The sequence below is a fragment of the Salvia splendens genome, chromosome 3, assembly GCF_004379255.2.
Source record: "Salvia splendens isolate huo1 chromosome 3, SspV2, whole genome shotgun sequence".
In the NCBI taxonomy this organism is placed as follows: domain Eukaryota; kingdom Viridiplantae; phylum Streptophyta; class Magnoliopsida; order Lamiales; family Lamiaceae; genus Salvia; species Salvia splendens.
The window spans coordinates 36,489,966-36,562,054 of record NC_056034.1 but is presented as its reverse complement, the minus strand read 5'-3'; the positions used below and the strand labels follow the sequence as shown (position 1 = coordinate 36,562,054).

At 37.5% G+C, this 72,089-nt stretch overlaps 1 long non-coding RNA gene and 3 pseudogenes across 1 annotated transcript; all 4 read left to right on the top strand.

Annotated features, from left to right (window-relative positions):
- LOC121796945 overlaps window positions 1-1,348 on the top strand; it is a 3,903-nt pseudogene extending 2,555 nt beyond the window's left edge.
- Window positions 1,349-20,489: 19,141 nt separating this feature from the next.
- On the top strand, window positions 20,490-44,601 carry LOC121796944 (annotated as a pseudogene).
- Window positions 41,250-42,535, top strand: LOC121795853. Its single transcript, XR_006049648.1, has 3 exons — window positions 41,250-41,816; window positions 41,889-42,036; window positions 42,475-42,535. It is a non-coding gene; the product is annotated as an uncharacterized LOC121795853 (long non-coding RNA).
- A 1,254-nt stretch (window positions 44,602-45,855) lies between the features above and the next one.
- On the top strand, window positions 45,856-63,104 carry LOC121795852 (annotated as a pseudogene).
- The last annotated feature ends 8,985 nt before the right edge of the window (window positions 63,105-72,089 follow it).

The following is a 72,089-nucleotide window of genomic DNA, read 5'->3' as shown; positions in this document are numbered from 1 at the left end:
CGTCTTTGTGCAAAAGTATGGCTGATTATTATCTTCACTAGACATGAGAACAATTCTGTTCTGACAGAAAAGCTCTAACTATCATGTATAATGGTGCTTTTGTGATTCTAAAATGTAGGTAGTTTCTGGTGGAGGTGCTGTTGAGGCTGCCCGTATATTTAGAGAATCTGGCAACCACCTTAGGATCCAGGGAGCAGTTGGCCATTGCAGAGTTTGCTGAATCCTTATTGATCATACCGAAGGTTCAATTAATATACATGAATTATTCAATACTGGACATTTGTTGGTGTTTTTTTTTTTGGCTCCTGAACTGTCTATTGGATCACTTCTCCCTGTTCAGGTTCTCGCTGTCAATGCTGCTAAAGATGCAACTGAGTTTGGTTGCTAAACTACGAGCGTACCACCACACTGCGCAAACTAAGGCAGATAAAAAACATTTATCAAGGTACTAAAGCCTTGATATCCATTTCTCTTTCCTCACCAGAGAGCAATGTTTCTGCAGTATCGTGTCTTGATTGTAGTAACTGGTGTGCAACTTTAGTAGTGCATGTGCACGTGTTACTCTGTTTCCGGTGAAGCTACATGTTGGAAGTCCTCAAACTAAACTAAATCAAGCATTACTTGTCAGCCACAAGCTGTGCAGCTTAGCAGCATTCCTCCCCTTTGTAGGAGTGAGAGACCTAGTACAGATCCCCAAGCATCCTATCTCCCGACAATCCAACTAACTATAATATCTTGTAAGCTCAATAAACATCTAATAAGATGTAGTACAAGTTATTACCTTGCAACTTGTATTTGCAACTCCTGTGTTATCTCCATCTTTGTAGATCTTATTCGCTTTTAGAGAGTTCTCTACCTTTTAACGGTTTTCAAGTCAGTTGCTCAATGCTTACTTATTGTGTAGGATTTTCATGTACCCAACCTGCATGTCTGCTTGCAAATAACAGATAATATTGGCTCAAAGCAGTATTTTTTTTTATGTTGGCTCTTTATTGTTTTTGCAAATACTTAAGAATCTCTGAATGGTTTTGTATCTGATTGCTGCAGCATGGGTCTAGACTTGGTCAAGGGCGTCGTCTGCAACAATTTGGAGGCCGGAGTCATTGAACCTGCCATGAGCAAAGTAAAAATTATTCAGGTAAATAGTCAAACACGATGCTTGAATCCACCTTTTATGATATTGATGTTAACTCAAACTATAATTTGTCATTAACTTGTTACTGCAATAAATTTCTACTCAAACAACTCCACTTCTGGTCAGTTTGCTACGGAAGCTGCTATTACTATCCTTCGGATCGATGACATGATCAAGCTTTTCAAAGATGAAAGCCAGAATGGGGAGGATTGAGTTGGGTTCTAGGCGATGTTTGTATGATGTTCGATCGACGACCTATCTTTGGTGGATGACATGATCGATGTTTGGTGTACTGTTGGTATGGTTTTAAACCTCCCCCTCAGAAAGGTTTGTTGCTTGAGACATCGCATTTGAACTAGTAAAGTTAAGATAAGTTTTTCTTGTGTTTGTTTGTTTGTTTTTTTTTAATTTAACATGGATTAAATTATTTTACAGGACGATTATGACAACTGATCGTCATGTGGGATGTTATTATGAACACGCGGAGTTCTATTAGCGGAAAGTTTTAAAATTTTGTTAATCTTTTCCTTAAGGTAAAGCTTTATTCATACTATTATGTAATGATTATAATCCAAGTACGAATTTTGATCGCATCTTTTAGGTGGTAAAATTTAATGTTTTCATTTTTTTGTTAAGGGGAAATTTGATATGATACCTGATACATCAACCGGCAAGGGCACGAGTGAGGCAAGCAAGGAGCCTGAACATGTGATGGAAGATCAAGCAGTGGTTCGCGAGGATTCGGAAGAGACTGCAGCGAAGCCACAGCAGATGGTGCCATCGTCGATTGCGAAGTCTGAGCCGAAGAGGAACGCGCGCCAGCCGGACCGACTAGGCGACTACGTTCCCAAATAGATAGTCATTTGTTTTTTTTATGTTTTTTGCGTATTTCTTTTTGGATAATTCGTATTTAATTATTTTATTTTCAGTAAGTGTCGAGCGTAATTATAAGCTCCGTTTCGGGTTTTCTTTGTTGGTTTTTTCCCGAGATGCTTAGGAGGTCGAACCAACCCTAGGGTCCATAGCATTATAAATAGGGCACTTGTTCATAAACTTCTCAATGAGTAAGAATTATTTTGCCCAATATCTTGCAACTCACGGAATACAAACCCTAGATTAAGGACTGCCCGACGGGAGAAGCTTCCCGCGCACAGTCCGAATCTTTGTCCGCCGACCCTTCGAAGAGCGTCAGAAGTTCTGCAGGTCGCCGAGCGAAGCCGCCGACCTTAGTTAAGAGGAATACTCTTAACATCTAGTGCTTTCATCCATCTTCTCATGTCCCGCTACAACGACGACAAAGCGCAGTGGGGGGGTCACCGCTCTGACACTTTTTCGAACGACGCATCCCGTCGCAATCACATAGGGGTATGTCGTGACAATTTAGGTTTTTCCCGGCCTTCCATGGACGATGATCCGGTTAACCGTCCCATGGACGAGGGCCACAACGACGAGCTAGTTAGCCACAAAGTGGATCGCTTGTTGGATTGGTTTGACAAATTTGAATCTTGGAGAGACGAGACAGATAGTTGGATCGAAATTCTTGATCCCACAATCACTCGTGATACCGAACAGCAGACTGGTTTTGGGGTGGGTGGTGACTGGATTGTCGACGCAGGAGAAATTGGGATAATGGTCAACACTTCAAAAACCCTAATTCGACTTCATGTGATTATCATCCGGAGGGACGAGGTCGCTACGACGACCAGGATACCATGGGCTTTCGCATGAACTGTGGTCGCACAAACCAACGCTGGGATTCGGTGGGCGAACGTCACCCGCAAATCAGTTCAATAATTACAGCCAATCCTTTCATCGGCCGCTCACGTGTTGGGACCCACCCCAACATTTGGGGTACGACCAAGCCCATCGGGTGAAGATGAAGCCACCCGTTTCGATGGCGCCGACGCCACCAATTGGATCTCTCGGGCGCAATATTACTTTGATCATCTTATGATGCCAGACGCCCAACGTTTGCACTATGCCGTCATGCTATAAGACCCACCCGCGGCGGAATGGGTTTTCAATTACTGTGTGAATAACGATTTCGTCACATGGCAGGATTTCTTGGAGGATGTGCGTCATCGCTTTTACCCACAAAGTTTTTCAGAATTATTTTGAATTATTGGCTAAGTTAGTGCAGACAAGTACAATGGTGGAATATCACGACACGGTTGAGAAGTATCTGAATCGGGTCCAGGGGATTCCGGATTCAGAATTATTCACTTTATTTGTCACTGGACTTAAGCCCGATATGCAGGAGCACTTAAGGCTCCATCGGTCGTCCTCACTGGCGGCAACTATGGCATTGACGTTGGTATTAGCCACCACACAGGTAGCCAGCTAGCCGCATCAAACATCTTCGGGACCTCATCGCATGTGGAACCAACGCGAAACTCGACCTCAGGCTAGACTATCGGCGGGACAGCAGACGTCTCAACTATCATTCTCGGGTCAATCCACAGCCCCGAGGCAGCAAGACCGTCAGGCAGATCAACCACGCCCTCCCTTAATTCGGGTGTCACAGGCTGAAAAGGTAGATCGCTCACGGAAGGGTCTTTCGTTTTGTGGCAATGGTGAGACGCTTCTTTGTTTCCACATCTCACGGCAAACTAGATTGGAGATCCAAGGCACGGTCTTCATAGTCGACTTGCACATCTTACCGGTGCATGGTCCAGACGTTATTTTGGGGATGGATTGACAAGAATCTATTGGCAAGGTTATAGCAGATTTCGCAGGCAAGACGTTGGAGTTTACCCAAGGTGAAAGATCGATTGTCTTGAAGTGCATCCTGCCACCTCCGCGTCGAATCAATCTTCACTCGTTAGCAGCCTTAACACCCATGTCCAGTCCTCATGAGGTTTTTGAGGTTCTATTGCTAGCCCCGGATACGAATGAGAAGTCCCCGGCATATAGTGAGGCATTCCCGGTGGGCATTCCAGCAGGGGTGCAACCAGTATTGGAGCAGTTTCGCTCTGTTTTCAGTGTTCCAGAAGCGATGCCTCCCTAGCGGCCATTTGATCATCGTGTGCACCTATGGCCAGATACACGACCTGTCAATGTGAGACCTTACCGTTATCCGTACTTCCAGAAAAACGAAATTGAACGGTAGGTCCATGAGATGTTGGACCAGGGTATTATCCAGCGGAGTAACAGTCCTTTTTCATCTCCGGTGCTCCTTACATGCAAGAAGGACGGATCTTTCCATTTCTGCATCGATTATCGCGCCTCAAATGCAGTGACAATACATGACCATTTCTCGACCCCGACGACAGACGGGCTTTTTGATGAGCTGGGTACAACCCGTATTTTTACAAAGTTGGATTTGCGTGACGGATATCACCAGATCTGAATGCATGACGCCAATGTATGCAAAACTGCATTTCGAACCCACGACGACCACATTGAATCTTTGGTGATGCCGTTTGGGATGACGAATGCCCCGTTGACTTTTCAGGCAGCAATGAATGCAATTTTCCAGCCGATGCTCCGTAAGTTTGTTATTGTATTCTTTGATGACATGCTCGTTTACAGTCCAACGGAGGAGCTCCATAGTCAGCACTTGTCGGCGGTATTAGGGGTTCTACAGGAGCATGATTTTTTGTCAAATTATTAAAGTATTCCTTCTGCAGCACCACAGTAGAGTACATGGACCATTTGGTCAATGACGGTATGCTTAAGGCAGATCCCGGTAAAATCGAGGCGATGACTGCCTGGCCGATGCCAAAAAATGTGAAGCAACTTAGGGGTTTTTTGGGACTTACTGGGTATTATCGAAGGTTCATTGCAAAGTATGCACTTATAGCTGCTCCATTAAATGACCTATTAAAAAAGGACGCCTTTATTTGGTCGTCAGCTGCCGACGCCAGCCTACAGGCCCTCAAGACAACCATGACTACAGCACCGGTGTTACGACTCCCTAACTTTGACCGGCCATTTTGTGTTGGAACAGATGCCTCGGACCTCGGCATCGGCGTGGTCCTTCTCCAGGACAACCATCCCATTGCCTACTTCAGTAAAACGTTAGGCCCACGCCGTCGCGTGGAATCTACCTATCACAAGGAGTTGTACGCTATTGTTGAGGCCGTTCAGAAGTGGCGTCAGTATTTGTTGGGGCGAGAGTTTGTAATTCGAAGTGATTAGAAAAGTTTGAAAGAATTGCTCCAGCAAATTGTTCAGACTCGCGATCAACAACTATATGTTCGTAAGCTCATGGGGTATAAGTTTAGCAGAAGGGGAGCACCAACAAGGCAGCCGATGCTTTGTCCAGACGTGATGAGCCTTCCTCCAGGTCTTTGGCGAGTGACGTGGACTCGGCGTCGACCGAGACTCACGACTGTGCATTGTTAGCGGCAGCAGCTCATCCCGTGCCGATGCTTTTGGACTTGCTGCGTCGGGAAACGGCTTCTTCGCCAGAGATGCGAGAAATTACTACAGCTATCAAAGAAGGCACAACACCGCCACATTTGACTTTGGCAGATGGGCTAGTTTATTACAAGTGGAGGATTTTTTTGGGGTCTCGTTCGTCGGCTAGGAAGCCTATTTTGACGGAATATCACTATTCACCGTCAGCTGGTCACCCGGGCTTCGAGAGAACTTTTCGGCGAGTGGCGATGAGTTTTTATTGGCCAAATATGCGAAAAAAGGTACGTGCGTTCGTGGACGCTTGTGTGATGTGCCAAACTACCAAATATTCCACGCAGAAGCCTGCAGGGTTGTTGCAACCTCTTCCGGTCCTATCCCATGTATGGGAAGACGTTTCGATGGACTTCGTCACAGGCCTTCCTTAGTCACGAGGGTATACCGTTATCATGGTGGTTGTTGATAGGTTGTCCAAATATGCGCATTTCACGCCATTGCCAACACATTTTGATGCATTACGGGTCGCACATTTATTCATTAATACGGTGGTCCGCTATCACGGGTTTCCTAAGACCTTGGTGTATGATCGTGACTTCGTATTCTTGAACAAGGTTTGGGAGGATTTGATGAGCATGAGCGGTACTAAACTCAATTTTTCGACTGCATACCACCCGCAATCGGATGGGCAGACGGAGGTCCATAATAGAGGACTGGAGCAGTATTTGAAGTGTTGGAACGTATCGGACCGGTTGCCTATCGATTGCGTTTACCGGAAGGGAGTAGAATTCATAATGTATTCCATGTCAGCTTGTTACGTGAGTTCGTAGTCGGGGATGATGCTGATGTGGGTATGGATTTACCGACTGAGTTTTTTTGAGATCGTCCGATGGTGTACCCTGTTCAGGTGTTGGATCGCCGTGTTCTGTGGCATGAGAACAAACCCAAGGAGCATGTGTTGGTGAGATTGGCGGATGGTACAGATCAGCATCGTGGGAGCCTTTGGAGGTTATTCGTCGTCAATTTTCGAATGTGCTCCTTGAGGACAAGGAGGTCACTATCGGAGGGGGATTTGATATGATACCTGATACATCAACCGGCAAGGGCACGAGTGAGGCAAGCAAGGAGCCTGGACCTGTGATGGAAGATCAAGCAGTGGTTAGCGAGGATCCGGAAGAGACTGCAGCGAAGCTACAACAGATGGTGCCATCGTCGATTGCGAAGTCTAAGCCGAAGAGGAACGCGTGCCAGCCGGACCGACTAGGCGACTACGTTCCCAAATAGATAGTCATCTGTTTTTTTATATTTTTTACGTATTTCTTTCTGGATAATTCGTATTTAATTATTTTATTTTCAGTAAGTGTCGAGCGTAATTATAAGCTCCGTTTCGGGTTTTCTTTGTTGGTTCTTTCCCGAGATGCTTAGGAGGTCGAACCAACCCTAGGGTCCATAGCATTATAAATAGGGCACTTGTTTATAAACTTCTCAATGAATAAGAATTATTTTTCCCAATATCTTGCAACTCACGGAATACAAACCCTAGATTAGGGACTGCCTGACGGGAGAAGCTTCGGTCGCACAGTCCGAATCTTTGTCCGTCGACCCTTCAAAGGGCGTTGGAAGTTCTGCAGGTCGTCGAGCGAAGCCGCAGACCTTCGTTAATAGGAATACTCTTAACAAAATTGAATTTCAGTAGATGAAGCCGATATCCATGAGGTTGCATAGAAGGAAAGAGATGAGGATGCTTGGTGAAATTATTTACGATAGTTGATTTAATTTAAATTGATATATATGTTTTATTTAAATAAAAGAAAATGGTTGTATTACAGATGAAATTGTGGAACCATTTTTTTATCGGGAAAGAAAAAAAAGGGAAATGGTGTCTTTGGTGATCTATGTTTAAATTGTACCGGTGTGAACTTTTACGTAGGTTAGCTTTATGGCTCTTAACACAGTTGTTTTTACTTGGGAACAAGGAATGCAATTGTTGTTTTTGTTCAGATATATACGAAAAATTCGTCTTAGGTGAGACAAATTTCCACACTTTGAGATGGATGTTTATTCCTTTGAAATTGTTATCCTTGAAACACTTTAGAAGACATGTTTCCTCCAAAAAAGCCCCTTTATCGTTATAATGACATCTTCGTTTTGGCTAAATGGGGTTTACAAAATACATGAAGTTCTCATTCAGCATTATTGAGGAATGAACACATCCACTCTTCTCCAAGTTGCATCGAAATTCCAAAAGAATGTTTACTTTCCCCTGACCGACAAAACAAAAGTGAGGTGTTGGCCACACATAACTAAGCGAAGGGTTTGTATTAATCAAGATTTATCTTTATGAGATATGATTGTGTATTTAAATATTTATGCATGCATACGTCGAGCATAACTCATATTTTTAGCGTGCGTATGAGAAAAATTTAACATTAGTGGATGTAATTTTCGCTTGAGCCACAATCACTATTAAAAATGTATTTAAAACATACTCCAATACCTAAAAAAGTCTCATTTTACCATTTTGGGATGTCTGCAATTTAAAGTCTCATTTATTTATTTTATTATTTTAGATTAATAGTCCTTACCATTCATCTATATCATTACACTTACATTATATTATAAAAAAATAAAACAAATAATATAAAAGTGAGACTCACATTCGCTAACTTATTTTTTCCATTTTTCTCCAAAATGTCAAATACTCCCTCTGTCCCACAATAAGAGTCTTGTTTTGTCATTTATGTACATCCCACAATAAGAGTCATATTCACTTTTACCATAAATAGTAAGTAGACCACACATTCCACCAACTTATTCAACTCACATTATATTATAAAACTAATACTCCCTCCGTCCCGGACTACTCGCACATTTCCTTTTCGGCATGGAGATTAAGGAATGAGTGTATAGCAAAGTCAACAATTGCGGCTATAGGTGATAATTTTTACTAAAAATGGAAAGAGTGCAAATAACTTGGGACGCCCAGAAAGGAAATAAGTGCAAGTAGTCCGGACGGAGGGAGTATATATATATATATATATATATAGGGATGTATTCATATCATTTTTCCATCTTTGGTTCTATTGTCCTTCTTAATCTCGGTCATTCAATTTCAAGATCTGATGGCCCAAAATAGACGCTGCATGATTTTAATTTACTTGATTAAAAAATTCGAAAATGCCAAAATTGGTATACACAAATGTGTTTGTTATGGTAAGTTCCTTGATTTTCTCTTCCAAAATCTCAGCGGTTATTCTCAATGATATCACGGTGCAATATGTCTTCTCTCCCTCTTTCTTCTCTCGGTGACAGCAACATTGGCTGACATCTCTACAGGAACCCTAGTTGACAGCGAAGACTCATACGCCGCCACCCTTTGCTGAACCCTAGCAGACCGACGTGAAACCCGCGCCGCTGTGGTCGGTTGCATTGCTGGTGAAGAAGCCGCCCGTTTTCCTTTTGCTTGCGGGGGTTGTACATCACATCAGGCTCAGGCTCGTCGACCAGGTGCCCATTTTTCCAATCGGCGATTCGATCCTCTTTCATCTCTTTCTGACCCGCGCCGACCAGGCTCACATCATAATGTACATATTATATTATATAATGGTTGTTTTAGGTTCTGTAATGCATGATTTTGTGATATGTAATGTACATTTTTATTGACCTGTATATTTTAAATTTGGCCGTGTTTGATTGATCAGCGTACGTTTCTTGTTTTCCCCAAGGTGTTAACAATCCTTGGGGCTAGGGTGTAGTATGTACTAAGTCTTCAAACCGTCATCAAAAGTAGACGGGTTTCAGTCATTCATCTAGGGTCTAGAAATCATATCTGCCTGGTAGTATTTTTTAACTGATACACATAATGTACATATTATATTATATAATGGTTATTTTAGGTTCTGTAATGCACGATTTGTGATCTCTAATGTACATTTTTACTGCACCAGTTTAATTTAAATTTGGCCGTGTTTGATAGATCGGCGCACGTTTCATCTTTTCCTCATGGGTTTAACAATCCTTGGGGGTAGGGTGTAGTATGTACTAAGCCTTAAAACCGTCGTCAAAGTACACGAGTTTCAGTCATTCATCTAGGGTTTAGAAATCATATCGGCTAGGTAGTAGTTTTTTACTGATACACATAATATACATTTTATAATATATAATTGTTGTTTTAGGTTCTGTAATGCACGATTTGTGATCTATAATGTACATTTTTACTGACCAGTTTCATTTAAGTTTGGCCATTTTTGCTTGTTCGGCGCACGTTTCTTATTTTCCCAAAGGGTTTAGCAATCCTTGGGGCTAGGGTGTAGTATGTACTAAGTATCAAAATCATTACCAAAGTCCACACGTTTCAGTCATTCAATGAGGGTTTAGATATCATCTCAGGTAGGGAGTAGTTTTAAACTACACATATAACGTACATATTATATTATATAAAGGTTGTTTTAGGTTCTATAATGCATGATTTGTGATCTGTAATGTACTTTTTACTGACCAGTTTAATTTAAATTTGGCCGTGTTTGATAGATCGGCGTACGTTTTGTCTTTTCCCCAAGGGTTTAACAATCCTCGGGGGTAGGGTGTAGTATGTACTAAGTCTTAAAACCGTCGTCAAAGTACACGAGTTTCAGTCATTCATCTAGGGTTTAGAAATCATATCAGCCAGGTAGTAGTTTTTTACTGATACACATAATGTACATTTTATATTATATAATGGTTATTTTAGGTTCTGTAATGCACGATTTGTGATCTATAATGTACATTTTTACTGACCAGTCTCATTTAAGTTTGCCGTGTTTGCTTGTTCGGCGCACGTTTCTTGTTTTCCCAAAGGGTTTAGCAATCCTTGGGGCTAGGGTGTAGTGTGTACTAAGTAACAAAATCATTACCAAAGTCCACGAGTTTCAGTCATTCAACGAGGGTTTAGATATCATCTCGGGTAGGGAGTAGTTTTAACTAATTTACATAATGTACATATTATACTAAATGATGGTTGTTTTAGTTGCAGTAATGGACGAGACATGAGCTGTAATGTATATGGAGCCCAGTACGCCAGGTAACCGGGAATCCCCTTATGTCGAAATGCAGTATAGTATCGAAGCCAATTTCTGTAACGACTTCCTTCTGTCTTGGAGTAAGCGTTTTCAAGCAGTTTAGGAACTCGGACGGGGTTCGTCGACAATATAGATGGTCGACCTTTCTTCCCCTGGGTTTCTTATGTACTTGGGCTGGCCTCAGCCAATCTTTCCCTAAATTTCTGGGCTAGTGCTACTGAAATAACATCATCGACTGCTTCGTCGATGTCCAGTCGTAGCTGCTTCTCTGCTATGGAATCATTAACATACAACATCAGAACATTATTATTACAAACAGAATAATGCATAATATTTGATATATAATTCATACTACTAGTTAAAGAATGCACATTTTCATTAAAATAATGCACAAATGATTATTATGCATGCATATTTGTGAGTTGTGCTTTCTACCCTTTCAACTATGTACACATGAAGTCTCATAATGAATAGTACTTGGTAAATAATGTAAACTACTACCCACATAATGTACAAATTCAATCAAATAATGCACATAGGTACATTGCATTCACCATTTCACCCACATCACTCAGTAAGCAGTCTAATAATGCATAATATTTGGTGTATAATGCATACTACTGGATAAAGAATGCACATATTCATTTAAATAATGCACAAATGATTATTATGCAAGCATAGTTGTGAGCTGTGATTTATACCCTATCAACTATGTACACATGCAGTCTCATAATGCATAATACCTGGTAAATATTGTAAACTACTACCTATATAATGTACAAATTCAATCAGATAATGCACATAGGTATGTTGCAATCACCTGTACACCCACATCACTCTGTAAGCAGTCCAAAAATGCCTAATAATTGACCAATACTGTATACTACCAAATGCATAATGTACAGTTTCAATCAAATAATGTACAAGCATACTTGTGGTGTGTGGTATCACTATTTCACCCGTGTACACAATGATTCCCTAAACGCCTAATACCTTGTGAATAATGAAAACTACTACATACATAATGTACATAATCAATCAACTAATGCACATAGGTATATTCCATTCACCATTCCACCCACACCACTAAGCAAGCAGACAAATAATGTCAAATACTTGACAAATAATGTATACCAGTACACATATAATGTACATTTTCAATCAACTAATGCGCACATTAATACTTCACTGAGTTAATCTCCCATGTAGACAAGCAGTTTAAATAAGGAATACTACACGATACATAATGCATAACCCGAGAATTAATCATGTACCAAACCAATCAAATAATGCACAGAAGAGTTTTACAATTACCCATCCAGCCATTTACAAGATCTGTCGATGAATGCACACAGGAAGCCTAATTGATGTTCAACTACTCAAGTAATTCCACATTCATTTAAATTGATTTGTTACCTGAAGCTTGTGTAGGTTGAGATCTTGATGGCCGTCCTCTTTTCGTCATGTTTACTCTGTGATATGAACCACAAATCAAATCGTCGAATACACACTTTTAAACCAGTAAATAATTACAGTTTCTATATAAGACAAAACCCTAACCAAAACGACAACCCATTTGTGCTCACACAAAATCGCGACCAAATCGAGGATAAAAACTTTGATTTTTAGGATGAAAAATACGGGAATCGACTAGTAGACGGTGTCTATCGTCGTCTATCGGGTGCTATTACTAAAAAAAAGGTTTTTGCAACTCACCTTGTCGACGCGTTCAACAATATGTTCGCGCGCTACCGGAGTGAGAGTTGGAGAGTGAAAGCGCCGTAAACGATCACTGTCTGCAGATACCCGACGAAAAACAGTGGCGGCTAGGGTTTGAAGAGTGGTGGAATATAGGGAGACGAATTTCAGAGACGTGGAGAGAGGGATTGACGTTTGGAGTGAGAGGGAGTGAGTAGATGGAAGGTTGTATCAATATCCCGCTGAAATTTCGCTCCTACCGTTTTGGGCGGTTTTTAATTTTGTTATTTTACTAGTTTACCCTTATAATGCACAGAATCCTATCTATAATGCAACACGGGATCAAGAAAAAGGATTCCATCCGGTCCTTCCATCCATCTAATCTAACGCTCCAGATTAAGAAGAAACTTAAATCTAAGGGAGCAATAGGAGATTAATGCTCATATATATATATATATATATATATATATATATATATGGATGTATTCATTTCCTTTTCCTATATTTCCTCCTTTTTCCTTCTTAATATCAGCCATTAGATTAGAGAAATGGACGGTCAAGATCAACATTGGGTAATTAATCCCGTGTTGCATTATTTGTCCTATTTTGTGCATTATGAGGGTACAGTAGTAATCTAATAATGGCTGGAAACCGCTACGAATAATGCACCACATGGTCACGAGTAATGCATATAATTGACTATATAATGCACAATATGTGAACTGCAATGCATAAGAATAAGATGTACCATGTTATGATGTTTGGACACACGTTTCTTGTTTCCCCTAAGGGTTTAATAAGCTTAGGGGCTAGGGTATAGTACGTAGACACGTATGTAATCTTCACATGGTAACGAGTAATGGATATAATTGACTATATAATGCACAATTTGTGAACTGCAATGCATACGAACAAGATGTGCTGTGTTATGATGTTTGACACACGTTTCTTGTTTCCCCTAAGGGTTTAATAAGCTTAGGGGCTAAGGTATAGTACGTACGCATTAATAACAAATTATAAAACGATACGAATAATTCACCAAATTGTCACGAGTAATGGATGTTATTAACTATATAATGCACAATATGTGAACTGCAATGCATACGAATAAGATGTACCATGTTATGATGTTTGACACACGTTTCTTGTTTACCCTAAGGGTTTAATAAGCTTAGGGGCTAGGGTATAGTACGTAGACATTACTAAATGCACGTATGTAATCTTCAATCCGTTGATTAACCCATATACACAATACCTCTAATAATGCATAATATACTGAGATAATGACAATTAACAGCTACATAATGCACTACCTAAATCAAATAATGCACATACGTATATTCCAATAACAACAATTTGTTAGTAATGTCTACGTACTATACCCTAGCCCCTAAGCTTATTAAACCCTTAGGGGAAACAAGAAACGTGTGTCAAACATCATAACATGGTACATCTTATTCGTATGCATTGCAGTTCACATATTGTGCATTATATAGTTAATAACATCCATTACTCGTGACAATTTGGTGAATTATTCGTATCGTTTTATAATTTGTTATTAATGCGTACGTACTATACCCTAGCCCCTAAGCTTATTAAACCCTTAGGGGAAACAAGAAACGTGTGTCAAACATCATAACACAGCACATCTTGTTCGTATGCATTGCAGTTCACAAATTGTGCATTAGATAGTCAATTATATCCATTACTCGTTACCATGTGAAGATTACATACGTGTCTACGTACTATACCCTAGCCCCTAAGCTTATTAAACCCTTAGGGGAAACAAGAAACGTGTGTCCAAACATCATAACATGGTACATCTTATTCGTATGCATTGCAGTTCACATATTGTGCATTATATAGTCAATTATATGCATTACTCGTGACCATGTGGTGCATTATTCGCATATACCAAAATGTGGCAGTTACTTTTCCGTCAAATGTCAATAATAACCCTGTAATGCATACAACCACCTTCTATAATGCAACACGGAACCAGTTTTATAGAATCAATCTGATCCGTTGATGGCTTAGATCTAACGGGTAATATTAAGAAGGAAAAAGGATCTAAGATGTGAAAAGGAGAATAACGCTCCCCTATATATATATATATATATATATATATATATATATATATAGGGTAGTGATCTATGGCAAACACCTCTTAACCAAATAACTAGAGAACAAATAATAGCCACAAGATCAAAAAAATCAAGGGCTGGTATTAATTTTTGAATTTAAGGAGAAATTAGTTCCCTCAATCACAAATTTAGTCCATAATAACAAGGCGGGGGTATTATGGTCATTGCATAGAAAAAAATAGGTTCCCTAAATTCTTATCTCTCGGTCTCTTCTGCAAATTCAGCTGCCTAGAGCAATCCGAAAACAACGTAGACGCATTGGGCGGCGGAATCCGGGAGGATAACCGACAACAGAGCCGCGACCGCAGCGTAGCTGGAGGAGACGATCAGATGGTGCGCGAGGCGGTGGAGAGGGGGGAAACTGAGCGCATCGGCGCATCCGAGGTAGTGCAGGGCGGAGGTGGCGACGGCAACGCGATTTGCGATTGGATGCGTGGCGAATGGGGACTGGCTGGGATCGTGAATCCACTGGTATTTGAGCTGGAGGAAGGCTTGGAGCTGTTGGGCTGGGGTGATCGGAGATGTAGCATTGTGCGGCGAGAAATGCGGCGGCGAATTTGCCGGAGATGGAGACGTAGAAGGCTTGGAGCTATTGGAATAATCTAAATAGCGTCGCTGAATTTGTTATTAACAAAAAATGGCGATGGTGAATTAATATGGAGTAGTTAGTGAGTAATTATAAATATAAAACAATTCTTAAAGTGTAATTTTTATTAGGAGTGATGTGTTTTGTAAACAAGAGTGAAGTAAAATCGTAATAAAAGTGATGTATTTTGTAAACAAGAGTGAAGTAAAATCATGCTAAGAGTGATGTATTTTGTAAACAAGAGTGAAGTAAAATCGTAATAAGAGTGATGTGTTTTGTAAACAAGAGTGAAGTAAAATCGTAATAAGAGTGATGTGTTTTGTAAACAAGAGTGAAGTAAAATCGTAATAAGAGTGATGTGTTTTGTAAACAAGAGTGAAGTAAATTCATAATAAGAGTGATGTGTTTTGTAAACAAGAGTGAAGTAAAATCATAATAAGAGTGATGTGTTTTGTAAACAAGAGTGAAGTAAAATCATAATAAGAGTGATGTGTTTTGCAAACAAGAGTGAAGTAAAATCGTAATAAGAGTGATGTGTTTTGTAAACAAGAGTGAAGTAAAATCTTAATAAGAGTGATGTGTTTTGTAAACATGAGAGAAGTAAAATCGTAATAAGAGTGATGTGTTTTGTAAACAAGAGTGAAGTAAAATCAAAATAAGAGTAATGTGTTTTGTGAACAAGAGTGAAGTAAAATCTGAATAAGAGTGATGTGTTTTGTGAACAAGAGTGAAGTAAAATCCGAATAAGAGTGATGTGATTTGTGAACAAGAGTGAAGTAAAATCCGAATAAGAGTGAAGTGCTTTGTGAACAAGAGTTAAGTAAAATCCGAATAAGAGTGAAGTGTTTTGTGAACAAGAGTGAAGTAAAATCAGAATAAGAGTGAAGTGTTTTGTGAACAAGAGTGAAGTAAAATCCGAATAAGAGTGATGTGTTTTGTGAACAGGAGTGAAGTAAAATCATGCTAAGAGTGATGTGTTTTGTAAACAAGAGTGAAGTAAAATCTTAATAAGGGTGATGTGTTTTATAAATAAGAGTGAAGTAAATAGCAGTATTGATATGTTGAGCAACAAATAATGAACTCACTGTGACATTTCATCAAACACATACTGTGCTCATATTAATATACATCTATTCTTCTTTATCTTACAATGAATCTAACCAAAAGATTTATAGGAAAAAAAAACAATAACAAAATTCACTTATATTTACAAAGTCTTCTTTTCTAATCGATTCTCATTTCCTCAACTTCAGTGGCAGCAACACACCGCTACCTCGGCGGCTCAGCCAGACTCTCCATGTCGGAGTTCGCCGATCAATTCGAATAGATGCTATTTAGATTAGATGAATAAACGTGGTACCCAACGACGGCAAGCAAGCAAAGAATAGCTGCACCAGATGAAAATCCAACCTAAAAACCATTAAACAAACTCAAAATCAGCTCAATCAATAAATAAAATAGTCATGAAAGAGATCGGCGGTGAAAGCCTCTAGAATTGTCTGATTCGCCGTGAAATACAGAATTTGTTAGAAATCGCGCTTTGAATTTGGGAGAGATCAGCGTTGAATTCCGAAAATGCCCTTGGGCTATTATTTTTTATAAAAATCTGCAAGATTATGTAAGCCATAAGATTAATTTGGAGTATTAAGATGTGTGGCTGTTATTTATTCTCTAGTTATACACTTAAGATTAGTTATATCTTGATCACTATATAGGGTCATGATAATCTACAAACCCTCTATAATACAAACTATACAAACTTTAGGCGCTGACATTGTTGACATTTCCCCAGTGACAGAATTTGTATTAGGCGTTGACATTGACATATGAATCTCATTGCTAACCGTTGATTACTTACAAGGAGTGTGTAGGATTAAAGTTTGTAGTTTATATTATAGATAGGGGTTTGTATTTGATCACACCTATATATATATATATATATATATATATATATATATATATAGGATAGTGATCAAGATATAACTAATCTTAAGTGTATAACTAGAGAACAAATCTCAGCCACATATCTTAATGGAACAAATATTATTTATTTTAATAATACAAAATAGACCAAGGGTATTTTTGGAAATTACATTATGAAATTTAAATATGAAATTACAATAGTAAATTACGCTGCCGTCGTTGATCGTGATGAGCTCCTTGATCTCCTCGATGCTGCTGTAGTAATCCTGCGGATTATCGTTGAAGCGGGCGTAATTCGAGGAGGAAGTGGAGGTGCCGGCGTCGTTGAAGAAGAGGTTTTGGTGGTGATCGTCAATTCCTTGGAAGGAGAAGCTCTGGTGGCTGATATGGCTGCCATCGGAGGAGCTGCAGCTGCCTTGATCAAGCGCCAGCACATTATTGGGGTTGGTGTAGGCATCACACAGTGGGGGTGTTTGTGCGTGGATCCTCCGATATCTTCTCCTCCGCGTCATTCTCCGATATCTTCTCCTCCACCACCTTCTTCAGCTCCGCCGTCACGTCGGCGATGGAAAAGTACTTTTGCATCTGAAGAATCGGAATCCAATTCAACCTCCGGTGGTGAATAGCCGCGAAAGCCTATTCGTGCGCCGCCCCGTCCTCCAGCTGCGTCAGGTGGCCGCAGAGCGCGTCAATAATCGTGTTCGCTGCAGCAATTAACGTTCACAAATTCTAATCACATTTTATGACATTTTAGGATGGATATCCTGGGTGGTCAGTCCTCTACGAATGTTGAGCTCCGTTCTTTAAAAAGCTAATTTAAAAAGTTTAACTAAATCATACCAATGTTATGTCAGGTATATGTATATCCAACTCTACATTAACTAAATAAGTGCACTTGTAACCCCATCCCAAATGCTCCTCTCCTTTTGTAATGGTGTTTCCTACTGATTAACAATCATTTCTAGGTTTTATTTTAGATCTGATTTAGATTTGTATTCTTTGTAGCTTTCGAACGAAGTGTTTTCTGAACAAGAGTGAAGTGTTTTCTGAATAAGAGTGATGTGTTTTGTGAACAAGAGTGAACTGAAATCAGAATAATAGTGATGTGTTTTTGTGAATAAGAGTGAAGTGTTTTCTGAACAAGAGTGAAGTGTTTTCTGAACAAGAGTGATGTGTTTTTGTGAACAAGAATGATGTGTGTTTGTGAACAAGAGTGAAGTATTTTCTGAACAAGAGTGAAGTGTTTTCTGAACAAGAGTGATGTGTTTTGTGAACAAGAGTGAACTGAAATCAGAATAATAGTGATGTGTTTTTGTGAACAAGAGTGAAGTGCTTTCTGAACAAGAGTGAAGTGTTTTCTGAACAAGAGTGATGTGTTTTGTGAACAAGAGTGAACTGAAATCAGAATAATAGTGATGTGTTTTTGTGAACAAGAGTGAAGTCTTTTCTGAACAAGAGTGATGTGTTTTTGTGAACAAGAATGATGTGTTTTTGTGAACAAGAGTGGAGTGTTTTCTGAACAAGAGTGAAGTGTTTTCTGAACAAGAGTGATGTGTTTTGTGAACAAGAGTGAACTGGAATCAGAATAATAGTGATGTGTTTTTGTGAACAAGAGTGAAGTGTTTTCTGAACAAGAGTGAAGTGTTTTCTGAACAAGAGTGATGTGTTTTGTGAACAAGAGTGAACTGAAATCAGAATAATAGTGATGTGTTTTTGTGAACAAGAGTGAAGTAAAATCAGAGTAAGAATTATGTGTTTTGTGAACAAGAGTGAAGTAAAATCAGAATAAGAGTGATGTGTTTTACTAGTTAGTGTGGTGAAGTTAGAAAAAATGCAGGAAGCAAAACCGTCTGGGACTTCAAAGAAACTGGTTACGTTTCTTTCTTTGATATATACATAGTTTATAGAGATTACTCATCTTTATCTGCATCTCTTCGTTTTATCTCTTTTAAGTCATATGATTACAGCGATTGATGATAGGTTTTATACTCATCTTATTTTCGGTTTCTTGTTAAGTTAGCATGACAAAATATTGCTGTATACTTGTATTGGTCCAAGCGGAGATCCTTGTGAGAACCTTAATTTTTGGTACTGATTCAAAAACTATAAAATAAAAGGATGTCGGTAAAGGCAGTTAAATTGGCCCACGACTCCCACCTTCAGAATTCCAGAAAAATCTCTTCTTTATCAGAGAAATAGGGCAATCATCGTCGACGGAGCAGGGAGCATCACCGGAGCTGCGCGAAGTGCAATCACTAGTTGCTTCAACTGGAGCCCTACCATCTCTCCAGAAATCATTTCCTCTTCTCTCCGATCCACAAACTCAATCGATTCCTCTCCCATCTCTGCGGGTATGGCTTCTTATCCGCCGCCTGCTTCCGCTTGCTCGGATTCTCGGAGCTCAACGAAGAATTCGTTCTCAAACAAATTGAATTTGTGAATTTGCCAATGACATTATTTTGGCTGCAATGACAATTATACCCCCGCCTTGTTATTGTGGAGTAAATTTGTGATGGAGGGAATTAATTTCTCCTTAAATTAGAAAATTACATGTATTAATACTAGCCCTTGATTTTCTTGATCTTGTGGCTATGATTTGTTCTCTAGTTATTTGGTTAAGGGGTGTTTGTCATAGATCATGACCCTATATATATATATATATATATATATATATATATATATGGTTGCGTTAAAGATAGAACCATTCTTAAGTGTAGAACCTAGAACTCTACATATTTTATTCATTTGATGAGGAAAAAATGACGGTCAAGATTAAAAATCATACATATTAGACTATGTTTTCACGACATTCCGGACTCAACATGTGAAAAAACTCACATGTTGATGGAAGAATGAATGAAACGAAGAAGAGTCCATGCATGCTTTATTTTTTCACTTCTCTGCATTCACCCATTAATAATAGTTTTGGTTGTAATGGGAAGTTGCTGTGCAAATCAACACCATTGGATTAAAAGATCTAACGACCTCCGTTTGACATTTGTTCTACGTTTAAGAATGGTTCTACGTTTAAGAATGGTTTTATCTTGATCACAATCCAATATATATATATATATATATATATATATATATAAGTGAGACTCGTATTCCACTACCTTATTCATTCCACTTTTCTTTGCATTTCTTAAAATACGTTATAACTAAATAGGACTCCTATTTCGGGACGGAGGGAGTAATTTTTATTTTCAGTCCATCCGCAAATATGTGTCTCGGTTCATTTTTACTATATATTGTAATAGTGTCTCACATTCCACTAACTCAATCCACTCAAATTTCATTTAAAATTAATAGTATAATACACAAGTGGTACTCATAATTTGCTAATTTTTTTCCCACCCACTTCTCTTAATATTTCTTAAAATTCGTGTCATTAAATGAGACTCCTAATAGTAGATGGAGGGAGTAGTAATAGTCTCTTTATTTTAAATTTACAATTAAATTAATAATAATAAATAATGTAAATTAAAGTGAGGGGCATGAGGAGAGAGCGTTCAATTGTGGAAATTATGACAAGACGAGAAAAATTGGAATGATGATAAACATTGTTTTGGTGGTAGCATCTTAGTAATTCCAAATTGGCTAACAAATAACAATGGGCAAAATGTGGAACCATATACGGAGGCCAAAAACAGTACCGGGTCGGCGGGAACTCACTCGACTAATCAATTAACTGCATAATAATCCGTCAAGCCCTATCAATTTCTGTTCGTTTCTCCTAAAATTTGCAGAGGAGAGGGTAATTGCAATTCGCTCGAACACGGTTAACTTCTCCTCCAAGCTTTCCCGGCAGATTATAGCTTTCTGCTGCACAACTTGAACGATTCCAACTCCGATTCGGTTTTCCAAGAGCTATGCAATGTACTCACATTTAATTTTGAATGTTTTTGCAATGCATGCCTTTCATTTTGTCTTGTTTCTTCTCATTTGACTGATGATCTTGTGTTTATACTGTCAAACCGTTAGCATTTAACTACGTTCAGGCATTGTGCGCGACGCGAGCTTATAGTGATTGTTTGCATATTGAAAGAGATAATAACAACTGTATTGCTGATACGAATGATGAACAAGAGATACAACTTCTCAAGAATTATACAAAATTCATTGAACCAAATGTGATTACACATCTTAGCTCTAATCTATTTGTCTTGTTTACTAGCTGCAACTCTTCAAACAGTTGCAACTGCTTTGCTTCATCTATTAATCTGTTATAACCAATTTTTCTTTACCTTTCTTCTTTCATTCTTTCTTGGGTTTCTCTTTCCTCTTGTGATTGTATCACTAGCCAAGTTTATATTCACTGTTTTATAATTGTTTGGTTTGCATTTTCTGTTCCAATGGAGTTTGTTTATGTCTAATGTGAGAAAATATGATATATGTGTAATGTTTCATTGTGAAATCAATGTAAGTCTTTCTATCACAGTTCGTTATGCCTCTTACCAATACAGTTTAATGGAAACTGTTGCTTTAATCATCACATAGTTCCTTTTTTACTGGAAAAAACACTATAGTGTAATAAGTATCATGAACGAAGAAACTATAGGACCTTCTAAATGCTGAATTGCTGATACATGCTCAATTTTGAAGCACAGTTCATAATTGATTCTGTTCTTTTTTTTTGGTTTTTGAAATATTACTATATATTAATCAAGCAAATGATTATTTCTTACGTGTTTTTATTTTTTATTTCAAAAAGTAAAGACTGCACATTCATGTTGATTTTGATGCATCAAATACTATAAGAAACGTAGTTTTCTATGTTGCGAGTACTTATTTTTGTGGTATTCACACGCTGATAATCGGAAATGATTTTGTTTGAAACATTTTTATTGGGGGGTGTGGTGGCCAGGGTGTAGTCAGATAGTTTATTCTCTCTGCTTTTGTCATCAGTTAATAGTGAATCATTTGTTTTATAGCCAAGGAAAATGATTCCCGTTTTCTTTATTTCCCTTTTTGACGAAGTTACTATATATTGTGTGCAAAATGGTTTTATCTTTTTTGAGGTAGGCCTGATTTAGGATATTTTTTCTTTGAAAAGTAACAGAACTCCTAAAATAAATTGCGGTATTGACAAGATTGCGTTTATTCTCGTGAAGTTGTCTTGATTGTAGTTGCAATTATTGTCACATTTCATTTAGATTACAACATTAATCCTAGCTGGTTGATCTAAATGCATTTTCTGAGTTTTTAATGTTATAAGCATATTGACATAGAATACAGCAGTGAAGAATATTTCTTGAGATAGGTGGGTGTCTCTTCGTTCATGATCTGTGTTGATAACTTCATAGAAACTGTGCTCGTTTCTCATAGAAATGTCAGTTGTTACCGATGAATGAAATATGAGACCTGCTTTGACATTATATTTTGTCTTGTTTGGACACGAAGTAGCCATAGGCTGAATTATACTTTGGAATTTGGATTTAGATTTTCGTAAAAATTTTTGAGCTTGCCTCACCTTGTTAGCTACAAAAGTCAAAACTATGAGACTCAATTATTTTGATATTTTAATCTTTCAAGAAAAGAGTTAAACCAGTGTTGTCAAAATGTCGTTCGTGTCGCTCGGGTCGCCCGGGTCGCCTGGGTCGAGACCATCACCGCCCCAACATGGGTGGGTTGATCGAGATACAGGGTCGCCGCTGGGTCGAGTGGGTCGCCTGGGTCGCCTGGGTCGAGTGAGTCGCCTGGGTCGCCCTAAACACATGCTATCTCTGATTTTCTCAAATCTCTCACATGTTTTCTGACTCTCTCAATCACAATTCTCTATATATATGCATGCACCACATCAAACTTTGCAAACCTACTTTCTACACTTTAGAATTCGGCCTCTTCACTCCTAAACAAATAAACAATTCAAAGATCTGTTGCTGCCACCCTTCATATATTCCTTTGTTTTGATATTTTCAGACAATGGTTTCAATTATTTATTGTGTTATGACTTATGAATTGTTTTGATATTTTGATCATTTCTATATTCCACTTTATCTCTATTCACATGAATTGCGTCTACATTTATATTATTTGATATATTATAAACATTAGAGCAATATATTTATTTTATTTAATATTAAAAGGCAAAAAAATTAACCTAGCTTTATGGGTCTCTCGACCCCGCCGACTCGTTGACCCGCGACCCGAATTTTCACCCCATCGACCCGGTGCGCCCCGCGACCCTAACAACACTGAGTTAAACATGGTAGTTCATAAAAGATGAGTGAGAAGAATGCCTAGGTCGTGCAATCTGGTTAATATGAGGTGCCTTTTGAGATTTAGTAAGTGATGAGACTTTGAACCAGTCCAGGCTCCAGTATGCAAAATTTGTTACATTTGTGTTTCTTAATTCCTGATTCTGACACTGGAATTGACTTCTGCTATTACATATATGCTGATTTTGATGTTATTTTGTTCCTCGGACAGTATACAATGGATGGAATGGAGGGTAGCGTATTACTGCTCCAAGCCTGTTTTGACCACCTCAATATTTATTCAAGCAAGTTGAAGGATATAAAGCTGCAACCGATATTTGCTTCAATATTCAAACATGTTTTGAATAAACCTAACTTTAGTTCAATATTAAGTGAGTCACTTCAGACTAAAGCCATCAATGAAGAACTACTGCAGAATCTTTCTGATGCTCTACACTTGTCGGTACCTGATAAAATTGGAGTTGGTCTTGCTTTGTCTAATTCTGAAGATCATGATACCAGGATGTGTGGTTAGTTATTCTCTTTCTTGTAGATATAATTTTTCATTTAGTTGCAGGAAGTGGAATGCATACAACAGTTTGTAATTTTATCTCCTTGGAATTGTTCTACATGTTCTGCTAAACCTATAACACTTTTCTTGGCTGTATGTAGGAAATAATTTCTGTTTGAGTCAGATTACGGAGCTGTGTGCCAATCCTGTTGCATTTGAGTCAACTGAGATAATTCAGCATATTCTTGTGTTACTTAGTCGGTCTGAAAGCCTCTCTAAGCATTTAGATTCATTCTTGCAAATGTTATCTCTTGTGCAACTGAAGGCCGAGACTCAATTTGTCATCACACCTTTTCTTCACGATGAACTACGTGGAGATAACTTCTTCAGGCGCTTTCCATGATAGTTCTTAGTGCATACATAGACTGGAATATATTTCGGAAACTATTTTTACCTTTGTGCTTGTTTATATGCTGCAGATTGGATGAGGGGGGTGAAGATGATTTTGATGCCATTCTAGCAGAAATGGAGAAAGAAATTAGCATTGCTGATGTAATGTGTGAGCTAGGTTATGGGTGTACTGCTAATTTGTCTCAGTGCAAAGAAATGTTGTCTCTTTTCTTGCCTCTTACTGATGCCACAGTTGCAAAGATACTTGGTACGATTGCCAGAACTTATGCAGGTCTTGATAACAGCCAAAATGTCTATGCTACATTCCGCTCTGCCCTTGGCGGTAATAGTGTCCTGGATATGCCATCTTTGAATTCTTGGAATGCTGATGTCCTTGTAGATTCAATCAAGCAACTTGTAAGTTCCATGCTTATAGTTTATCATTTAAGTTGTGACATGTTATCTATCTTCACCAATTATAAAAGTGCCCCATTATTTTGGTTTGATTGTTTTGTTTCAGGCTCCGGGAATTAACTGGATTAATGTCATGGAGAATCTGGATCATGAGGGATTTTATATTCCTAATGAGGCAGCATTTTCATTTTTTATGTCTATCTACAAGCATGCATGCCAGGTAGAAATTGATTATCAAACTATTGCCCCTCATCTATTACTGTAGGAATGTATTAATGTAAAGAATCAAGCAAGATATCCAATCTGTTATTCTAAATATCTCATGTGATGGTTTAACTTGTCAGGAACCATTCCCTCTCCATACTATTTGTGGATCTATTGGAAGAATGTTGAGGGTCAGCTATCTTTTCTAAAAAATGCATTCGCTGCACCACCTGAAGTATTTACTTTTGCTCATTCTGAAAGGCAGCTGGTATGCTTTCTACAAATGTTAAGCTGTTTCCAAATGAACTAGTGATTATCACTTTTATTTTATCGTTTTTCAATATAGTTATGCCATTTGGAATGATCTTATAGTACTTTTTCCTTGTGCAGTCCTATGATGATGCTGTGCATGGGCATACATTGCAGTCTGGACCAAATCGTGCTTGGTCATGTCATGATCTGCTGGTGGTTCTGTGCCAGCTATCTGAGATGGGCCATGCAAGTTTCGTTAGATCTGTCATTGAATCTCCTCTTAATAACTTCCCTGAAGTATTACTTCTTGGAATGGCCCATGTTAATGTAGGTGACATCAGAAATGATCTTGTTTTTTTGTTCTGCTTTTTATACGGTTTATTGTTTATTAACCAAACTATGACTGGTAGACTGCATATAATCTCATCCAAAACGAGGTGGCATCTGCTGTACTCCCAATGGCTCTTAAAAGGGCTTCTACAAGTGGTTTATTATACACTCTTTGGCATGTTAATCAAAACATGCTGCTACGTGGACTCATAGATACTGTCAATCTTGATCCAGACAGTGTCAATAGGATTTTGGATACTTTCCAGGAAATAAAGGTTTTGACTTCTTACCAACCATAAATGTGCTATTTTAGTGTTTCTTTGATATATATACCCCATTGATTGTCAAATCTTGGCATCTTAATATATCTGTTAAATGTTTTACAGGCTCTTTCCCAAGTACTAGATATGTTTCCTTTTTACTTTGGCATTCGGTTGGCTGTACTTGCATCTAAAAAAGAAATCATGAACCTTGAAAGCTGGTTGAGCACTCATTCAGTGTCAAGTAAAGATGCTTTTTATGAGGTTAGCGTTTTCTCTTTTTAAAATCCCTCCCTGTTAAGATCCCTAAGATAAAAAGAAAAGCAAGTTGACGTCTGTAGTTGTGTAAAGAAATCATTCTTTAAGATATTATAGCCAAGACTAATTTTAGAATTTCAGTGCCATTTTGTGTCCTTTAATAATTGTAATTCCAAGATCTGGTTTATGTACATGCCTCCAGGAATGCATCAAGTTTCTGAAGGATGTTCAAATTGGAGATCAGGACCTCTCTCTTAGTCACTTTCAACCTTTGGGTTCACTTTTGAATATCTATTTGGAAGCTTGTCCCACTGTTTTAAAGGTATTATTGTGACATACATTTCCAAAAAAAAAGAGTAGAGTGGGGATAGTAGAGCGGGCAGTGGCAGAAACCCTAATTTAGTTCTTTTTTTTTGGAAACCCTAATTTTTTAGAGACGGATTCGAATCCGCTCTGATACCATATTAGAAATGGGCTACTCACCCCTTATTTGAGGGATATGGTATCAGAGCGGGCCCAAGTCGATGATGGTTTTCTGCTTTTTATACGGTTTATTGTTTATTAACCAAACTATGACTGGTAGACTGCATATAATCTCATCCAAAACGAGGTGGCATCTGCTGTGCTCCCAATGGCTCTTAAAAGGGCTTCTACAAGTGGTTTATTATACACTCTTTGGCATGTTAATCAAAACATGCTGCTACGTGGACTCATAGATACTGTCAATCTTGATCCAGACAGTGTCAATAGGATTTTGGATACTTTCCAGGAAATAAAGGTTTTGACTTCTTACCAACCATAAATGTGCTATTTTAGTGTTTCTTTGATATATATACCCCATTGATTGTCAAATCTTGGCATCTTAATATATCTGTTAAATGTTTTACAGGCTCTTTCCCAAGTACTAGATATGTTTCCTTTTTACTTTGGCATTCGGTTGGCTGTACTTGCATCTAAAAAAGAAATCATGAACCTTGAAAGCTGGTTGAGCACTCATTCAGTGTCAAGTAAAGATGCTTTTTATGAGGTTAGCGTTTTCTCTTTTTAAAATCCCTCCCTGTTAAGATCCCTAAGATAAAAAGAAAAGCAAGTTGACGTCTGTAGTTGTGTAAAGAAATCATTCTTTAAGATATTATAGCCAAGACTAATTTTAGAATTTCAGTGCCATTTTGTGTCCTTTAATAATTGTAATTCCAAGATCTGGTTTATGTACATGCCTCCAGGAATGCATCAAGTTTCTGAAGGATGTTCAAATTGGAGATCAGGACCTCTCTCTTAGTCACTTTCAACCTTTGGGTTCACTTTTGAATATCTATTTGGAAGCTTGTCCCACTGTTTTAAAGGTATTATTGTGACATACATTTCCAAAAAAAAGAGTAGAGTGGGGATAGTAGAGCGGGCAGCGACAGAAACCCTAATTTAGTTCTTTTTGTTTTTGGAAACCCTAATTTTCTAGAGACGGATTCGAATCCGCTCTGATACCATATTAGAAATGAGTCACTCACCCCTTATTTGAGGGATATGGTATCAGAGCGGGCCCAAGTCGATGATGGTTTTCTCTTTATCTCTTATCTACCTCACAAGTGGAAGACCGATGTCCTTTCCGGCCCACATCGATGATGGTTCTCTTATCTCTTGCATTGCCTACCCACGTGATGGAAGACCGATGTCCTTTCCAGCACACACGTGAGGGGGCGTGTTAAATTCTCTAAATTCTGTCCCACATCGACTTGGTGAAGATCTCATCTAATCTATATAAGTGTGGATAACCCTCCCCCTATAAGGCCTTTTAAGGGGTGAGTGGCCCATTTCTAATAATTACTAGTATCTGACCTTTCACGTTATTGCTGTACAGGTACTTCAGAGTCACGCTGGTGTGCTTTCTGCTAATAACTTGTCTGAGGAAATTGAGAAATTGGATGTCTCTCATATGCGTGCTAATTCAAGAACGGAAAGTGCTGGGGGTTCACAGTGTCCGAATTACCAGTTTCCTCTTCGATCCCACTACCACAGAGACCACCAAGCTCTCTAAATGAGAGGAAACCCTCTGTGACTCTTTCTAATTACATGAAGCCAGCACAATCTTCTTCTGTTCAGCCTGTAATTGCTCCTTTGAATGGTACACCTACCCTTTCTAATCACTTGATCTCCTTTCTATTTGTACCTTGTTTTTTCTGTATTTTGAGTGCTAATATACTCAAACCCACAATGCAGTCACGCAGTGGCGCTGTGCTGTCAATACAATCTGCTTCGTCGAGTTTTTCACGGTCTTCTAGATCAACCTTAGCAAGTAAATTATCACTTTTAGCTGGGCTACTTTTCTCATTGTGTGCTTATGTATTACATTAATTGGGACTGATGTTACAGAGCCTGTCTCTGCATTAAACATTGAGACCCTAGTTGCTGCAGCTGAGAGAAGAGAAACTCCAATAGAGGTGATTGGATGTAGCTGTCTTATACTTTTTTAACCTTTGTTTATACTTGATCCTCACCCTTATGGTTTTCGCGTGCTTTTACTTTTGGGAATTTTATTCATTGTTTATGGACCCCTTTCTTGAATGACTTGTAATTTTGTTCAGTCTCTCTGGTTACCTATGTGCTAACTTATAATTCTCTCAATCATCATAGAATAAAATGGGTTGCATTCTCAATTCAATTTATGTTTCTTGAATTATCAATCATTACCTATGTTCATCTAGATACTTGTACAATTATGATGAATGATGATTTAGAGATGACCCACCAATCCACCATGTACATGGAAGCTTATTATGTGGAACTGCCAGGAAAAGCCTAAATCAGACATAGAGATCCTACATGCACTCATGTAATAATTGTAGAGTAGGGGAGGGTTATCAATGTATATATTGATGAGACATGATCATCATCAAGTCGATGTGGGACTAGAATGGGGGTTTTCAACGCACCCCCGCACGTGCGGGTCGGAATGTACATCCAACTTCCATAAGCGCAGACAAAGAGATCAACATCGATTTGGGCCTATCTGACATCATGATAGAAATCCTGTGCTAATGGTGTAAGAGCGGGCCCAAGTCGGTGATGGGTTTCTTTGTTGAAAAAACATGTAGAAATGGGCACTCACTTTTAAGGGGGTGAGTGACCCATTTCTACAATGATGATGGCTTGCTCTGCCAGTTAGATGTTACTTTTTGGAAGTGTGCTCTCTCTAGTAATGATGCACCTTATGAAGTCTCAACTAAGGTTTAAGCGTGTACCTGGGACATTCCTTAGAACTCTTTTTATGACTGTGCTGATTGAATATTATGATCTGCTGAGCGTCAAAATAAAGGTAGACTAATATTCATACTTCATATGTTTGAATGCCACCTTCTGAAGTAAGTGAAAAATCATTGGTAATCCACTGATATGAATCATGACCTGATTTAGAAATCAATGTTTTGTTTAATTGCTTCTCACTGCCATCCTCAAAATTTCAAATATTTTTATTGTTTCCTTAAAACAAAGTTAGACTAATTTTCATATTTCATATGCTTTAATTGCTTCTCGCTGCCAGCATATACCGGTAGTTCAAATATTTGGCACAACATGACACCTCAATACATAAATGCTGGTACATGTTACCACAAAATTTCCAGGCTTCTGTGCTTTCTGGTATCAAATAGTCATTGAAGAATTCTCTAAAGGTAAAAGCTATTTATATTCTGGAGCATTGGTTACTGTCCTCAATCCTGGGTAGGGCTGTAAATGTTAATTTCATAGTATTTGATACGGAGTGAAAGGCGGGTGGACCGTGAATTCTAGATAGTATGTCAGCATAAGTAGCATAACGCACTTTCGCCATGATAACTTGGTTGAACACAATTAGGATATAACAAGAAAATAAATAGAAAACTCTTTCCAACAAGGGAAAGCCCTCTTTCCAACAAGGAAAGCCTCGGCTAATGCCGTTCAACTACAATGATAGATAAAAGTCATTATATCTCCAACTTCTAGGGACAATATATAGTACTTCTACGATGGAATTGCAAAAGCCTCTTATTCATGAAAATAATAAAGATAGTGATAATGGCTGCATAGAAACAACCCTCCATCTTCGCGTAACTGTCATTTATTAATGATAATGATAATGGCTGCATTGAAGACTCACCATTTCCCCACCCTTTCACTTGACTCTTCAATACACGTGTGTATCAATTCGCGGCCCCTCGGAAACACCCTTGTCCCCAAGGCTGGGTTTGACACCTAAACACTTAGCATTGATGAAAATGGTTGCATTGAAGACTCACCATTTCCCCACCCTTTCACTTGACTCTTCAATACACGTGTGTATCAGTATTTCTAAGATAATTTGGAGTTTTATGATGTGCTCCCTCGTCCCGCTACAAGTGCTTGATTTCTTTTGAGCACGAGATTTAAGAAAATGATATTTATTGAGTCAAGTGGAGTTTGGAGAGAATGAAGTAGGATAGAGAAAGAGTGAATAAAGTAGGAGATAGAATAAAGTAAGAGAGAGTAAATGTGTTGTTTTTTGCTAAAAATAGAAATCAATCACTTGTAGTGGGACAAACGAAAAAGGGAAATCTATCACTTGTAGTGGGACGGAGGGAGTACTTGGTATGTCCTACTTAGACTATATTCCGGCTGTATACGAATTATGTGCGTTGTATAGTCTGGCATTCTATTCCACTACCATGATGTTTGTCTAATCTGCTGTTTTGTTATTCTCTTTCAGTATCTGACTCTTCCGTCCATCTTTGGAACAGGCTCCAACATCAGAAGCTCAGGACAAGATATCTTTTATTATAAATAACTTGTCGACTGCAAATGTTGAGGTTAAAGATAAAGAGTTTAGCGAAATTCTGAATTCTCAATACTATCCTTGGTTCGCGCAGTATATGGTTATGAGGAGGTAGAGATATAGCTTACATTCTTACCTGAAATAGTTCTCTAGATGCAATTTACCTTTGGAGTTACTCTTCCTGTCTGGCATTTTGAAATAAAATAGAATGACATCTTGAACTTTTCGGTTCTTTTTGTCTATTATTATTTTTGGCAGGGTAAGCATTGAACCAAATTTTCAAGATTTGTACCTGAAGTTTCTTGATAAAGTAAATTTGAAACCTTTGAACAAAGAGATTGTGCAAGCCACTTATGAAAACTGTAAGGTCTGATTTTTTTTACTTACTTTATTCATTTTGGAAAGCTGGTGTTTATTCTTGGTATTTGTACTATGTCTAGGCTCTCTTGGGATCAGAACTTATAAAATCTACGGTGGAAGAACGATCACTGCTGAAAAATTTAGGATGCTGGCTTGGGAAGATTACTATCGGAAAAAATAAAGTTTTAAGGGCACGAGAGATAGATCTAAAAGCTTTGATTATAGAGGTTTCTTTTCTTCTATTTTGTTTTTGAGTTCTCTTCATAAATTTGGAGTTAAATTGTCTGAGATCCTCATGTTGCCATGATTATCTCATCTTCTTAATTTGATTTTTTCTGACACGTGGATATATATTATGTGCTGTATGCTTTTGCAGGCATATGAAAAGGGACTCATGATAGCTGTTATTCCTTTTACCTCAAAGGTACGATCTATTGTTTATTTTCTATGCATTTGCCAATCCAAGTTTATTGACTCCATGTGCTTGTGTTAGATTCTTGTACCCTGTTCGAGCAGTATTGCATATGGGCCTCCCAACCCTTGGACAATGGGAATTCTTGGGTTGCTTGCTGAGATTTATGTAATGCCAAACTTGAAGATGAATCTCAAATTTGAGATTGAGGTGATTCTGTATACACAGATCTGGTTATTCTTTGCTTGCAGAACCCACATCTTAAATTTCGGATGATTTTCTTTGTTGATATGTCTTTGGTTTCAGGTTCTGTTTAAGCATTTAAGTGTTGACCTCAGGGATGTCACACCCACTCCTCTTCTGAAGGACATAGTTCGAGAAGTTGAAGGTAATCCTGATTTTTTGAATAAGGATGTTGGATCTTCACAGCCACCAAGAATGAATGAGGTGAAATCTGGAATTATTTCGACAATTAACCAAGTTGAGATACCCCTTGATGTTGCTGCCTCTCCCCATCCTGCCAGCCACTCTCGTATTATGTCTCAGGTTAGTGCTTCAGTTGTTCTATTTTGATTTAGTAGCATGATCGGAGGTTGATTTTGTGATCACGGTAACAGTATGCTGCAGCTGTCCCTCATTCATCTGGAACTTTGACTGAGGATGAGAAGCTGGTTAGCTTGGGTTATTCTGACCAACTTCCTTCTGCTCAAGGACTTTTACAAGGACAGACTCAATATGCAGTTAATCAGGTCTCTCCAGATTCCGCTTGTATTTGCTTCCAATGTTTTTCTGTTTAAATATTGACTGATGGTATATTATTTTTTGTAATGTTGCAGTTTCCTGTACCAGCAGCTAATATTGAACACCAAGTGGTTGTCAATAAGAGGCTTCAGGCTTATGGCTTACACTTGCATTTTCAGAGGTCTGAACTCTGAATTAGTAACTGAAATTCTATTTGACAATGAAAATCATCAATTGTTTTTCAGTTACATGTTTTATTTGCTTCAGTGTACTTCCAGTTGCCATGGATAGAGCTGTTAAAGAAATAGTGTCTGATATTGTGCAACTCAGTGTTTCTATTGCGACTGACACAACTAAGGAACTTGTCTTGAAGGTGTATTTCTTTCAAATTAATTGATTCTGAAGGGTCCTTTTTTCAGTAGTGTATATAACAATGCGAATTGTTTACTAAAGAAGTTATGTGTTTTTAAATGGCAGGACTATGCCATGGAGCCTGATGAGACTCTTATACGAAATGCTGCACATTTGATGGTAGCAAGGTTGGCAGGAAGTTTTGCTCATGTAACCTGCAAAGTATAGATGACCTTTGTTTTATTACTTTCAGGTTTTAAATGTTAATGATCTTTTGAATTGTCAGAACATCACTTTAATATACCTTGCATGCTGATTGAAGAGGCCTTTTCATCACATTTAGGAACCTTTACGTGGTTCAATATCAAGCCAGCTCAGAAGCTCACTTCAGGGCTTGGCCATAGCAAGTGATCTTCTAGAACAGGCATTTCAACTGGTGATCAATGATAATCTGGACCTAGGCTGTGTGTTGATTGAACAAGCTGCAACTGAGAAGGTAAACTGAAATTATTATGAGTTATCTGTTGCTTCATTCAAATTTACAATTATGACAATTGTCTCTTGACAACCAATATTGATAAATATTTAAAAATTGAGTTAGAAAGCAAGTAGTATTAATACTGTTCAAACTTCAAAGTAAAAACACTATGTTATCGAGCTCTATTTTGTGAGTGTTATGCTATGCAATGTTATATTATACTCCCTTCGTCCCATAATAGATGTCACAATTTCCTTTTTATTTGTCCCACAAAAGATGTCACATTTCTTTTTTTTGAAAAATTTCCCTCTCACATTAATATAAGTATACTATTTTCTCTTTCCACTTAACACACAAAAAATTTTCTAAAATCTCGTGCCATTACTCAAGTGTGTCATCAATTATGGACAGAGGGAGTATTATTACACGAGAGTTGTTGAGATCTCAGGTTGAGCTGTTGGGAATGAGTGCCCCTCCTTTTCTTTAAAACACCTAATTTTAAATTTTAATAATATATGAAAATGACTTGGTACTGCTGCTGAACGAGGTTCTCTTGACCAGGTGCATTTCTTATATTTCCCAGTCCTCTTACTCTCTCTCTCTTTGGTCTGTTTGTGGATGAAAAGTTAATTTAGGCTTTCTTGTGACTTTTCTTTCACTGGTAATTTTCATGATTTATTTAAAATGAATTTGGAAGCCTTTATCAAGATAAAAGAAATGCATAGGTCATGCATGTTTCTGTGTCATGTAAGCATATGCATATCATGTCTGAAAAACATACTTACTTTTAACTCAAGTGGATGATGAAGTTCCTTCCAGAGTATATTAAGTGGGTCTTAAATCCTGATTCTAGGGCCGCATGAGTTATATGCGTGGAGAGTTACAAAGGTCTCTTGATATTTTCTATGTGGTGAACGTGGCGTCTGTTGATGTTTTCTCTGTTGAATGGGCTTTATTTATTAGAGCAATACTACTAGCAAATAACTGATATAAAAAATTTAGTTAAGTCTTGTGTTATTTTAGTCCATTGTATATGGGTTTGGAATTCATATTGCTTGTATTTTATCCTTGTTGCATTTTAACCTCATTTACAGGCAGTCCAAACCATTGATGGGGAAATGGATCAACAACTTTCTATTAGGAGAAAGCATAGAGACAGTGTTGGTGCTGCTTTTTATTATTCTAGCCTTTATGCCCAAGGTCAAATGAGTATTTTACCTGAGGCCCTTCGTCCTAAGCCAGGCCACCTGTCACATGCACAACAGTGAGTTTATGAGGTGATTCTTTGACAAATTCTAGGACATCTAAGTTGATTCACGTGGTCAGATATGTCTTATCTAGTTCATCTTTGTGATCTTTATTTGTATCTCATTTCATTTTGTCATTTTGTTTGCAGGAATTTGCTCGGTTCCCAGGCCAGAATCGTTCCACCCAGAGCTCAAATGCAGTCCCAGTTGGCCCCTCTGCTTCATCAGAAGGTGGATTGTCCCGATAATTTGCATCTACTTCTGGCAAAATGAGTGGTAGCATTTACTCATCTGGCCTTGTTAGCACTGGATTTGGTGCTATGCCACAGACACTGGAAATTGACTCTGATGAGATAGCGCCTGTTCGATGCCAGATTCCTGCAAGGTTTGTTTAGTTTATGGTTTTATTTGATTTTTATATAATTTATCAATTATTAATTCTTGTTTTCCTATGAGTAAGACCTGCGAGCAACAAAAAACAAAAAGGAATCAAATTAGTAAAATTATGGTGATCATTTTTCAGTGTTCCCTCATCTCATATTTCAATTGGCGATGGTCCACAAACTCCTGAAAATGACATCATTCCTTCATTCCCTCATGCTCTGGACACTGGTATGCTACAGATAAAACCTTCCCATTCTGCAAAAGTGAGTACATTCTGTTTATATATCTGTCATTGTTTGCGTGTGCACTTTTTTAACATAAGAATTCATAAATGCAGGAACCTGGAAATGCTTCACATCCTACTAATGCAACTCTGGCTTCTGAGCATCCTGGGACAAATGTCTCTGAGCCATTAATAATCACTGGTGACACATTGGGTATATTTACTATCTCAGAGAAGGTATATTTACTATCCGCCTTTCATGTTGTATGGATTTAACTCATTTGTTGAGAGTTTCTTGTGACGGTATTCTTTATTTTGGCTTTTAACAAACTTGTAACAACCCCTTTCAGCTAGAAAATCAGTTGGCTAATGAAGCGAAAGAGGTTGAGATTCAGGTAAAAAAAGGCTATATCATGGTTTATATAATTATTATGTGCTCGCCATTTCTACCCATGTCTTTAACTGAATTTTCCATTTGTCTCATACAAACTTTGGTTATAAATAATTTAAAGTGATATCAGAGTTTAACAATCTTGTTGATCTCTGGAAAAGGCATGTCTGCTTTCAGTTATGTCCAAGATATTATATATTATATCTACAGTCCCTAACTATTTTCCTAATTTTCAGCTTACTGCAAGACCTGAATCCCCAGAGTCATTACAACAACTGATTGAAATAGCTAAGAACCCTGCTAATGCTGGAAATTTGTCTCCTTCGGCTGTTGGTAAAGAAGAAATTGCACGAACCTCCAGAGACAAAAAGGTTCGCAGAAATTTCTTTTATCTCACACTTGGTGGTGGAACCTGGGCTTCATGGGACAAGCAGGGAAGAATTCAATGTGACAGAATTGGTGGATTTTGATGCTGCTGGTTTCTCTGAACAGGTACTAAATATTGGATCTACCTAACATTTTATATTTATGTATGCAGGCAGCAGTAATACAATGATGGTTTTGGAAGATATTTGATGGTTTTATGTATTTTATTTGTCATATGGGGAGGTTTGATAATGCTTCTGTCCTCTACACATACTTAATAATGGTTTTATCTCCCAACTCTTTCTCTTTGTCTCCCATGTTCTTGTGATTATGCTTGAAATTGACATTGTATATAACCTACTTTGTTTTTATTCATAAAAGAAGGATGTGCTTAGAGATTTTTCTCAATTTTGTCTCCTGAACACAAATGAATGCTTTGGAATTTTTATCTACCCATAACTTGCATTGCAGTCCCATCAATTTGTCTTCTTGTCTTCGAATTGATTTTTGAGCTCAAAAAAGGGCGCATTGGCATACACAGTTTAACATTTAGCTGATTCTCTGAAACCTCCTTAACTGAGTATTCCCTCCGTCCCATTTTAAATGTTTAATTTCTTTTGGGAAGGGTTATTTAGGAGAGAAGGTTAATTGGATTATTAAGTGGTGTCCCAAGGACCACATGTATAGTGTTAAAAAAGTGATATGGCCCATTTGATTTTATCCTAAAAATAGAATGAGACATCTAAAATGGGACAGCACAAAATGGAGACGGATGGAGCATTCTGTAACAAGCTTTGAGGTTATAGTTACATTTTTGTTAATCAACATTAACTAGAAGTTCAAATCTTATTGTTTTTTTCACATGTGCAGTTTACTGCTTTGTGTATGCTTTATTTAGTACAGATACTTCTCCCATATTCCTCTGTTAAAGGAAGTCAGATCTCTTGTCTTTTTAGAAAATTTACAGCTTTTAGTTGCCACGGGTTCCCCGTTTTCAAACCATATGTTCTGACCTTTGGTTTTGAAATTGATACACGACGTAGGTATTTGGGTTGTTTGCTGAATGGTACCAAATATGTGAACTTCCTGGAGCAAATGATGTGGCTTGTGCTCGCCATGTCTCACTCTTGCAACAGAGAGGGCTGCTTAAAGGAGATGATATGACTGATCGATTTTTCCGCAGGATTATGGTGAGGTCCTATTCCGCTCTTACGGTAATAAACGATTTAGTTCAAGTGTAATGGTATTTTATTTATTACGGCCTGAATTCAGGAACTCTCTGTATCACACTGACTATCATCGGAGGATATAAATTCTAGCTCTTGCCCTTCTACTCAAGGACAACCACTATCATTCCTCGCTATTGATATATATGCGAAGTTAGTTTTCTCAGTTCTGAAGGTAGCATCTCATATTGGTACTTTAGGGAATAAAATATATATGCAGTCTCTGTAATCTCTGTCCTTCATACTATCTGTGTTAACTCTTTCAAACCTTCCAGTTTTGCCCTGTGGATCAAGGCTCGAGGAAACTTTCACTTCTGCCAAAGGTACGACTTTGAGATCAGAGCTTGATTGTTTAATGTTAAGTGTCTAGATTTTTAATGTACTCTACCATGTCTGCTTTAGGTTCTTGCTCTTACGGTGAAATTTATTCTAAAAGATGCGGAGGAGAGAAAGGCGTCATTTAATCCAAGACCCTACTTTGGGGTTGTTTGTTAATTGTCTGCTTGATTTGTGTTCATTGGATCCTGTATTTGACGGTGGCATTTTTCAGGTACTGTATTTTGGCATTTAATTCAGCTATAGGATCATAAGTTTGCTAGCTTTCTTTTCATTCAGAGATTACATTCCTAGCCTAGGTGTCTTTTTAACTAAAGCTATCTGCATCGTACAACTACTATTTTCTAACTAAAGAATAAAATTTTCAGGTATTGACTGCTTTGGCAAATTCCTTCCATGCAATTCAGCCTCTCAAGGTCCCAGGGTTCAGGTATGTGTGAATGGTTGTCTAATTGCTTCTATTGATCCAGGGAGAATGTATGATGTGGACCATAAGATAAACTTAAAATTACTTTCAGCTTTAATTGTTTGCATATGGGATCTGCATATTGCTTTTGAGTCGCTTTGCTTAGCTTCAAATTGATTTGATTTTGGTTGAACTGTAACACCCCGAAAAATAAAGGAGAGAAAAAAAAATCAAATTAATCTAATTAAACCTTTTCGTGTTGACTTGGTCACCAAGTCAATAATACAAATTTAATTAAAGATTCTATAGAGATTTTCCTCCTCCGTGATGAGATATTCTTCCTCCGTGATCTGTAAATAAAATATTAAATAATTTCTTTAAAAAAAAAAAAGAAGAAAATTTGAATTTCCTCCTTTTCGCCCACGACTAAAAACCATCTCTCCCTCTCTCCCATGAATCTCTCCCCACTCCCTAAATCTCTCCATATCAATTAACCGCCCCCTCTCTATAATACTCCTTCACAATCTTTCTTCCCTATTTTCGATTCTCTGCAACTACTCACAAGAACAAGGCAACTCTCACTCAATACAGTACAAGCCGCAACTCAAAGATCGAATTCGAAGTCAAGTGCTTCCAAGGAACAAAACGTGAGGGAGAGGAGAAAGCGACAAGCAGAAAGGGAGAAAGAGAAGTTAGCTACTCAAAATTTTGGGACTCTCGTTTGTGAAGTTTGAATGGGGGATTTATTCGATCCAGTTATCGTCCCTGAAGGTAAATACTCGTAGAGAAAAAAAAAAGATGGAAGACGAAGAGGTGAATATCGAAGAATTGGCTGCCAATCTTTCTACTTACGAAGAGCAACTTCAGCAGGAATGGGAATGCATCATGGAGTATAAGAGATGAGGTCTTGCAATTAAGGATTTAGAGAGAGAGAAGGACTAGAGGAATAGGGGACGGCAGTGGCGGCGACAGCTGCTAGACGCCGGCAACGGAGAGCAGCGGCTGCTCGGCAACGACGACACAGACGGGCAGAGGCGACGTCGCTGCCTGTGCGTCTCCGGCAGTGGCAGAGAGGGCGAGGAGCAGGGGCTGACCGCGACTTCGATGCGGTGGCGCGACGGGCCGAACAGCGGTGGACAGCAGGGATGATGCTGGAGAATTTCAGTGAGGCAGCGCTTTGACAGCAGTGGAGCGGAGGAGACGGCAGCGGCGGCGGATTGTCAGAGAGAGAGCGAACAACGACGAATGCCCCCGTGTGGAAGAGCTGCTCGACGGAGAGCTGTAGAAGAGTGAGAGAGAGATGACATGGTGTGCTTGATTTGAGAAGAGGATTCCAATTCCATTTGGAATTTCACGTTAGGTAAGGAAGATTAATGTTTTGCGCCTTGTTTATTTAATGTTTTGGGCCAAATGAATTAATTTAAATTTGCAGGCCCACTGTTTTGATAAAGGAGATGGCTTGGAGTTAATTTGGTTTGGTCCAAATTAATCGAATGGAAGATTGAGTCGAAGTGGGTGACTTCACGCATGCTTTTCGAGAACCGAACGAAAAAAAAAAATTTAAGGCTTTAAGAGAACGAGGTGGGCTTTCTTTTTAAATAAGGGCAATGCCCTAAGTATATTTTTATGTGAAAATGATATGAATATTTGTCATGCCGTGTTTTGTTTTATTCTATGGGACCTATTTGATGTGGCTTTTGCCATCAATGGATAATCGAATTCGGGTCTGTCTAGGGAGTGAGTCCCTATTCAGGCTAGTGTACACCTATGGAGATCGTGAGTCGTCTTTTGGGTCGGCCGGTCTAGTGACTTGGGATGTGGCCACATTCCTTGTCATCAATGGATCAGATATGGTAGATAGCTATGGGAAAATGGTTGATCAACCGAATTTTACAATGGAAATGATTTAAGTGTCTTGGGCGATTTCTAAAGTTAAAACCCCAAGGTCACTCAATGGTGGCATGATAAATACTTTTTATAAAATGTTTTCGGCATGAGTCCACTGAGTGCATTAAGTACTCAGCCCTGCTTTTCTTTTAAAAATTGCAGGTTGAGCGTGACGGGTGCGGTGGTGTTGAGCAAGACCGTTGAAGAAATTAGGTGTTTAGAATGTGTCATGTCTTCACACGTGGCATATTCCTTCTCTCGAAATGCTTCCGCTAAGTGGTTGTCCTTCTTTTGAGTTCTTGTATCGTTGAGATAATATTCATTTTTGAGTTGTTGATTGTTGAGATACTCTGATTTTATTCGAGTTATTCCCAGTTGTTTCAAGTTATGGTCGAGTTGTGTTGTTTTTCCCATTTCTTCCCCGCTTCTTTAATCCTCCCCTAGTCGCGATCAACCGTGTTTTCTATCCTTAGAAAATGCGGGCGTGACAAAGTGGTATCAGAGCAATTTTTCTTTCCGCTCTGGACCCGAGTGTCTTTTTCTGACTTAGTCTAGACTTGTTTCGCTAGACTAAAATAATAATGATAGTAATAATAATGATAATAATAAAAATAATAATGATAATAATAATTGTGCATTGAAGGCTCAACATCCTGCTTCGCCGCGCTCAATCAAGAGAGAGGTAATTTATTTTTATAAAAAAAAATTTTATGAGAAAGTTTTCAGGAAAGGAGATGAGAAGCTATGGTTATGAAAAAAAGAGAGTATGTTTTACAATGGGATAGAAGAGCTATGGTTATTAAAACAAAGTATGTTTTACAATGGGATAGAAGAGCTATGGTTATGAAAACAATATGTTTTACAATGGGATAGAGGAGCTATGGTTGGAAAAAAAAAGTATATATATGTTTTGTGAGAAGATGAAAATCTATAGTGATAAAAAGATGTATGTCTTGCAATGGGGTGACTTATCATTTATGAAAAAAAAATTGATCAATGGAAAATACTGTGTTTATGAATTGTTCGAAAATTTTTGAGTTAAAAAAAAAGTTTTAACTTTTTCGTTTGGAAAAATTGAGCTATGGAAGTGTGATGATATTTATGTTATGAGGTGCAAAGTACGATGCGTTATTCTATGGAGTGTTTTATACGAATGATGAAAGTTGATGCGGAAGTACGTTTTATTTTTGAGTCAAAACTTTTACTTTAATAGTGAGATGTGGAAATTTTTGAGGAAAGAGTGAAAGTATAAAGAAATTTTGTTTCAAAAGTTTTGAATATAAATGTGAAGTTCGAAAGTGTTTTGCTATGAGATGTGAAAATGTTGTGTATTATACTTGTTATTTGAAGTATGAATGACTTTAAATGTGATATTTGTCTATGAGATGATGAAGTATGTTGAGATAATCTATCACTTTCCCGAGTGACGAAAACGAACGAGATTCTGAAAGTTTGGGGTGAACCCCTAAATTGTCAAGTCACGACGAGGCAAGGAGATCGAGAGTGCGAAGGGAGGCCGGTGAAACATGAAACTTTTTCTTGGAATTGCATGAAACGTTGGAGCAAGTTTGATGGGTGAACTATTTTACTATTTCCTACGTTTTCCCTGAACGGCAAGAACAAAAAGAATACGAGGAAGATTTCAAGAAGTGGAAGATAGCGAAGACGTAATGAAGTTCAAACGCAAAAGAGGGTGCAAGACAAGGAGGGATGATGCGAAGTGCGCGATTTAATTTAATATAGTCTAATCTCGCGTAATTTATTAAAAGTGGCAGCGATGTGACTTTCAACTACAATGTTAATTAGACGACATGAGGAAGCTGCTTGGAAGACAAGATGATGGAGAACTTCTATATTCGAAGGACGTAAGCAAATTTCGGGACGAAATTTTTATTAAGATGGGTAGATTGTAACACCCCGAAAAATAAAGGAGAGAAAAAAAAAAGATGGAAGACGAAGAGGTGAATATCGAAGAATTGGCTGCCAATCTTTCTACTTACGAAGAGCAACTTCAGCAGGAATGGGAATGCATCATGGAGTATAAGAGATGAGGTCTTGCAATTAAGGATTTAGAGAGAGAGAAGGACGAGAGGAATAGGGGACGGCAGTGGCGGCGACAGCTGCTAGACGCCGGCAACGGAGAGCAGCGGCTGCTCGGCAACGACGACACAGACGGGCAGAGGCGACGTCGCTGCCTGTGCGTCTCCGGCAGTGGCAGAGAGGGCGAGGAGCAGGGGCTGACCGCGACTTCGATGCGGTGGCGCGACGGGCCGAACAGCGGTGGACAGCAGCGATGATGCTGGAGAATTTCAGTGAGGCAGCGCTTTGACAGCAGTGGTGGAGCGGAGGAGACGGCAGCGGCGGCGGATTGTCAGAGAGAGAGCGAACAACGACGAACGCCCCCTTGTGGAAGAGCTGCTCGACGGAGAGCTGTAGAAGAGTGTGAGAGAGAGATGACAGGGTGTGCTTGATTTGAGAAGAGGATTCCAATTCCATTTGGAATTTCACGTTAGGTAAGGAAGATTAAGGTTTTGGGCCTTGTTTATTTAATGTTTTGGGCCAAATGAATTAATTTAAATTTGTAGGCCCACTGTTTTGATAAAGGAGATGGCTTGGAGTTAATTTGGTTTGGTCCAAATTAATCGAATGGAAGATTGAGTCGAAGTGGGTGACTTCACGCACGCTTTTCGAGAACCGAACGAAAAAAAAAATTTAAGGCTTTAAGAGAACGAGGTGGGCATTCTTTTTAAATAAGGGCAATGCCCTAAGTATATTTTTATGTGAAAATGATATGAATATTTGTCATGCCATGTTTTGTTTTATTCTATGGAACCTATCTGATGTGGCTTTTGCCATCAATGGATAATCGAATTCGGGTCTGTCTAGGGAGTGAGTCCCTATTCAGGCTAGTGTACACCTATGGAGATCGTGAGTGGGATGTGGCCACATTCCTTGTCATCAATGGATCAGATATGGTAGATAGCTATGGGAAAATGGTTGATCAACCGAATTTTACAATGGAAATGATTTTAGTGTCTTGGGCGATTTCTAAAGTTAAAACCCCAAGGTCACTCAATGGTGACATGATAAATACTTTTTATAAAATGTTTTCGGCATGAGTCCACTGAGTGCATCAAGTACTCAGCCCTGCTTTTCTTTTAAAAATTGCAGGTTGAGCGTGACGGGTGCGGTGGGTGTTGAGCAAGACCGTTGAAGAAATTAAGTGTTTAGAATGTGTCATGTCTTCACACGTGGCATATTCCTTCTCTCGAAATGCTTCCGCTAAGTGGTTGTCCTTCTTTTGAGTTCTTGTATCGTTGAGATAATATTCATTTTTGAGTTGTTGATTGTTGAGATACTCTGATTTTATTCGAGCTATTCCCAGTTGTTTCAAGTTATGGTCGAGTTGTGTTGTTTTTCCCCTTTCTTCCCCGCTTCTTTAATCCTCCCCTAGTCGCGATCAACCGTGTTTTCTATCCTTAGAAAATGCGGGCGTGACATGAACAATATTATATTACTCACTTATACAATTGACACAAACTCGCATCTATAGCATTCAATCTATTATTACATTCTGCTTTCCTGAATAAATTATACTCCTACTATATAAATCTTAGGTCTTTCACATCTAAGAATAACTTGTGGTTACTATTTCTGATTCTATTTTCTTCTGCCCTGAAAACTGCCTGGTGAACCAATACCTATGAACCAATTTTCTTCAGAATTTTGGAATATAGGTTGTCATGAATGCTTCGATTTGTTTTGTTTGTTCTTTATTTTTATTGATGAAATGGGAAATCAGCTGCTTACTTTGAGGGATGATAATATTATTCCTTCCAGTACCATAGGGTTACCTAAAGCTGCTCAATTTTGTATGACTGACTTGTCTAGTTGCTTTCAGCTTTGCGTGGCTCGAGTTGGTTAGTCATAGAAGTTTTATGCCAAAGCTGCTTACTGCAAATGCACAAAAAGGATGGCCATATTTTCAGAGGTTACTGGTGGACTTTTTCCAGTTCATAGAACCATTCCTGAGGAAGGCTGAACTTGAGGAACCGGTTTGTATGCAGTTCTTGGACTATTTCCTTGTTCTCAACCATTATTTGTGTTGATATTGATGCAATATGAATCTTGTATATCTCTAGGTGAAATTTCTGTACAAAGGAACACTCCCGAGTGTTGTTAGTGTTACTTCATGATTTTCCAGTGTTCCTTTGTGATTATCATTTCAGCTTTTGTGATGTCATCCCCCCCAGCTGCATACAAATGCGGAATATAATCCTTAGCGCATTTCCTCGCAATATGAGGCTTCCAGATCCTTCTACTCCCAACTTAAAGGTCCATAACTGAACTTAATATTATCTATTGCTTGGACTGTAAAGTTGGTATCTGAATGCCACATTATGTGATGATGTAGATTGACCTTCTGGCGGAGATTAATCATACGCCGAGAATTCTTTCAGATGTTGATACCGCACTTAAAGCAAAGCAGATCAAGGATGATGTGGACAAGTATCTTAAGGTAAAAGACCAGAAGCAAATTAATGAATTTCAAAACTTTTTCTGTGGTTCTTATGTTAGAAGCAATTTCTGTTGCAGACTAGGCAACAAGGATCCCCGTTTCTCACTGAGTTGAAGCAGAAGCTTCTCACTGAGTTGAAGCAGAAGTATCTTAAGATTAATCACTGAGTTGAAGCAGAAGACTAGGCAACAAGGATCCCCGTTTCTGTGTCCTTTAATAATTGTAATTCCAAGATCTGGTTTATGTACATGCCTCCAGGAATGCATCAAGTTTCTGAAGGATGTTCAAATTGGAGATCAGGACCTCTCTCTTAGTCACTTTCAACCTTTGGGTTCACTTTTGAATATCTATTTGGAAGCTTGTCCCACTGTTTTAAAGGTATTATTGTGACATACATTTCCAAAAAAAAAGAGTAGAGTGGGGATAGTAGAGCGGGCAGTGGCAGAAACCCTAATTTAGTTCTTTTTTTTTGGAAACCCTAATTTTTTAGAGACGGATTCGAATCCGCTCTGATACCATATTAGAAATGGGCTACTCACCCCTTATTTGAGGGATATGGTATCAGAGCGGGCCCAAGTCGATGATGGTTTTCTGCTTTTTATACGGTTTATTGTTTATTAACCAAACTATGACTGGTAGACTGCATATAATCTCATCCAAAACGAGGTGGCATCTGCTGTGCTCCCAATGGCTCTTAAAAGGGCTTCTACAAGTGGTTTATTATACACTCTTTGGCATGTTAATCAAAACATGCTGCTACGTGGACTCATAGATACTGTCAATCTTGATCCAGACAGTGTCAATAGGATTTTGGATACTTTCCAGGAAATAAAGGTTTTGACTTCTTACCAACCATAAATGTGCTATTTTAGTGTTTCTTTGATATATATACCCCATTGATTGTCAAATCTTGGCATCTTAATATATCTGTTAAATGTTTTACAGGCTCTTTCCCAAGTACTAGATATGTTTCCTTTTTACTTTGGCATTCGGTTGGCTGTACTTGCATCTAAAAAAGAAATCATGAACCTTGAAAGCTGGTTGAGCACTCATTCAGTGTCAAGTAAAGATGCTTTTTATGAGGTTAGCGTTTTCTCTTTTTAAAATCCCTCCCTGTTAAGATCCCTAAGATAAAAAGAAAAGCAAGTTGACGTCTGTAGTTGTGTAAAGAAATCATTCTTTAAGATATTATAGCCAAGACTAATTTTAGAATTTCAGTGCCATTTTGTGTCCTTTAATAATTGTAATTCCAAGATCTGGTTTATGTACATGCCTCCAGGAATGCATCAAGTTTCTGAAGGATGTTCAAATTGGAGATCAGGACCTCTCTCTTAGTCACTTTCAACCTTTGGGTTCACTTTTGAATATCTATTTGGAAGCTTGTCCCACTGTTTTAAAGGTATTATTGTGACATACATTTCCAAAAAAAAAGAGTAGAGTGGGGATAGTAGAGCGGGCAGTGGCAGAAACCCTAATTTAGTTCTTTTTTTTTTGGAAACCCTAATTTTTTAGAGACGGATTCGAATCCGCTCTGATACCATATTAGAAATGGGCTACTCACCCCTTATTTGAGGGATATGGTATCAGAGCGGGCCCAAGTCGATGATGGTTTTCTCTTTATCTCTTATCTACCTCACAAGTGGAAGACCGATGTCCTTTCCGGCCCACATCGATGATGGTTCTCTTATCTCTTGCATTGCCTACCCACGTGATGGAAGACCGATGTCCTTTCCAGCACACACGTGAGGGGGCGTGTTAAATTCTCTAAATTCTGTCCCACATCGACTTGGTGAAGATCTCATCTAATCTATATAAGTGTGGATAACCCTCCCCCTATAAGGCCTTTTAAGGGGTGAGTGGCCCATTTCTAATAATTACTAGTATCTGACCTTTCACGTTATTGCTGTACAGGTACTTCAGAGTCACGCTGGTGTGCTTTCTGCTAATAACTTGTCTGAGGAAATTGAGAAATTGGATGTCTCTCATATGCGTGCTAATTCAAGAACGGAAAGTGCTGGGGGTTCACAGTGTCCGAATTACCAGTTTCCTCTTCGATCCCACTACCACAGAGACCACCAAGCTCTCTAAATGAGAGGAAACCCTCTGTGACTCTTTCTAATTACATGAAGCCAGCACAATCTTCTTCTGTTCAGCCTGTAATTGCTCCTTTGAATGGTACACCTACCCTTTCTAATCACTTGATCTCCTTTCTATTTGTACCTTGTTTTTTCTGTATTTTGAGTGCTAATATACTCAAACCCACAATGCAGTCACGCAGTGGCGCTGTGCTGTCAATACAATCTGCTTCGTCGAGTTTTTCACGGTCTTCTAGATCAACCTTAGCAAGTAAATTATCACTTTTAGCTGGGCTACTTTTCTCATTGTGTGCTTATGTATTACATTAATTGGGACTGATGTTACAGAGCCTGTCTCTGCATTAAACATTGAGACCCTAGTTGCTGCAGCTGAGAGAAGAGAAACTCCAATAGAGGTGATTGGATGTAGCTGTCTTATACTTTTTTAACCTTTGTTTATACTTGATCCTCACCCTTATGGTTTTCGCGTGCTTTTACTTTTGGGAATTTTATTCATTGTTTATGGACCCCTTTCTTGAATGACTTGTAATTTTGTTCAGTCTCTCTGGTTACCTATGTGCTAACTTATAATTCTCTCAATCATCATAGAATAAAATGGGTTGCATTCTCAATTCAATTTATGTTTCTTGAATTATCAATCATTACCTATGTTCATCTAGATACTTGTACAATTATGATGAATGATGATTTAGAGATGACCCACCAATCCACCATGTACATGGAAGCTTATTATGTGGAACTGCCAGGAAAAGCCTAAATCAGACATAGAGATCCTACATGCACTCATGTAATAATTGTAGAGTAGGGGAGGGTTATCAATGTATATATTGATGAGACATGATCATCATCAAGTCGATGTGGGACTAGAATGGGGGTTTTCAACGCACCCCCGCACGTGCGGGTCGGAATGTACATCCAACTTCCATAAGCGCAGACAAAGAGATCAACATCGATTTGGGCCTATCTGACATCATGATAGAAATCCTGTGCTAATGGTGTAAGAGCGGGCCCAAGTCGGTGATGGGTTTCTTTGTTGAAAAAACATGTAGAAATGGGCACTCACTTTTAAGGGGGTGAGTGACCCATTTCTACAATGATGATGGCTTGCTCTGCCAGTTAGATGTTACTTTTTGGAAGTGTGCTCTCTCTAGTAATGATGCACCTTATGAAGTCTCAACTAAGGTTTAAGCGTGTACCTGGGACATTCCTTAGAACTCTTTTTATGACTGTGCTGATTGAATATTATGATCTGCTGAGCGTCAAAATAAAGGTAGACTAATATTCATACTTCATATGTTTGAATGCCACCTTCTGAAGTAAGTGAAAAATCATTGGTAATCCACTGATATGAATCATGACCTGATTTAGAAATCAATGTTTTGTTTAATTGCTTCTCACTGCCATCCTCAAAATTTCAAATATTTTTATTGTTTCCTTAAAACAAAGTTAGACTAATTTTCATATTTCATATGCTTTAATTGCTTCTCGCTGCCAGCATATACCGGTAGTTCAAATATTTGGCACAACATGACACCTCAATACATAAATGCTGGTACATGTTACCACAAAATTTCCAGGCTTCTGTGCTTTCTGGTATCAAATAGTCATTGAAGAATTCTCTAAAGGTAAAAGCTATTTATATTCTGGAGCATTGGTTACTGTCCTCAATCCTGGGTAGGGCTGTAAATGTTAATTTCATAGTATTTGATACGGAGTGAAAGGCGGGTGGACCGTGAATTCTAGATAGTATGTCAGCATAAGTAGCATAACGCACTTTCGCCATGATAACTTGGTTGAACACAATTAGGATATAACAAGAAAATAAATAGAAAACTCTTTCCAACAAGGGAAAGCCCTCTTTCCAACAAGGAAAGCCTCGGCTAATGCCGTTCAACTACAATGATAGATAAAAGTCATTATATCTCCAACTTCTAGGGACAATATATAGTACTTCTACGATGGAATTGCAAAAGCCTCTTATTCATGAAAATAATAAAGATAGTGATAATGGCTGCATAGAAACAACCCTCCATCTTCGCGTAACTGTCATTTATTAATGATAATGATAATGGCTGCATTGAAGACTCACCATTTCCCCACCCTTTCACTTGACTCTTCAATACACGTGTGTATCAATTCGCGGCCCCTCGGAAACACCCTTGTCCCCAAGGCTGGGTTTGACACCTAAACACTTAGCATTGATGAAAATGGTTGCATTGAAGACTCACCATTTCCCCACCCTTTCACTTGACTCTTCAATACACGTGTGTATCAGTATTTCTAAGATAATTTGGAGTTTTATGATGTGCTCCCTCGTCCCGCTACAAGTGCTTGATTTCTTTTGAGCACGAGATTTAAGAAAATGATATTTATTGAGTCAAGTGGAGTTTGGAGAGAATGAAGTAGGATAGAGAAAGAGTGAATAAAGTAGGAGATAGAATAAAGTAAGAGAGAGTAAATGTGTTGTTTTTTGCTAAAAATAGAAATCAATCACTTGTAGTGGGACAAACGAAAAAGGGAAATCTATCACTTGTAGTGGGACGGAGGGAGTACTTGGTATGTCCTACTTAGACTATATTCCGGCTGTATACGAATTATGTGCGTTGTATAGTCTGGCATTCTATTCCACTACCATGATGTTTGTCTAATCTGCTGTTTTGTTATTCTCTTTCAGTATCTGACTCTTCCGTCCATCTTTGGAACAGGCTCCAACATCAGAAGCTCAGGACAAGATATCTTTTATTATAAATAACTTGTCGACTGCAAATGTTGAGGTTAAAGATAAAGAGTTTAGCGAAATTCTGAATTCTCAATACTATCCTTGGTTCGCGCAGTATATGGTTATGAGGAGGTAGAGATATAGCTTACATTCTTACCTGAAATAGTTCTCTAGATGCAATTTACCTTTGGAGTTACTCTTCCTGTCTGGCATTTTGAAATAAAATAGAATGACATCTTGAACTTTTCGGTTCTTTTTGTCTATTATTATTTTTGGCAGGGTAAGCATTGAACCAAATTTTCAAGATTTGTACCTGAAGTTTCTTGATAAAGTAAATTTGAAACCTTTGAACAAAGAGATTGTGCAAGCCACTTATGAAAACTGTAAGGTCTGATTTTTTTTACTTACTTTATTCATTTTGGAAAGCTGGTGTTTATTCTTGGTATTTGTACTATGTCTAGGCTCTCTTGGGATCAGAACTTATAAAATCTACGGTGGAAGAACGATCACTGCTGAAAAATTTAGGATGCTGGCTTGGGAAGATTACTATCGGAAAAAATAAAGTTTTAAGGGCACGAGAGATAGATCTAAAAGCTTTGATTATAGAGGTTTCTTTTCTTCTATTTTGTTTTTGAGTTCTCTTCATAAATTTGGAGTTAAATTGTCTGAGATCCTCATGTTGCCATGATTATCTCATCTTCTTAATTTGATTTTTTCTGACACGTGGATATATATTATGTGCTGTATGCTTTTGCAGGCATATGAAAAGGGACTCATGATAGCTGTTATTCCTTTTACCTCAAAGGTACGATCTATTGTTTATTTTCTATGCATTTGCCAATCCAAGTTTATTGACTCCATGTGCTTGTGTTAGATTCTTGTACCCTGTTCGAGCAGTATTGCATATGGGCCTCCCAACCCTTGGACAATGGGAATTCTTGGGTTGCTTGCTGAGATTTATGTAATGCCGAACTTGAAGATGAATCTCAAATTTGAGATTGAGGTGATTCTGTATACACAGATCTGGTTATTCTTTGCTTGCAGAACCCACATCTTAAATTTCGGATGATTTTCTTTGTTGATATGTCTTTGGTTTCAGGTTCTGTTTAAGCATTTAAGTGTTGACCTCAGGGATGTCACACCCACTCCTCTTCTGAAGGACATAGTTCGAGAAGTTGAAGGTAATCCTGATTTTTTGAATAAGGATGTTGGATCTTCACAGCCACCAAGAATGAATGAGGTGAAATCTGGAATTATTTCGACAATTAACCAAGTTGAGATACCCCTTGATGTTGCTGCCTCTCCCCATCCTGCCAGCCACTCTCGTATTATGTCTCAGGTTAGTGCTTCAGTTGTTCTATTTTGATTTAGTAGCATGATCGGAGGTTGATTTTGTGATCACGGTAACAGTATGCTGCAGCTGTCCCTCATTCATCTGGAACTTTGACTGAGGATGAGAAGCTGGTTAGCTTGGGTTATTCTGACCAACTTCCTTCTGCTCAAGGACTTTTACAAGGACAGACTCAATATGCAGTTAATCAGGTCTCTCCAGATTCCGCTTGTATTTGCTTCCAATGTTTTTCTGTTTAAATATTGACTGATGGTATATTATTTTTTGTAATGTTGCAGTTTCCTGTACCAGCAGCTAATATTGAACACCAAGTGGTTGTCAATAAGAGGCTTCAGGCTTATGGCTTACACTTGCATTTTCAGAGGTCTGAACTCTGAATTAGTAACTGAAATTCTATTTGACAATGAAAATCATCAATTGTTTTTCAGTTACATGTTTTATTTGCTTCAGTGTACTTCCAGTTGCCATGGATAGAGCTGTTAAAGAAATAGTGTCTGATATTGTGCAACTCAGTGTTTCTATTGCGACTGACACAACTAAGGAACTTGTCTTGAAGGTGTATTTCTTTCAAATTAATTGATTCTGAAGGGTCCTTTTTTCAGTAGTGTATATAACAATGCGAATTGTTTACTAAAGAAGTTATGTGTTTTTAAATGGCAGGACTATGCCATGGAGCCTGATGAGACTCTTATACGAAATGCTGCACATTTGATGGTAGCAAGGTTGGCAGGAAGTTTTGCTCATGTAACCTGCAAAGTATAGATGACCTTTGTTTTATTACTTTCAGGTTTTAAATGTTAATTATCTTTTGAATTGTCAGAACATCACTTTAATATACCTTGCATGCTGATTGAAGAGGCCTTTTCATCACATTTAGGAACCTTTACGTGGTTCAATATCAAGCCAGCTCAGAAGCTCACTTCAGGGCTTGGCCATAGCAAGTGATCTTCTAGAACAGGCATTTCAACTGGTGATCAATGATAATCTGGACCTAGGCTGTGTGTTGATTGAACAAGCTGCAACTGAGAAGGTAAACTGAAATTATTATGAGTTATCTGTTGCTTCATTCAAATTTACAATTATGACAATTGTCTCTTGACAACCAATATTGATAAATATTTAAAAATTGAGTTAGAAAGCAAGTAGTATTAATACTGTTCAAACTTCAAAGTAAAAACACTATGTTATCGAGCTCTATTTTGTGAGTGTTATGCTATGCAATGTTATATTATACTCCCTTCGTCCCATAATAGATGTCACAATTTCCTTTTTATTTGTCCCACAAAAGATGTCACATTTCTTTTTTTTGAAAAATTTCCCTCTCACATTAATATAAGTATACTATTTTCTCTTTCCACTTAACACACAAAAAATTTTCTAAAATCTCGTGCCATTACTCAAGTGTGTCATCAATTATGGACAGAGGGAGTATTATTACACGAGAGTTGTTGAGATCTCAGGTTGAGCTGTTGGGAATGAGTGCCCCTCCTTTTCTTTAAAACACCTAATTTTAAATTTTAATAATATATGAAAATGACTTGGTACTGCTGCTGAACGAGGTTCTCTTGACCAGGTGCATTTCTTATATTTCCCAGTCCTCTTACTCTCTCTCTCTTTGGTCTGTTTGTGGATGAAAAGTTAATTTAGGCTTTCTTGTGACTTTTCTTTCACTGGTAATTTTCATGATTTATTTAAAATGAATTTGGAAGCCTTTATCAAGATAAAAGAAATGCATAGGTCATGCATGTTTCTGTGTCATGTAAGCATATGCATATCATGTCTGAAAAACATACTTACTTTTAACTCAAGTGGATGATGAAGTTCCTTCCAGAGTATATTAAGTGGGTCTTAAATCCTGATTCTAGGGCCGCATGAGTTATATGCGTGGAGAGTTACAAAGGTCTCTTGATATTTTCTATGTGGTGAACGTGGCGTCTGTTGATGTTTTCTCTGTTGAATGGGCTTTATTTATTAGAGCAATACTACTAGCAAATAACTGATATAAAAAATTTAGTTAAGTCTTGTGTTATTTTAGTCCATTGTATATGGGTTTGGAATTCATATTGCTTGTATTTTATCCTTGTTGCATTTTAACCTCATTTACAGGCAGTCCAAACCATTGATGGGGAAATGGATCAACAACTTTCTATTAGGAGAAAGCATAGAGACAGTGTTGGTGCTGCTTTTTATTATTCTAGCCTTTATGCCCAAGGTCAAATGAGTATTTTACCTGAGGCCCTTCGTCCTAAGCCAGGCCACCTGTCACATGCACAACAGTGAGTTTATGAGGTGATTCTTTGACAAATTCTAGGACATCTAAGTTGATTCACGTGGTCAGATATGTCTTATCTAGTTCATCTTTGTGATCTTTATTTGTATCTCATTTCATTTTGTCATTTTGTTTGCAGGAATTTGCTCGGTTCCCAGGCCAGAATCGTTCCACCCAGAGCTCAAATGCAGTCCCAGTTGGCCCCTCTGCTTCATCAGAAGGTGGATTGTCCCGATAATTTGCATCTACTTCTGGCAAAATGAGTGGTAGCATTTACTCATCTGGCCTTGTTAGCACTGGATTTGGTGCTATGCCACAGACACTGGAAATTGACTCTGATGAGATAGCGCCTGTTCGATGCCAGATTCCTGCAAGGTTTGTTTAGTTTATGGTTTTATTTGATTTTTATATAATTTATCAATTATTAATTCTTGTTTTCCTATGAGTAAGACCTGCGAGCAACAAAAAACAAAAAGGAATCAAATTAGTAAAATTATGGTGATCATTTTTCAGTGTTCCCTCATCTCATATTTCAATTGGCGATGGTCCACAAACTCCTGAAAATGACATCATTCCTTCATTCCCTCATGCTCTGGACACTGGTATGCTACAGATAAAACCTTCCCATTCTGCAAAAGTGAGTACATTCTGTTTATATATCTGTCATTGTTTGCGTGTGCACTTTTTTAACATAAGAATTCATAAATGCAGGAACCTGGAAATGCTTCACATCCTACTAATGCAACTCTGGCTTCTGAGCATCCTGGGACAAATGTCTCTGAGCCATTAATAATCACTGGTGACACATTGGGTATATTTACTATCTCAGAGAAGGTATATTTACTATCCGCCTTTCATGTTGTATGGATTTAACTCATTTGTTGAGAGTTTCTTGTGACGGTATTCTTTATTTTGGCTTTTAACAAACTTGTAACAACCCCTTTCAGCTAGAAAATCAGTTGGCTAATGAAGCGAAAGAGGTTGAGATTCAGGTAAAAAAAGGCTATATCATGGTTTATATAATTATTATGTGCTCGCCATTTCTACCCATGTCTTTAACTGAATTTTCCATTTGTCTCATACAAACTTTGGTTATAAATAATTTAAAGTGATATCAGAGTTTAACAATCTTGTTGATCTCTGGAAAAGGCATGTCTGCTTTCAGTTATGTCCAAGATATTATATATTATATCTACAGTCCCTAACTATTTTCCTAATTTTCAGCTTACTGCAAGACCTGAATCCCCAGAGTCATTACAACAACTGATTGAAATAGCTAAGAACCCTGCTAATGCTGGAAATTTGTCTCCTTCGGCTGTTGGTAAAGAAGAAATTGCACGAACCTCCAGAGACAAAAAGGTTCGCAGAAATTTCTTTTATCTCACACTTGGTGGTGGAACCTGGGCTTCATGGGACAAGCAGGGAAGAATTCAATGTGACAGAATTGGTGGATTTTGATGCTGCTGGTTTCTCTGAACAGGTACTAAATATTGGATCTACCTAACATTTTATATTTATGTATGCAGGCAGCAGTAATACAATGATGGTTTTGGAAGATATTTGATGGTTTTATGTATTTTATTTGTCATATGGGGAGGTTTGATAATGCTTCTGTCCTCTACACATACTTAATAATGGTTTTATCTCCCAACTCTTTCTCTTTGTCTCCCATGTTCTTGTGATTATGCTTGAAATTGACATTGTATATAACCTACTTTGTTTTTATTCATAAAAGAAGGATGTGCTTAGAGATTTTTCTCAATTTTGTCTCCTGAACACAAATGAATGCTTTGGAATTTTTATCTACCCATAACTTGCATTGCAGTCCCATCAATTTGTCTTCTTGTCTTCGAATTGATTTTTGAGCTCAAAAAAGGGCGCATTGGCATACACAGTTTAACATTTAGCTGATTCTCTGAAACCTCCTTAACTGAGTATTCCCTCCGTCCCATTTTAAATGTTTAATTTCTTTTGGGAAGGGTTATTTAGGAGAGAAGGTTAATTGGATTATTAAGTGGTGTCCCAAGGACCACATGTATAGTGTTAAAAAAGTGATATGGCCCATTTGATTTTATCCTAAAAATAGAATGAGACATCTAAAATGGGACAGCACAAAATGGAGACGGATGGAGCATTCTGTAACAAGCTTTGAGGTTATAGTTACATTTTTGTTAATCAACATTAACTAGAAGTTCAAATCTTATTGTTTTTTTCACATGTGCAGTTTACTGCTTTGTGTATGCTTTATTTAGTACAGATACTTCTCCCATATTCCTCTGTTAAAGGAAGTCAGATCTCTTGTCTTTTTAGAAAATTTACAGCTTTTAGTTGCCACGGGTTCCCCGTTTTCAAACCATATGTTCTGACCTTTGGTTTTGAAATTGATACACGACGTAGGTATTTGGGTTGTTTGCTGAATGGTACCAAATATGTGAACTTCCTGGAGCAAATGATGTGGCTTGTGCTCGCCATGTCTCACTCTTGCAACAGAGAGGGCTGCTTAAAGGAGATGATATGACTGATCGATTTTTCCGCAGGATTATGGTGAGGTCCTATTCCGCTCTTACGGTAATAAACGATTTAGTTCAAGTGTAATGGTATTTTATTTATTACGGCCTGAATTCAGGAACTCTCTGTATCACACTGACTATCATCGGAGGATATAAATTCTAGCTCTTGCCCTTCTACTCAAGGACAACCACTATCATTCCTCGCTATTGATATATATGCGAAGTTAGTTTTCTCAGTTCTGAAGGTAGCATCTCATATTGGTACTTTAGGGAATAAAATATATATGCAGTCTCTGTAATCTCTGTCCTTCATACTATCTGTGTTAACTCTTTCAAACCTTCCAGTTTTGCCCTGTGGATCAAGGCTCGAGGAAACTTTCACTTCTGCCAAAGGTACGACTTTGAGATCAGAGCTTGATTGTTTAATGTTAAGTGTCTAGATTTTTAATGTACTCTACCATGTCTGCTTTAGGTTCTTGCTCTTACGGTGAAATTTATTCTAAAAGATGCGGAGGAGAGAAAGGCGTCATTTAATCCAAGACCCTACTTTGGGGTTGTTTGTTAATTGTCTGCTTGATTTGTGTTCATTGGATCCTGTATTTGACGGTGGCATTTTTCAGGTACTGTATTTTGGCATTTAATTCAGCTATAGGATCATAAGTTTGCTAGCTTTCTTTTCATTCAGAGATTACATTCCTAGCCTAGGTGTCTTTTTAACTAAAGCTATCTGCATCGTACAACTACTATTTTCTAACTAAAGAATAAAATTTTCAGGTATTGACTGCTTTGGCAAATTCCTTCCATGCAATTCAGCCTCTCAAGGTCCCAGGGTTCAGGTATGTGTGAATGGTTGTCTAATTGCTTCTATTGATCCAGGGAGAATGTATGATGTGGACCATAAGATAAACTTAAAATTACTTTCAGCTTTAATTGTTTGCATATGGGATCTGCATATTGCTTTTGAGTCGCTTTGCTTAGCTTCAAATTGATTTGATTTTGGTTGAACTGTAACACCCCGAAAAATAAAGGAGAGAAAAAAAAATCAAATTAATCTAATTAAACCTTTTCGTGTTGACTTGGTCACCAAGTCAATAATACAAATTTAATTAAAGATTCTATAGAGATTTTCCTCCTCCGTGATGAGATATTCTTCCTCCGTGATCTGTAAATAAAATATTAAATAATTTCTTTAAAAAAAAAAAAGAAGAAAATTTGAATTTCCTCCTTTTCGCCCACGACTAAAAACCATCTCTCCCTCTCTCCCATGAATCTCTCCCCACTCCCTAAATCTCTCCATATCAATTAACCGCCCCCTCTCTATAATACTCCTTCACAATCTTTCTTCCCTATTTTCGATTCTCTGCAACTACTCACAAGAACAAGGCAACTCTCACTCAATACAGTACAAGCCGCAACTCAAAGATCGAATTCGAAGTCAAGTGCTTCCAAGGAACAAAACGTGAGGGAGAGGAGAAAGCGACAAGCAGAAAGGGAGAAAGAGAAGTTAGCTACTCAAAATTTTGGGACTCTCGTTTGTGAAGTTTGAATGGGGGATTTATTCGATCCAGTTATCGTCCCTGAAGGTAAATACTCGTAGAGAAAAAAAAAAGATGGAAGACGAAGAGGTGAATATCGAAGAATTGGCTGCCAATCTTTCTACTTACGAAGAGCAACTTCAGCAGGAATGGGAATGCATCATGGAGTATAAGAGATGAGGTCTTGCAATTAAGGATTTAGAGAGAGAGAAGGACTAGAGGAATAGGGGACGGCAGTGGCGGCGACAGCTGCTAGACGCCGGCAACGGAGAGCAGCGGCTGCTCGGCAACGACGACACAGACGGGCAGAGGCGACGTCGCTGCCTGTGCGTCTCCGGCAGTGGCAGAGAGGGCGAGGAGCAGGGGCTGACCGCGACTTCGATGCGGTGGCGCGACGGGCCGAACAGCGGTGGACAGCAGGGATGATGCTGGAGAATTTCAGTGAGGCAGCGCTTTGACAGCAGTGGAGCGGAGGAGACGGCAGCGGCGGCGGATTGTCAGAGAGAGAGCGAACAACGACGAATGCCCCCGTGTGGAAGAGCTGCTCGACGGAGAGCTGTAGAAGAGTGAGAGAGAGATGACATGGTGTGCTTGATTTGAGAAGAGGATTCCAATTCCATTTGGAATTTCACGTTAGGTAAGGAAGATTAATGTTTTGGGCCTTGTTTATTTAATGTTTTGGGCCAAATGAATTAATTTAAATTTGCAGGCCCACTGTTTTGATAAAGGAGATGGCTTGGAGTTAATTTGGTTTGGTCCAAATTAATCGAATGGAAGATTGAGTCGAAGTGGGTGACTTCACGCATGCTTTTCGAGAACCGAACGAAAAAAAAAAAATTTAAGGCTTTAAGAGAACGAGGTGGGCTTTCTTTTTAAATAAGGGCAATGCCCTAAGTATATTTTTATGTGAAAATGATATGAATATTTGTCATGCCGTGTTTTGTTTTATTCTATGGGACCTATTTGATGTGGCTTTTGCCATCAATGGATAATCGAATTCGGGTCTGTCTAGGGAGTGAGTCCCTATTCAGGCTAGTGTACACCTATGGAGATCGTGAGCCGTCTTTTGGGTCGGCCGGTCTAGTGACTTGGGATGTGGCCACATTCCTTGTCATCAATGGATCAGATATGGTAGATAGCTATGGGAAAATGGTTGATCAACCGAATTTTACAATGGAAATGATTTAAGTGTCTTGGGCGATTTCTAAAGTTAAAACCCCAAGGTCACTCAATGGTGGCATGATAAATACTTTTTATAAAATGTTTTCGGCATGAGTCCACTGAGTGCATTAAGTACTCAGCCCTGCTTTTCTTTTAAAAATTGCAGGTTGAGCGTGACGGGTGCGGTGGTGTTGAGCAAGACCGTTGAAGAAATTAGGTGTTTAGAATGTGTCATGTCTTCACACGTGGCATATTCCTTCTCTCGAAATGCTTCCGCTAAGTGGTTGTCCTTCTTTTGAGTTCTTGTATCGTTGAGATAATATTCATTTTTGAGTTGTTGATTGTTGAGATACTCTGATTTTATTCGAGTTATTCCCAGTTGTTTCAAGTTATGGTCGAGTTGTGTTGTTTTTCCCATTTCTTCCCCGCTTCTTTAATCCTCCCCTAGTCGCGATCAACCGTGTTTTCTATCCTTAGAAAATGCGGGCGTGACAAAGTGGTATCAGAGCAATTTTTCTTTCCGCTCTGGACCCGAGTGTCTTTTTCTGACTTAGTCTAGACTTGTTTCGCTAGACTAAAATAATAATGATAGTAATAATAATGATAATAATAAAAATAATAATGATAATAATAATTGTGCATTGAAGGCTCAACATCCTGCTTCGCCGCGCTCAATCAAGAGAGAGGTAATTTATTTTTATAAAAAAAAAATTTTATGAGAAAGTTTTCAGGAAAGGAGATGAGAAGCTATGGTTATGAAAAAAAGAGAGTATGTTTTACAATGGGATAGAAGAGCTATGGTTATTAAAACAAAGTATGTTTTACAATGGGATAGAAGAGCTATGGTTATGAAAACAAAGTATGTTTTACAATGGGATAGAGGAGCTATGGTTGGAAAAAAAAAGTATATATATGTTTTGTGAGAAGATGAAAATCTATAGTGATAAAAAGATGTATGTCTTGCAATGGGGTGACTTATCATTTATGAAAAAAAAATTGATCAATGGAAAATACTGTGTTTATGAATTGTTCGAAAATTTTTGAGTTAAAAAAAAAGTTTTAACTTTTTCGTTTGGAAAAATTGAGCTATGGAAGTGTGATGATATTTATGTTATGAGGTGCAAAGTACGATGCGTTATTCTATGGAGTGTTTTATACGAATGATGAAAGTTGATGCGGAAGTACGTTTTATTTTTGAGTCAAAACTTTTACTTTAATAGTGAGATGTGGAAATTTTTGAGGAAAGAGTGAAAGTATAAAGAAATTTTGTTTCAAAAGTTTTGAATATAAATGTGAAGTTCGAAAGTGTTTTGCTATGAGATGTGAAAATGTTGTGTATTATACTTGTTATTTGAAGTATGAATGACTTTAAATGTGATATTTGTCTATGAGATGATGAAGTATGTTGAGATAATCTATCACTTTCCCGAGTGACGAAAACGAACGAGATTCTGAAAGTTTGGGGTGAACCCCTAAATTGTCAAGTCACGACGAGGCAAGGAGATCGAGAGTGCGAAGGGAGGCCGGTGAAACATGAAACTTTTTCTTGGAATTGCATGAAACGTTGGAGCAAGTTTGATGGGTGAACTATTTTACTATTTCCTACGTTTTCCCTGAACGGCAAGAACAAAAAGAATACGAGGAAGATTTCAAGAAGTGGAAGATAGCGAAGACGTAATGAAGTTCAAACGCAAAAGAGGGTGCAAGACAAGGAGGGATGATGCGAAGTGCGCGATTTAATTTAATATAGTCTAATCTCGCGTAATTTATTAAAAGTGGCAGCGATGTGACTTTCAACTACAATGTTAATTAGACGACATGAGGAAGCTGCTTGGAAGACAAGATGATGGAGAACTTCTATATTCGAAGGACGTAAGCAAATTTCGGGACGAAATTTTTATTAAGATGGGTAGATTGTAACACCCCGAAAAATAAAGGAGAGAAAAAAAAAAGATGGAAGACGAAGAGGTGAATATCGAAGAATTGGCTGCCAATCTTTCTACTTACGAAGAGCAACTTCAGCAGGAATGGGAATGCATCATGGAGTATAAGAGATGAGGTCTTGCAATTAAGGATTTAGAGAGAGAGAAGGACGAGAGGAATAGGGGACGGCAGTGGCGGCGACAGCTGCTAGACGCCGGCAACGGAGAGCAGCGGCTGCTCGGCAACGACGACACAGACGGGCAGAGGCGACGTCGCTGCCTGTGCGTCTCCGGCAGTGGCAGAGAGGGCGAGGAGCAGGGGCTGACCGCGACTTCGATGCGGTGGCGCGACGGGCCGAACAGCGGTGGACAGCAGCGATGATGCTGGAGAATTTCAGTGAGGCAGCGCTTTGACAGCAGTGGTGGAGCGGAGGAGACGGCAGCGGCGGCGGATTGTCAGAGAGAGAGCGAACAACGACGAACGCCCCCTTGTGGAAGAGCTGCTCGACGGAGAGCTGTAGAAGAGTGTGAGAGAGAGATGACAGGGTGTGCTTGATTTGAGAAGAGGATTCCAATTCCATTTGGAATTTCACGTTAGGTAAGGAAGATTAAGGTTTTGGGCCTTGTTTATTTAATGTTTTGGGCCAAATGAATTAATTTAAATTTGTAGGCCCACTGTTTTGATAAAGGAGATGGCTTGGAGTTAATTTGGTTTGGTCCAAATTAATCGAATGGAAGATTGAGTCGAAGTGGGTGACTTCACGCACGCTTTTCGAGAACCGAACGAAAAAAAAAAATTTAAGGCTTTAAGAGAACGAGGTGGGCATTCTTTTTAAATAAGGGCAATGCCCTAAGTATATTTTTATGTGAAAATGATATGAATATTTGTCATGCCATGTTTTGTTTTATTCTATGGAACCTATCTGATGTGGCTTTTGCCATCAATGGATAATCGAATTCGGGTCTGTCTAGGGAGTGAGTCCCTATTCAGGCTAGTGTACACCTATGGAGATCGTGAGTGGGATGTGGCCACATTCCTTGTCATCAATGGATCAGATATGGTAGATAGCTATGGGAAAATGGTTGATCAACCGAATTTTACAATGGAAATGATTTTAGTGTCTTGGGCGATTTCTAAAGTTAAAACCCCAAGGTCACTCAATGGTGACATGATAAATACTTTTTATAAAATGTTTTCGGCATGAGTCCACTGAGTGCATCAAGTACTCAGCCCTGCTTTTCTTTTAAAAATTGCAGGTTGAGCGTGACGGGTGCGGTGGGTGTTGAGCAAGACCGTTGAAGAAATTAAGTGTTTAGAATGTGTCATGTCTTCACACGTGGCATATTCCTTCTCTCGAAATGCTTCCGCTAAGTGGTTGTCCTTCTTTTGAGTTCTTGTATCGTTGAGATAATATTCATTTTTGAGTTGTTGATTGTTGAGATACTCTGATTTTATTCGAGCTATTCCCAGTTGTTTCAAGTTATGGTCGAGTTGTGTTGTTTTTCCCCTTTCTTCCCCGCTTCTTTAATCCTCCCCTAGTCGCGATCAACCGTGTTTTCTATCCTTAGAAAATGCGGGCGTGACATGAACAATATTATATTACTCACTTATACAATTGACACAAACTCGCATCTATAGCATTCAATCTATTATTACATTCTGCTTTCCTGAATAAATTATACTCCTACTATATAAATCTTAGGTCTTTCACATCTAAGAATAACTTGTGGTTACTATTTCTGATTCTATTTTCTTCTGCCCTGAAAACTGCCTGGTGAACCAATACCTATGAACCAATTTTCTTCAGAATTTTGGAATATAGGTTGTCATGAATGCTTCGATTTGTTTTGTTTGTTCTTTATTTTTATTGATGAAATGGGAAATCAGCTGCTTACTTTGAGGGATGATAATATTATTCCTTCCAGTACCATAGGGTTACCTAAAGCTGCTCAATTTTGTATGACTGACTTGTCTAGTTGCTTTCAGCTTTGCGTGGCTCGAGTTGGTTAGTCATAGAAGTTTTATGCCAAAGCTGCTTACTGCAAATGCACAAAAAGGATGGCCATATTTTCAGAGGTTACTGGTGGACTTTTTCCAGTTCATAGAACCATTCCTGAGGAAGGCTGAACTTGAGGAACCGGTTTGTATGCAGTTCTTGGACTATTTCCTTGTTCTCAACCATTATTTGTGTTGATATTGATGCAATATGAATCTTGTATATCTCTAGGTGAAATTTCTGTACAAAGGAACACTCCCGAGTGTTGTTAGTGTTACTTCATGATTTTCCAGTGTTCCTTTGTGATTATCATTTCAGCTTTTGTGATGTCATCCCCCCCAGCTGCATACAAATGCGGAATATAATCCTTAGCGCATTTCCTCGCAATATGAGGCTTCCAGATCCTTCTACTCCCAACTTAAAGGTCCATAACTGAACTTAATATTATCTATTGCTTGGACTGTAAAGTTGGTATCTGAATGCCACATTATGTGATGATGTAGATTGACCTTCTGGCGGAGATTAATCATACGCCGAGAATTCTTTCAGATGTTGATACCGCACTTAAAGCAAAGCAGATCAAGGATGATGTGGACAAGTATCTTAAGGTAAAAGACCAGAAGCAAATTAATGAATTTCAAAACTTTTTCTGTGGTTCTTATGTTAGAAGCAATTTCTGTTGCAGACTAGGCAACAAGGATCCCCGTTTCTCACTGAGTTGAAGCAGAAGCTTCTACTCTCTACAATTGATGCTGCTTGTGCCGGGACTCGTTACAATGCTCCTTTAGTTAACTCCCTTGTTCTTTATGTGGGGATGCAGGTCTGTCATTCTAAATTCCAGTTCCTATTAAACTCAATCCACTACTGTTTCTTGAATATTTGCTATTTTTTACCTGTTTACCTTGTATGTTTGTGGTCTTCTTTTTATTTATAATTGAAACAAAAAATCATTTCAAAATTTTGTTTAGGCTTATTCAGCAACTGCAAGCGAGAAAACCCCCTCATGCTCAAACCATGGGTAATATGAGTGCATACTTGGTGAGTGCTGCTCTGGATGTTTTCGGAACGTTAATAATGGATCTTGATAGAGAGGGCCGATAGCTGTTCCTGAATGCCATTGCCAACCAATTGCGCTATTCAAATAACCATACCCATTACTTCTCCTCCGTTCTTCTTTATCTGTTTGCTGAATCAAATCAGGTGCGAATTGTTTGGCTCCCCCTTACCCTCTTAGAAATTTTGCTTGATCAAAAAATCTCTACATTTGTGGTGTATATATGTCGTAGTTTTGATGCAGGAATTGATCCAGGAGCAGATTACTAGAGTCTTATTGGAACGTTTGATTGTCAATAGGCCTCATCCATGGGGTCTTAAGATCACATTTATTGAGCTAATGAAGGTAACATGCGATTAAAATTTTTCTTAGGTTTCTTAAGTGTTTTTTTCTTCTCCTGAATTCCTAAGATGGGTGGTGCGTTGAACCTCCGACATAATCCGAGGTATAACTTCTGGAGTAGGTCGTTTACGAGGTGCACGCCTAAGATCGAGAAGTTGTTTGAATCAGTATCTTGGTCGTTTGGGTTTGTACCTGACAACCTTCATTAAACAAACCTCTTGTGAATGTAAATTCTCCATTTCCTTCATATTTACTATCCCTTGAACATATATCTCTAGTTTCTTCTCTACAATTGAATCGTTTTATGAATTTCTCTATGTTGCTAATTACTAACTTCAAGTGTGGTTCAATTTAACATTTGCTGTTATGATTGGGGAACGAAGCTTAGTCATTAAATTTAGTATTTTTGCCCAATAACAATATGGAGAGTCGAAAGTGCTATAAAAATTCAAGCAACATGCGTAAAATCTGGAGATGGTTATACTAAAAAAAAGTGAGTTGAATGGTTAAAGCAAAATTATCCCGAAAAACAGAATACATAAAATGAGTAGAATGAGTGAATTCTAGTCTTTGCGAGCAAAGTAGAGTTTGCCCATGACATGAAGAACAGCAACAAAAGCTATGAAACCGATGCTCATAACAAGCACAACATTAGGGGAAATCTTAAGCCCAGGAGCATCATCTGTGTAGAATTGGAGCATTGTTCCACTTGCTCCACCGGCAGCTCCTCCTCCTCCTCCGCCTCCACTTCTCCTCCTACGGAGGTTAGCTGCTGCAGCTGCTGCACTTCCCCTCTGAGGAGCCGCTCCACCCGTTGCCATTTCTGCACCAACTACTTTATTACTTTTAATACAAAATTTGATTTTAATTACCAGATCTTATCCGTATATTACTTCGTCCCAGTAGAGTATGCACCTTTTTAATCCATCTCACAATAGAATGCATTCGAATTTTGGAAACTGTTTGTTGGCCTAACACTCTAATTAGGTGAGACTCATTCTCTGCTAACAATATTTTAATTACTTTTTTTCTACATCTCTGTTACTTTACCAATTAGGCATTAAAACTTGTGTCCAACCAATTGTGCGACGGAGGTAAGTATACAAAATTTGATTTTAAGTAAACGATATTACTGATAATTACCAGATCAATATTCTGCAGGAGTATAACAAACCAAGTAATCTAACAGATTAATTACCAGATCTCATCCGTTCAAAAGCCAAGCAAACAATTCGACAATATAAAGCAACAACTGAAAAAATAGGGCAACAAGTATATACATGAATTCGCTCGAGAAACCGATTGAAATCTCATTCCGCTACATAAATCGAGATAATCAGAAAATTGGCAAAAACCTTCAGAAAGATTTAAGAGATTTAGGGCTGACCTTGAATTGAACTTGTCTCTCTAAAGTCTAAAGTCTTCGTAAATTCAGATCGATCGCAATTGAAGTGATACAAATTTGCCGTTATAAACTTATATATTCCTCAGGGGTTCGAACACATGCGCAAAACCAATCATATCCTGACACGTATACCAAGTCGACGGATCCGAAGCCGAGTCATACAAGGCGGCATTTTGGTTCGAATTTCTGAAATTATATATTGGTGGTGTAATTGAGCTATTATGTTTTTAATTATAACTAATAGTACTAACTCAAAAATCTCTTTCAGAAATTAGTTTCTCTCGGTATAATAATTATTTTTTCAGGAAATTATTTTGTCTCGGTATTTTTGGGTTTTTTGTGTTGTAAATAGTGGCCGATCCAGATTGAAATAGAGGAAGCGGAATAATCACCGAGTAAATTATTAAATATAAAAATAATTTTTTACATAAATCCAACTCACTAACTTGCTATTAAATCAAAATGCATAAGTCGAGTTATGAAAAAATAATGCAAATATTTACTATAAATGTGACTGAATTGAGTTAAAGATGGTCAATGAAGAGTGCAGAGTGTTTACATGATTAAACTTCGATTACAACCATCTCTTTAATAAGTCAAATATATAGATTGAAAATTAATCATATAGTAAATCACAATCATTTCAGAAATTTAAAAACTTTTATGAATAATTCTTTTGAACAAATAAAACCAAATAAACTAAATAAGAATGCAATATATGCATCACATTATTATTAAAACAAAATCAAACATTTATTCATATGACATGGATTAAATGATAAATGAGATATTTTTTTTGGAGAGAGGGAGTACAATACAATATTATTGTATACTAGGTGATATGAAATTCTGAAAGAAGTACTTTACCTTTCCCAATCACATAATTTCTTAACAAAATCCGTAAATAACTAGCTGATAAATAATTCGGTAAATCCTTTGAGATCAGAAAACAAGGTTGCTAATTCTGGAGTTATTTCACTGATTAACATCGTATCACAGTGCATCAATCTTCAATGTATATATAATCTTCATACAACTTAAGTTCTACACAGAGGTATTGACTGCAAAAGTTCATTGATGAATGAAAGCAGTAGATTTTTGTTTCTTTTCTTTGTTTTTGTGGGGAGGAGATGGAGTCGTTTTTGATATATTAATATTTGTTTAAACATACACGTGTTATCTAGGGTTCAAAATGTTTAATTAGTTAAGAAAATATATTTGATTTGATGATTAATTTAATAAGATCAATGTTTGTCTGAGTTGGGCATTGGAGGAGAAAACTTTCACTATCGATGTAAGATCAAATACCGAAACAATTGTTCTCCAATGGATTGTATAAAATGAAAAATTAATTTCAACCAACATATCCTAAAACTAAAAGTTCAAATCACTATAAATATTAAAGTACTACTAATTATACTCCCCAAATAAAAAGTGGGATATGAACTTTTCATGTTATGGTCACGCCCCAGATCTGTGCATATGGCCTGGACTCAAGAAATAAATCAATGTCAATACAAATACAAACCCTTGCACTGTTTCCTGGTTAACCCCAACATTATATAAACAGGAAAATTGAACAATGACTTTGCTATATCCAACAAGAAACATTTTGTGTTTATTTTCATAACTATTGATAAGCCAATTGTATTTATTTTGAAGTATTTAGTACTAGTACACCACAAAAAATAATTTTAGCAATGGAAGGTATGAGTTTTAATAATATTACAAAAAATGATAAAATGAGAGAGATGGAGAGAAAAAATTGGTTGAAGTATTATTAATGAAAATGACAGCATAGAAAATTTTTACAATTATTAGATACAGAGTTAGAGCCTAATTTTAGTATACTACTAGAAATGGAAAAATAAGACTATTTCATTGTAGACGACAATATTTAAAATGCAAGTAATTTAAACCACAACCAAACTGCATCTCTTGCTATAGTCGTTGATGAGTTTGCAGCGGCGATGTGACCGTTCCACCATCGTGACGGCGGCAACAGAAGGAAGTTAATTTGGATACGATGGGGGCGGCTCAAGAAAGTGATATCGGAAAGATATAAACAAAAGTGAACTACATAAATAGTCCCTGAATTTGGGGGTTTGCACTTTTTTTAGTATTGAGACTTTAAAAATATGTTGAGAGATCTCTAGAATTTGATGTAATCACATTTTGTTCTTTTTTCACTTTATGGATCTAAATGGCCTCAAACCATGGAGAGCATTTAATTACTTTTGTTAACTACACTAATTTTGTCTCTCTCACTTCTTAGCTTTAAAAGTACCCTGAGCGACCCTGAACTTTGATTAATCACATTTTTATCCTTTTGCACTTTTCAAAAATATTTTCAGACCTAAAATATTAAATTTAAGTATATTTATGAATTACATAGCTAGCTAGTATTTAAAATATAAATGCTCCACATCAATTTTTTATGTTTCATCATTTTATAAATCTTGAATTGATTTCACTAGTTCTTCGAAATATATTATGCTTATTAATATATATTTATGTTCGTGATAACACAATATTTATAATTAGTTCAGTCTTAATATATTTATTTAAATATAAATTATTTTGGACTAAAAACATACTCCTACTTTATTTTATTTTATTTATTTATTACAATTTATTCAGAACATGTCATAGATGTATTATTGTATATTATTAATTCAATGGTTAATACAAATTTAAATATTAAAAAAATATATTCAAATTATACACCCTCAATCCTAAAATATTAAAACAAAGCTACCGTATTGATTTTATATAATTCATGAATTTATTTATAGTTATGAATGTAGTACTTTATTTAACATTTTAGGTCCGAAAGTATTTAAAAAGAAAGTAAAAGGATAAAATAATGTGATTAATCAAAGTTCAAGGATCACTTAATTAGGTTATTTTTGAAATTGAGAATTGAGAAAAACAAAATTAGTAGAGTTTATAAAAGTGCACAAATGCCCTCCAAGCTTTGGAGGTATTTTGGTTTAAAAACATAATAAAAAATGAAAAAAAACAAATATATAATAACATTAAAGTTCAGGAATTATGCATAAACTAAAAAGGCGTAAACCCCAAAAATGTAGGAAAATTTAATTCACTCTTTAAACAAAATACTCGTATTACGTTTTGGGGGAATAGTAATCCAAGCTATAGATTGGATCGCTTAAATAAATCCCAATTTGGCCCAAAATAGGACATCCCAGTGGGACAAAAAGATTGACGGAGGCATTCCTATTTGATTTCAAATTTGAATCTTTCAAATGTGAGTTAAATATGTGGAGCAATTTTTTTTATATTGAGACCAATGATTAAGTGTAATGCTATACATACATACATATATGATCTTGTATAGGAATGTATAAACTCTAAATATTGTACAAATTCCAAACTATGATCTGGACCATTAAAAAATATCAACAGATTACAATATAATATCAACACAGTGTCAACGGTTGACACCGTGTTGACATTGTGTTGATATTGTGTTGACATCAAAATATTGAAATTTAACACTGTGTTGACATTGTATTAACAATGTGTTGAAAAGTTTGGAGTTTGTACAATATATGAGTTTGCATTTTATCACTACCCATCATGTATATGTATCAAATTTACGAATTATGTGTACTAGAATCTAGATAATATATGAACAATAAATTACGCACTGCACATGTTTATTTGTAATTTCCTCCTTTAACTGATCCCCGAGTTTATTTGTAATTTCCTCCGATCCCCACCCAAAATGCTTGTAATTTCCTACTATCTATAGTATAGGAGTTTATTTAAAAAAAAAAAAAAATTACGCACTGCACATGAAAGATAACAGCTACTCCCTCCGTTACGCAGTAGTTGAGTCATTTCATTATCCATACTCATTTTTTAAAAATGATAGTAATAAATACTCCCCCTATTCCCTCATAGTTGAGGCAAAACTTTTCGACACAAAGTTTAAGAAATGAATGTTAAGTGTGTTTATATAAAGAGTGAACTACCTAAATGGTACATGATCTTTCATTTTCGCACATAAATGATACATGATCTTTATTTTATATCGTCTTTAGTACCTATAAATCACATTTTTTGTATCTGATGCGATTTTCACCCCAAAATGCCATCTAAACAAATACATTTTCTCATTTGTGTTATATAGGATATTTTTTGGGCATACACAAAACTAGTATCAAATGTGATATTATAATATCTTATCTCATTCTCCTCACTCTTTATACTATTATTATTAATCAATATTAATATTATTATTTCGATGTTATAAATTAATAATTAATTTTTTTTTAATATCATTCAAATATACTTAATTACAATTATAGTTATAATTATATTTAATTATTATAATAATATTATTGTTAAAATACTAAAAACTAATAATAATTAATAAATAATTATAGTATAATTATTTAAATTAGGAATCATATAATATTATATAATAATGACAATTATTACTATTATTTTATATTAAATTAATAACTAATCAATATAGTCTTAATAAAAATTTAAAATTGTGAATTGCATTCCTAATGATATAAGGGAGTTGAATATTTTTAGTAAGACTTTCAACCTAAAATGAGTATAAAATAATTTAATAAAAAATATTAAATTGATTTAATTACTTTAAATAATTAATTTAATTAGGTGTTTTGTTCTTGATTTATATTCTGAATCGATCTTTCTTTTAGTGGTTGTATTAAACACTAAAAAAAAGAAAAAAAAAAGAGGAAACATAAACTAAGGAGAAAAAAAGAAATTAGAAAGGAAAAAAAATTACATGTTTGGTACTATTTAATTGAAATTTCTAAAAATATCCTTCATAACCAAAAATTCACATATTTGGTACCAAGGGTTATTTTTGTTACGGGTACCAAAAAAGATATAAAATAAAGAGCAGGTACCATTTATGTGCGAAAGTGAAAGATCAAGTATCATTTATGTAGTTCACTCTTAAATAAATAGATAAAAAAGTAAGAAATAAAAAAAAGATAGAGAGAATAAAGTAAAAAGTGAATAAAATATAGAGAATAAAGTAAAAGATAATAAAGTAAGAAAGAGAAAAAAGTTTTTATATATGGAAATGACTCAACTATGAGGGAACTTTCCGAAATGGAAAAATGACTAAACTATGAGGGAACGGAGGGAGAAGCTAAAAGTGAAGAGAGAATAAATTAAGATAGAAAATAATATACATAAGAGTATTAACTACATTATTCTCTCTTTTGCTTTATTTTTCTTCTACTTTAACTATGTTTTAGTATTTTTTCAAAATGAGTGCAGAAATGAAATGACCCAACTACCATTGAACGAAAGAAGTACTACATTCGACTATCACTACATTTAAAAAACAAGCATTTCCTAATTTAGATACTTAGGAGTACTTATATATTCTGTTTATTCTATTAAAACAATATATTTTCATTTATTATATTCAGCTCAAAAGAAAACGTTTTTTAAAACAAAAATAATATTATCTCTCTCTTTTTTTTCCTCTATTTAACTTATAAAATAATATTATATAAAATCTAGTGGCAAATAAAAATTCGAATAAGGAAGTGCGTACATGATCACATTTACGCCATCATTTTCATGAGTGAATGAAATTGTTAGTGAAATTACTATATGTTGAAATTGTGTGTGAAATTATTCATTTCATAATGTGAAAACAGTTCCACTATCAACCTCGAGAAAATAAATTGAAGGTCTCCTAATCGGTGAATGAAATTATCAAAGTGTACATGCATTATTTAATTAACATTAGAGCATCTGCAACGGTGAAGGTACGGCGTCCGTCAGTCCGTATCAGTGGCATGGAACACGTCGTCCGCTGCTGCTCGATGCATTGAGCACGTCCGTGTCAGCGAGCAGGCGACGTGGCAGAGTGTAATTGGCCAACGACATATCCGTTGGAAAATTTTTTTTAATAATAAATAATACAAAAAAATATAAAAAAAATCACAATCCCAAAAAAATGCCCGTTTTTTGCTCGTTTTTCTGTATTTTTTTGATTTTTTTATATTTTTTCCCCGAAATCATCTATAAATACACACATTCATCGTCCATTTTTCACATCAAATCATCTCTCATTCATCTCTCATTCATATTTTTCATACAACTTATCTACGCCGAGGTGTGCATACGACGGTGGGTGAGAAGATCAAAACAAGGCACACAATGCGCGATACCCGAACCCACGTTGAGCTACAAGAAGACCTAATCAAACACATGTGGGCAAAATTCGGCAACGCGTAGTGGGTTTTTTTAATTTTACGAATTTAATTATGCAATTTTTAATTTTTAGGATTTTAATTATCTAATTATTAATTTTGAAGATTTTAATTATGACTTTTTATTTTATTTGTAATATTATTTCGGGTTTTTTAATAAATTTTAATATTATAGAAATGTTTTTATTTAAATTGAATTGTGCTCCTTCTTACGGAAGAGCACAGCTGTTGGTGTTGTGCTCTTGCTTAAGAGGAAACAGAAAAAGTGGGGCCGGACCCACAACCGTGCTCGCGGGCAAGAGCACGGTTGTGGGTGCTCTTCGAGGGAACACTTATCCTGAGCGTGAAATGACAGCTTATGCAGTGCGCGTGGAATTTTATGTGGACCTCTCTCCATCTCCGTGTCTACAGCGGCTTGAATACACGCGGGCATTTCGCGACGTGTCGCCATGATTCATCCCGTACAAAGTTTATATTCCCGACGCGCAATCCGACTCACTTGCTGACACGCGCTACCAAAATCTCGAGTTCACTTATGTGCCTTTCCCAAATCAGTTTGTAACAGAGCCACAGTTTTGTTATTTTTCCAATATCAGTACTCCAAAAATAAGTTAATTTCATTTTTACAATTTTGCCCTTTTCTCGTGGATTACGCCATGCATGACGTAATTCGATGAATCTCAATTCACTCCAAAATCTAATTATAATATTGGTCAAAAATGATTTCAACATGGCTACTTAATATTATTTGACCATCCCCATCCGTACTCTTGCCAAAGCACGGATGTGGACCCGCATCCACTTTATTATTTTTTTACACAACACCCACATCCATGCTCTTCCGCAAGGACATGCTCAAGGGTCCCACCATTCTATTATTCAATTTAAATAAAAACATTTTTACAATATTAAAATGCATTAAAAATACCCGGAATACTATTACAAATTACAAAAAAATTAAAAATTACATAATTAAAATCCAAAAAATAAAAATACATAATTAAATTCATAAAATTAAAAAAAAAACCCACTACTCGTGGCCGAATTTCGCCCAAATGTGTTTGATTAGGTCTTCTTGTAGCTCAGTGTGGGTTCGGGTATCGCGCATTGTGTTTCTTGTTTCGATCCTCTCACCCACCGTCGTATGCACACCTCGGCGTGGGGGAGACCTCGCGGTTGAGCTTCCGGCTTCATCATCGTCGTAAAAGTTAGTCGCCCTCGGTCCTTCGTCAGCTATAATTATGTTGCGCAAGATAATACATGTGTACATGATGTCGGCGATATTCTTAACGTACCACAACCGAGACGAGGCCTTCAAAATGTTGAATCGGCCTGGAAGGACCCCAAAAGCTCTTTCGACGTCTTTCCGAGCAGACTTTTGACGCTGCGCAAAAAGAACCCATCTCGGGTCTTGCGGATTGCTGAACGTCTTCACGAAAGTCGACCACCTTGGGTAGATACCATCGGCGAGATAGTAACTCATGTGGTATGCATTTCCGTTGACGGTGAAGTCGATTGCCGGTGCTACACCATTCAAAACAACATTGAAGAGTGGTGAAGAATAGAGCACGTTCAAGTCGTTGTTAGATCCGGGAATACCGAAATATGCATGCCAAATCCATAGGCGGTAGTTGGCGACCGCTTCAAGGATAAGTGTTGAGCCG